This window comes from Musa acuminata, chromosome BXJ2-9, assembly GCF_036884655.1.
Source record: "Musa acuminata AAA Group cultivar baxijiao chromosome BXJ2-9, Cavendish_Baxijiao_AAA, whole genome shotgun sequence".
NCBI classification, from domain to species: Eukaryota; Viridiplantae; Streptophyta; class Magnoliopsida; order Zingiberales; family Musaceae; genus Musa; species Musa acuminata.
In genome coordinates, this window is record NC_088346.1 from 38,383,909 (window position 1) to 38,455,997 (window position 72,089).

The window sequence follows — 72,089 nt, forward strand, 5'->3', positions numbered from 1 at the left end:
GTGGCACCGCCAGCATCGGGAACCCAAAGAGAATTCAAATTTTGGAGCCCAAATTTGAATCCTCTTGAGGCCTATAAATACCCCTCAAATCTCAGCTGAGATAATAACTTTTTGAGAAGCAATTGATCGAGAGAAAGGTCTTAGAAAAGTCTTTGCTAGTCTTGTTTTCGATTTGCTAGTGTTCACCTCCTTCTTTCTTGCTGAAAATCTGTAAGAGAGTGAACCGCTTGTAAAAAGTTGTAAGAGGGGTATTTACCCTTCCCCTTCAAGAGATTTGCTAGTGGAAGGTGGGAGCCTCATCGAAGAGGGGCCTCGCAAGTGGATGTAGGTCATTTGACCGAACCACTGTAAAATCGGCATGATCTCTGGTTTGCATTTACTTATTATCATTTATATTACTGCAAACTATTTGCACTTTAATGCTCTACTTCTTTGTCTCCGTCTTACTTATCCCTTCAAGTTAAAATGCAATCGAAATGGTTTCAAACGAAAACGTTGCTTTTATCATACGAAGTTTCCGAAAGTGTTTAAATCGTCAAAAGTTTATCGCACTTTACTGCTGCACTAATTCACCCCCCCCCCTCTTAGTGCCGCTCTGATCCTAATAAGATAAACATAGTCATATCTAGACAGATCATCTATAAATGTGATGAATATTTTTCTCCACTAAAACAAGGAATATGGAGAGGTCTGCAGATATCAGTATAAATAATCTCAATGAGTTCTTTACTTCTTGTGGCATTTTTCTCTATATGTTTAGTTTGCTTTCCCTTAATGCAATCTATATAAACATCAAAATCAGTGAAGTCTAAATGTTCCAAAATATTATCCTTCACTAATCTTTCAATTCTTTCCTTGGAGATATGCCCCAATCGTCTATGCCACAATATAGAAGATATTTCATTATTGAAACTACGTTTCAATCCAACATTTGATTGTAGGGTCATTAATGTCTTTGCAAACTCAAGATCCAAATGAATTCTGTATAAACCATCACAGAGAATTTCAGAACCAACTTTTATTGAATCATAAAACATACTAAGTTTGCCACTACCAAAAGAAAGACAATATCCGAACTCATCAATTCTAGAAAGAGAAACCAAATTTCTAGAAATTGTAGGAACATAACATGTGTCAACAAGATCCATCAAGTGACCTGTCTCAAAGCGTAGACGATAAGTTCCCATTGATATCACTTTCGCTTTAAAACGATTTCCCATAATGATGAATCTTTCATGTTCTTTTGGTTTTCGAATTGAAAGAAATCCCTGCATGTTATTTGTAACATGAGTTGAAGCACCAGAATCAATCCACCAAGTGTTAGAAGGAACTTCTATAATATTTGATTCGAAACACACAAAGGTCGAGTTAATACCTTTCTTTTCGAACCAAGTCTTACGTTTAATGCAATCCTTCTTCACGTGTCCTTTCTTGCCACAAAAAAAAGCACTTTACAATAAATGCTTTCTTTTTATTAGTCCGTTTAACATTTTCAGACCCGACAAGTTTCTTTGATTGATAATGCTTCAACTTTCTTTTCTTATTTCCAGCTCCTTGAGTAGTGGTCATGACATTATGTGAACTTTCCTGCCTTAATCTCAATTCTTCCTGAGCACACATGCTAGTCCAACTCATTCAAGTCCCACTTATCCTTATTTGTGTTGTAGTGAATCTTGAATGGGCCAAATTGAGAAGGAAGAGAATTAAGAATAAATTGCACGAGGAAAGATTCATCAACATTCATACCTAATGTTTTAAGTTTTGCAGCTTTGTCAGTCATATTGAGGATATGATCTTGAATTCCTCGAGTGCCATCATACTGAGCCTAGTTAATTCTTTCATTAATGTGCCAGCCAATGACTTATCAGCAGATTTAAATATGTCTTCAATAACCTTTAAATATTCCTTTGCGCTAGTTGCAGTCGATAATGAAGTCTTTATGTTATTTGCAATTGTCATTCTTATAAACATTAAACTAAGTCTATCAGATCTTTCATAAGCCTTTATTTCATTTACTTATTCTACAGTACTTTTATCAGTCAATTTTGCAGGCTTTTCAACAAGTAATGCTAAATCAAGATCTAATACACCTAGTGTGAATTGCACATGCTCTAACCATTCTGAATAATTTGATCCAGAGAATATAGGGACACTTGAAGCATATGAATGTATATGCGGAAGTACCACTGCAAAAATATAGAATAACATTAATGCTTTGAGTTTGTCAAAAATGGATGAACTATTGATATCATCTATATTACACCTTTGGGTAAAATATTGATATATCTAGTGTTCACTCAAGAATATTTATAGAGGACTGATACCATCCTTGTGGAATAATGTTGTTACCTTTGGGTATACAACCCTAAACTGTAAGGATATCCAAAAACAGTATCATCCTACCCCATCATATAATTATTTGAATTAGATTCTCCTTTGGAATTATCTAAATCTCTTAATTATATGTGTCATCATGAATATTATTTCCTTAATATCATTTAGGACTAATTCCTTAATAGTATTTTATAAGTCATTAGTCTAGGTCACTTTGGTGGCTACAAGACTAATGCAATAATATAAAATAAAAATATCATATAAATGATAAAACTTTTATTGTAATTCATATCACAAAAGTCTATCATCCTAGGCCACTTTGGCAGCTACTAGTCAGATTAAACTTAGGAAAATGAATTACAAATAATATTTATCATTTTCTTTAATTTTTGCTAAGCAATTCAATAATAAAATAACCATAATAATTATTAAATATTAATACAAAGCAGTTCAATAATAAATAACAATAATAATTATTAAACATTAATGCTAAGCAATTCAATAATAAATAATAATAATAATTATTGAACATTAATGCAAAGCAGTTCAATAATAAATAACAATAATAATTATTGAATATTAAATAGTACAAAAACTCATATGATAATCATGATAATATATAAATCATGCCATGTGAAAGGTAAATATTATTTCATAATTTCATATATATACATATGAATAAATAAATAAAAGTCTAAAAATAATAATTAGATTTTTAATTTTATTTACCACATGTAAAATCAATAATTTATATAAATCATGCATTCATGTGAAAGGTATACATTATTTCACAATTTCATATATATACATGTGAATAAATAAATAAAAGTCCAAAAAGCAATAATTGGATTTTAATTTTATTTATCACATGTAAAATCAATAATTCATATGAGAAAACTATAAAGTAAACCATAATTTATAGTTTTTTTAATCAAAAATTAAATCCAATCAAATAATCAAAAAAATATAATTATGATTAAAAATTAATCATAATTATAATAAATCATATTTATCAATTTATAATTGAGAATATGAATTAAATTTCTCAATTTTGATAAAACCATAAATATTTGAAATGTTATAAATCAGAAATATGCGAATGGCAGAACTATAATTTTGGCATAAATTAAACCCGAGGGTAAAACCGTAAATATGTTGACAGAACAAAATATGAAATTACTAAATTTGTAAAGGGTAAAATTGTAATTTTGCAAAACCCTAGCCTCGAGGGTAAAACCATAATTATGCCAAAATCCCTAATCTAACTTCGCCGCCGCCACTTGCGCGAGCGGCGCTACCGTTGTGCGCGGTTGCGGGCTGCCGCTGTGCGCGGTTGCTAGCGGCCACTCTAGCCTGTGCGCGGTCGCTGCCTCCACGGTGTTGCCGCCTGGGGCTGCTATTGCTCACGCGCGGTCGCTATGGCGATTCTTGCCCGCGTGTGGCTGCTGCTAGTGCGCGACCGCCGCCTATGCACGGCCTACTCACGCACGGCCACCACCTAGGCTGTCTGCCTACGTGTGGCCGACCTGTCACGGACTTAGCTGGTTTTGCCTAAGTCGTGCGGCACCCTTGCGTGTCCGTCCGTAAAGGTAAGCCTCCCCGAAGCCTCCCATGTCCCTTAGGACCCACAAAAGAGAGAACGGGTTAGAGAAAATGCCTCATTCGGGATCCATAAGCAAACATTTCCGAAAACACTTCATAGATAATGCAAATTACAAACAGACTTTATAAGCTCTGAACAATTGCACAATAAAAGGGTAAAATGGTCCATTACAGATCGAAAATCACTCGCACGTGTCCACATGACACAATCTTTATTTACAAGCCTAAAGCGGTCACCGACCTAACTGAAATGAGACTATTAAGCCTTCGGCCGTCCCTCTACATGTTGTACAAAACATGAACATACTAAAAGACACGGACATACATAAGCATTACTCCTGTTTAAAAGTTTGTCCGTGACATTCTCCCCCACTTATTCCTTCGACGTCCTTGTCGAAGCCTTTGTCGACACTGCAACTTCTCGCCTTTGCTGAGTCTTCAATCTTCTGCTCCAACTGCAATGCATCTCTTAGCTCCCAACTGCTCTCCGCTGCTGTTTTTGAGTAATTGAACCTTTGATCCACCATGCTGCTTCAACTCACCAATGACTCTGACTCTGGTGTGGGGTTAGCTGAGTTATGTTGATCCTTATTGATTTCTGCGGATCCTCCAAATGAAGGAAAAGACCATCCTTACTACGCTAGTCTCTCAAATGCCTCATGTTGTTTAAATTAGGTGGATGCTTGTTGGAGCTTTTAACGAGCATCGTCTCGCAAACTTCTGAAGTTTTGGATCCTTCCTCTACAAAATTTGCTCATTGACTATTCTTTCACTTAGTTGTCACATCCAAGTAGGTTCGCATCACTTCCGCTTTCGATTGGCGTTTTGTTGGAAAATGAAGCGGACAATCTACTCTTAGTAACACTGATCACCGTTGGTGAGGATTTGACAACTATTGTCTTCCATTATCTTCGAAGGGTCTTTGAACATATGCAAAGCTCCTCTGCTGGATAAATAAGAGAATTGGGGTATTCGGTTTCGCCCATTCTCTTAAGAGTTGAGAAGGCAAAGGTTACTTGACTTTGCCCGCCTCCTCGAGGTTGAACTCCATGCATCGATATGGTTACTAGCCTTCACCTGCTCTTTGCTCACACTTCTAAAGCACTTGAAGTGTTTGCACTCCTTGCGTTGAGTTAGCTACTGTGATTCACCTTCTCAATGCCATGGAACTTCTGGAATACAGGAAGTTTTCACCTCAACTTGGAGTAATTCTCTAATAGATTTGGTCGCCTCTCGGATTGTACCATCTTCTCCATCAACCTTGCAGCCTACTCCCTTGAGTAGCGAAGGTACAGCACCGTGTACTGCCTGCTTCGTTCCTTGGTCATGTTGAATCTCGTATTTTGATGATGAAACTACTTGATATATGTTTATGATTTAATCTGCGTTTTGAGTGACGCAGGATGCTTTGATCAGGATGAGACAATTAAAGCAGGAAAGTCATGTTGTGCCGAAGGAACATGTCAAAAGATTGGACGTCGGGTAGGTGGATCGGTCGACGTATCGACAGAAGGCTTCGGGCCGTGGACTCGGGCATCGGGCCAAGAAGAGCGGGTATTGTGCCAAGGATATCGGAGTTGCGGAGTCAACTGGCCGATTGGGCAATAGGCTGCAAGAGAGGACGATGCGCCGAAGAATCGGACGAAGCGTCGAGGGACCAATGACATGCCGGACAACTTGGTTAAATTGCTTAGGATTAATTGTCTCGATCGAAGTTTTATTTTAAGTGTGCAGGATTAACTATGATGAAAGATAGACAAGCAGCAGGAGTTGCGCCGGAGTCAAGATCATGATCACGTTGGGAGTTCGAGAGTTCGACGGAAGTTCGGACGGTCGTCGAAGGTTCTGCGAGAACAGATCCGAGAAGTCCAGAAGCTTGCCAAGCGAAGCTCGTCGGAACTCGCCAAGTGGATCGTCGCAAAGTCCAGGAGTTTGCCAGAAGTCCGCAGAAGAATCACCGAGGGTTCATCGGATGATCGACGGAAGTTCGCCGGAAACTCGCCGGAAGAAGCGATTGACGCATCGGAGCAAAGCTACAGAAATTGTCTTAGATTTAATCATAGTTAGCACGTTGATTAAGTTGTAAAATGGGAGGTGATCCCATTAGCTTAATCTTGGGGCAATTGGGCCCCTGAAAAGATTGAAATTGGGTCGAATGGAGCTAACCATTCGGACCCTGATTGCACCAGGAGGTGCAACCGCCTAGGCTAGGAGGTGGCACCACCTGGGCTAAGCCTCCCAGCGAGACTGGGCGGTGCAACCTCCCCAGCCAGGAGGTGGCACCGCCTGAGCTCAGTCTTCGAGCTAGACTGGGTGGTGCAACCTCCCTGACAAAGAGGTGGCATCGCCTGAGCTCAGTCTTCGAGCTAGACTGGGCGGTGCAACCTCCCTGACAGAGAGGTGGCACCGCCTGAGCTCAGTCTTCGAGCAAGACTGGGCGGTGCAACCTCCCTGACAGAGAGGTGGCACCGCCTGAGCTCGGTCTTCGAGCTCTGCCAGGCGGTGCAACCTCTCCAGTCAAGAGGTGCAACCGCCTGATCCCGAAATTCCGGGATTTGATCGTTTTGAGCTCCAAATTTGAATTGGGTTGGGGCCTATAAATACCCCACCCATTCAGCACTGAAGGCATATAGATCCACACCGAATTCTTGATCTTTTTTGTGATTCTAAGAGCTCAAATTTGTGTAAAATCCAAAAGTTCTCCTCTTTCTGTTCTTCAAGTCTTGAGTTGTAAAGAGAGGAGAGAAAGGATATGTAAGGGTTGTCTCCTGAGCCCGTCAAAAGGAGTGAAACTGTAAAAGGGCAGTTGGCCTTCGCCCATTGAAGGAAGGCAGCTAGTTGACGTCGGTGACCTCGTCGGAGGAGGAAGCCAAAAGTGGAGTAGGTCAAGACTGACCGAACCACTCTAAATCTCAGGTTTGCTTTTATTTCGAGTACCTTATCATTACTGCAAACCTCCTACATAACTACTACTCTCTGCGCCTTTACGAACAAGTTCTAAGTGCTGATCTTTTCGAATCTGCATTCAGACGTAAATCTGTGTTTTTCGTACGATCAGCTTACGTTTGTGTTTTGATTCTGCAAAACTATCTTCTGCGCTTTTATGAACTAGCTTCTAAGTTTAGATCCCTTTGAAACTGTTTTAGACGCAAACTACGTTTAGACGTAAAATTGCGTTTAGACGTAAAACTGCGTTTAGACGCAAACTGCGTTTAGACGTAAAACTGCGTTTAGACGCAAACTGCGTTTAGACGTAAAACTGCGTTTAAACGTAAACTGCGCAAACTGTGTTTAAACATAAAATTGTGTTTTAGACGTAAACTTCTTTTAAACATAAAACTACGTTTAGACGTAAAACTGCGTTTAGACGCAAACTGCGTTTAGACGTAAAACTGCGTTTAGACATAAACTGAGTTTAGACGCAAAACTGTGTTTAGACGCAAACTGCGCAAACTGTGTTTAGATATAAAACTATGATTTAGACGTAAACTACTTTTAGACGCAAACTGCGTTTAGACGTAAAACTGCGTTTAGACGTAAACTGAGTTTAGACGCAAAATTGTGTTTAGACGTAAAATTGTGTTTAGACGCAAAACTGCGTTTAGACGCAAACTGTATTTAGACGCAAACCGAGTTTAGACGTAAACTGTGCTTAGACGTAAACTGCACTTAATCTTAAGTAATCTTAGAATCGGCTTTTACGTCGAAATCGTTTTTATCGGACGAACGCAGCTTTCGTTTTTAAATCACTGAAAGATTTCCGCTGCACTAATTCACCCCCCCCCCCCTCTTAGTGCTCTCGATCCTAACAATTGGTATCAGAGTGGGGTATTTCTCATTTCGGATTTACACCTGAGAGAAATGGCTCTTCAAGAGGGCTTTTCGGTCTTTCGTCCACCGTTGTTTAACGGATTGGACTACACTTATTGGAAAACTCGAATGAGAGTTTTCTTGATTTCTACGAATTTAGACTTATGGAGTATCATTGAAAACGGTTTTCAACTTCCCTCCAAACCGATGAACGAATGGTCGGATTTGGAGAAGAAGTATTTTTCTTTAAACGCAAAGGCTATGAATGCCTTATTTTGCGCATTGGACAAAAATGAGTTCAATCGGATTTCTACGTGTGAAACGGCTTTTGACATTTGGCGAATTCTTGAAATCACGCACGAGGGAACTAGTAGAGTCAAAGACTCGAAAGTTAACTTTTTATTGCATGATTTTGAGCTTTTTCAAATGCAACCAAGCGAGACTATAGGCGACATGTACACCCGTCTCACGGATGTCGTCTATAGTTTAAGAGCTCTTGGAAAATATTTTTCGGATTTTGAACTCGTAAATAAGATTTTGCATTCTCTTTCTAAAAAGTGGGATTCAAAAGTAACTGCAATACAAGAAGCTAAAAATCTAAACAACTTACCACTTAAAGAACTAATTGGTTCATTGATGACATATGAAATTGTGCACAATGCACATGATGAACATGTTGAACACAATCACCTTCCAAAGAACAGAAAGGATTTGGAACTCTGGACAAATGAATGCCACTTGAGCGATGACTCAAGTGATGAGGACAATGATGAACAAACCAACCTTCCAAAGAACAGGAAGGATTTGGGACATAGAACATTTGAAGACCACTCGAGCATAAGCTCAAGTGATGGTGAACTTAAACTACAAATGAAACGAAAATTAAAAAGCAAAAAGAATGGAACTACTTGCTTTAAACGCAAGAAGAAGAACAAAAATTGGGATGAATCGAGCTCCTCCGAAGACGAGGAGAAAGTCAACAAAGGCGAGGTGGCAAACTACGCTTTTACGCCTTTCGACGCTGAGGTATTCAAAATGCCTTTAATTTACTTTGAAATTACATGATGCTTTTCATAAAGCATATTTCTTTTTTATTTAATTTTCTTGAAAATTACATGTTTAATAATTTTATAATGAAAATACAAACAATTATGAATCATGCTTATCATTCTAGTAATTTTGAAAATAATCATGAAAATTGCATGTTTATGATAAACAAAATGATTTTGATTAAAAATACCTTATGAAATCATGTTATATGTGGTTGAAAAGTAATAATGTGTATCATGTTGATTTCCATTGTTATTTCTCGATTTTGAGTATATGAAATCATGTTCAATTTGAAGTTATGATTAATGAGTATATATTTGAAATTATGATGATTCTTGATATTTATGGATTATCGATTTTCATGATTATAATAGTGGCTTTAAAAAATTGATGCATGTTTTCATAAATGAAAAGGCATGCTAACATGAAATCGACCACTTAAAATGAAACACTTAAAAACAGGGAAAATATATTATCAATGAAATCATGAATCTATTTATGTTATAAATTTTGTGAGCCATAAAAATGATTTTGATGATTTAAATTTGAAATGAGTTTTATCAAAATCATGATCTTGATTTATCAAATTGAATGAATTAAAAATGAATGATGATTTTTCTCTTGAATGATTGTGACTTGTATTCCTTGTATTCATGATATGATTTTTATGCAATTCTTTGTACTCATAAAATATTCATCTCATCACCCAATTATTTCTTTTCAATATTCCTCAAGTGATGATATGAATGCATGAAATATTCATGAATTTATTTTGATGTATGCAAATGAGAAGTTTCGATCATGCATGGTAGGATGCAATGGGACAAATTAATATCATGATGATTTGAAATATTTATGATTTGGAATGATGCATATGCTTTTTATTATGATGTGTATCATGAATGCTTTAAATGATAAATGTTTGGAATCATAATTAAAATGAAGTGATAAATACTTAAAAAATATTGATTTAATGTTCGGTATCATGAATACTTCATTATCATACATTAAAATAGTGATAAATATTTTGAAAATAAATGACTGTATCATGTTAGATGATTTTATATATTGTGCATGATAAGCTATAAGTGGTGATTGAAACAATGATTGAAATAATATGAATGATGATTTGGAATCATGCATATAATAATGAGTTTATATGTTTTGAAAATGTGCATGTTTTAATTTGAAAATATAATGATGCACAAATAAAATTGATACTAACCTTTGTCATGATTTAAAAATTGATGTAAAGGGTTTTTCCCTTCTTTTTGACAATGACAAAAGGGGAGATAGCTAGCTTGCACAATTCAAGAAGAAAGTAAAAAATTACACTTCTCAAAAGAGAAGAAATTGCTATCTTGAACATCACCAAGGAATGCTATCTTGCCTATCTCAAGAAGCAAAAAGTTAACTTGCACATCTAGCAAAACTTATATTTCAAGAAGCAAGAATTGCTTTCTTGAACATCTCAAAATTGCTAGCTTGCGGGCCTTAAAATGTAGAAATTTTTTGCTAGCTTGTATATGGTAAACTTGCTATCATACTACCATGATGATGAGCATGTCTTATCTTTATGATTGTATTTGAAAAACTATGGCAAAAACACGTCCTAATGATTGAACGTGTTAAAATTATTTTTCGAACCTTCTTGATTGAATGATCGAATCACTTGATTGGCATAATGATTTTACACAATTACTTGTTGAAAATTATGTGCTTGAATACAAAACTTCCATGATAACAAGCATGCTTTACCTTCATGATTGTAATTGAATATCTATAGCAAAACCTTGTCCGAATGGAAGAAAGAGTCAAATTTCATTTTCGGATTCTCTTAAATCTAACATATCAAGTTCACTCTCTTCCAAACTTAACAAGCATATGTCATATCAAGTTTATGTAATTAACTAGCAAATACATCTCTCATACACACATCATGTGAAAAATATTTTTTGAGAAATGGATTTGATGAATATGGATGAAAGTGTTTTTACTTGCAAGGATTTATTTCACATACATATCTTGGTCCTTGTAAAAATGAAGCATGATTTAATCTCTCATCGATTCTAACTTCACTCGAAGTAAACTCACAAATAGCATGTATCACAAATAGTCTTCCTCCTTCATGCAAAAAGATAATAACAAAAAAAAGGGAAGAAGTTTTCAAAGCTATCTCCATGTCATGTTTTCCTTGAGATGTTTGTATAATTGATATCCTATCACTCACTGTTGGAAAATGACATGAACCTAGTTATGACATGAATAATTACAAACACTTATGCTTAAAATTTGCTTATATCGTTCTCCGTTTTGTTGATGACAAAGGGTGAGAAATATATGAATTGATGCTATGATTGCCAAACTTGCATTATGCCATGTTTGCATCATGCGTTAAGATATCAAGAGCTTGTATCGTAATTTTACGCGTTGATATCTTACCATGTGATGAAATGCTACAATTGATAAACACTTGAAATGTTTGCGTTATGATATCAAAAGTTTACATCGTAATTTTTCATGTTGATATTAGCAAACTTGCATGATGATAAAACTTGATATTATGTTTTTCATGCAATGAGTTGAACCAATATCACACACACTTGATTGTGGTACTTCTCCTTTTTGTTGATGACAAAGGGGGAGAAGTATGTTGACCACATGACATGTGATGCATAAGTTTATGCATATGTTCATGTCGACGTGTTGCAAGTATTCATGATGAATATTGCAATGACTTGAATTCAGTTTGAATTCAAGGTTCTAACAATATGGCATATTGATAGGGGGAGTTTGTTTAAACTCCGGGAGTTAAGTTTAACTCCGTCATCAAGTGGTTGTCATCATCAAAAAGGGGGAGATTGTTGAATCTCGTATTTTGATGATGAAACTACTTGATATATGTTTATGATTTAATCTGTGTTTTGAGTGATGCAGGATGCTTCGATCAGGATGAGACAATTAAAGCAGGAAAATCATGTTGTGCCGAAGGAACATGTCAGAAGATTGGACGTCGGGCCGGTGGATCGGTCGACGTATCGACGGAAGGCTTCGGGCCGTGGACTCGGGCATCGGGCCAAGAAGAGCGGGTATTGTGCCAAGGATATCGGAGTTGCGGAGTCAACTGGCCGATTGGGCAATAGGCTGCAGGAGAGGACGATGCGCCGAAGAATCGGACGAAGCGTCGAGGGACCAATGACATGCCGGACAACTTGGTTAAATTGCTTAGGATTAATTGTCTCGATCGAAGTTTTATTTTAAGTGTGCAGGATTAACTACGATGAAAGATAGACAAGCAGCAGGAGTTGCGCCGGAGTCAAGATCATGATCACGTTGGGAGTTCGAGAGTTCGACGGAAGTTCGGACGGTCGTCGAAGGTTCTGCGAGAACAGATCCGAGAAGTCCAGAAGGTTGCCAAGCGAAGCTCGTCGGAATTCACCAAGTGGATCGTCGCAAAGTCCAGGAGTTTGCCGGAAGTCCACAGAAGAATCACCGAGGGTTCATCGGATGATCGACGGAAGTTCGCCGAAAACTCGCCGGAAGAAGCGATTGACGCATCGGAGCAAAGCTGCAGAAATTGTCTTAGATTTAATCATAGTTAGCACATTGATTAAGTTGGAAAATGGGAGGTGATCCCATTAGCTTAATCTTGGGGCAATTGGGCCCCTGAAAAGATTGAAATTGGGCCGAATGGAGCTAACCATTCGGACCCTGATTGCACCAGGAGGTGCAACCGCCTAGGCCAGGAGGTGGCACCGCCTGGGCTAAGCCTCCCAGCGAGACTGGGCGGTGCAACCTCCCCAGCCAGGAGGTGGCACCGCCTGAGCTCAGTCTTCGAGCTAGACTGGGTGGTGCAACCTCCCTGACAAAGAGGTGGCACCGCCTGAGCTCAATCTTCGAGCAAGACTGGGCGGTGCAACCTCCCTGACAGAGAGGTGGCACCGCCTGAGCTCGGTCTTCGAGCTCTGCTAGGCGGTGCAACCTCTCCAGTCAAGAGGTGCAACCGCCTGATCCCGAAATTCTGGGATTTGATCGTTTTGAGCTCCAAATTTGAATTGGGTTGGGGCCTATAAATACCCCACCCATTCAGCACTGAAGGCATATAGATCCACACCGAATTCTTGATCTTTTCTGTGATTCTAAGAGCTCAAATTTGTGTAAAGTCCAAAAGTTCTCCTCTTTCTGTTCTTCAAGTCTTGAGTTGTAAAGAGAGGAGAGAAAGGATCTGTAAGGGTTGTCTCCTGAGCCCGTCAAAAGGAGTGAAACTGTAAAAGGGCAGTTGGCCTTCGCCCATTGAAGGAAGGCAGCTAGTTGACGTCGGTGACCTCGTCGGAGGAGGAAGCCAAAAGTGGAGTAGGTCAAGACTGACCGAACCACTCTAAATCTCTGGTTTGCTTTTATTTCGAGTACCTTATCATTACTGCAAACCTCCTACATAACTACTGCTCTCTGCGCCTTTACGAACAAGTTCTAAGTGCTGATCTTTTCGAATCTACATTCAGACGTAAATCTGTGTTTTTCGTACGATCAGCTTACGTTTGTGTTTTGATTCTGCAAAACTGTCTTCTGCGCTTTTATGAACTAGCTTCTAAGTTTAGATCCCTTTGAAACTGTTTTAGACGCAAACTACGTTTAGACATAAAACTACGTTTAGACGTAAAACTGCGTTTAGACGCAAACTGTGTTTAGACGTAAAACTGCGTTTAAACGTAAACTGCGCAAACTGTGTTTAAACATAAAACTGTGTTTTAGACATAAACTTCTTTTAAACGTAAAACTACGTTTAGATGTAAAACTGCGTTTAGACGCAAACTACGTTTAGACGTAAAACTACGTTTAGACGTAAACTGAGTTTAGACGCAAACCTGTGTTTAGACGCAAACTGCGCAAACTGTGTTTAGACATAAAATTGTGTTTTAGACGTAAACTACTTTTAGACGCAAACTACGTTTAGACGTAAAACTGCGTTTAGACGTAAACTGAATTTAGACGCAAAACTGCGTTTAGACGTAAAACTGTGTTTAGACGCAAAACTACGTTTAGACGCAAATTGTATTTAGACGCAAACTGAGTTTAGACGTAAACTGTGCTTAGACGTAAACTGCGCTTAATCTTAAGTAATCTTAGAATCGGCTTTTACATCGAAATCGTTTTTATCGGACGAACGCAACTTTCGTTTTTAAATCGCTGAAAGATTTCCGCTGCACTAATTCACCCCCCCCCCCTCTTAGTGCTCTCGATCCTAACAGGTCGTGCACTCTTGCCTGACCCAAAGTCCTTCACTTTCGGCTATCTTGATGAGAAACTCATTGACACCGGTCTTACGAAGTTCCTTGGCCTCTGCCCTTTAGCCTTGTCTCGGTACTTGGAGATTGCCTCTACATGCTCCACCTCCTTGGCCCCTTTCACGACCAAGCGCTCTCCCTCCATGAGAGTAAGGGATCAATGACTTTCACGGAAGTCCCGCCTCTACGGTACCATGGCGCTGCCATGCCCATGGCCCTACTATCCGTCGCCTCGCATCTGCATCCCTTTTCTTCACGATCAGTAGATATGTCTCCGTGGCACTCCTCTGAGTCCACCTCCATTCTAACTAATGCTTGATTTTGGGTAGCTAAGTCCCTCTGGACTCGTCGTCGTTTCCTCGCCCCTTTCGACCCCCTGCTCCAACACCTCTGTGTTCTCCAAGCAGTATGTTTGGTCGATGGAAAGACAGACTGCAACTCCCATGCATGGCCTCTGCTATCACGTTGTAGGGTTTGCACCAATTCTGTTCTCCTTAGCTTCCTTGGAAGCAATGTTCGCTTACTCGACCTTGTCGTCTGACTTGCCGGGCTCCCTTAAGCGAATATACGCTCTTGAGCAGTCCAACTCTCCAACTGCTTCAATCATACCTCTGTATGATCAAGTCCCTCCCATGGGACTCACTAGTACTTGCATTCGAACTCTTCCCTTAGTGGAACACAGTCCCCATATGCTAATGACCAAGGCTTTCATCCGATGCAAAATTCGATGCACACACGGAAGACCTGCCTCTACGGTACCATGGCCTTCACTCCTTAAATCCATAGCCCTTCTTACCGTCGTGTTGTTCACCGAAGTGGAGCTTCCAGTAGCTCTCGATCATACCTCCGTATGATCTAGTCCCTCACAGGACTAGATTGTGTGTACCACATTGCCACGAACTGTTCCACCATGATCCGCTGCACCATGTCGCCTCCTAGTGACATCTCTATTACATTCTGATCCTTGTGGGATGAACTCGAATTGTGAACCCTCCATGTGTGGCCTCTGCCAATACATCGCAGGGTCTCTTCCACCTTCGATTTTGTTCGCTCCTTTGGCAATCGACCTTCATCCACCCACTCTTGGGTCATACCTAGATGAAGCACCGCTCTAGGACAGTCCGTCGCCTAGTAGCTCCTGAAGTCCACCGGCTTCACTATAATTTGTGCACCATTGTCTGGATCCTGGGCCTCTACCCTTACCAGCACAATCTTCGCTGCGCACCGTTTCCTTCATGACAACTTGAATGGCAACACTGTGGCATATTCTTCAAGAGTACCCACCTATGAGTCCTCTTGCCCCGTGCTAAGGCCTTCTGAACCCAATTTCGCCTCCGCAAATTTAGTCGCCTTAGTTCCTCCATCAAATGCTTCTCCGAGATAAGGTACATGTGCCCAGAAGCTTCTTTCGTCTTTTTCACCATGTAAGATGAGTCCACTCCGTCAAAATGAAGGACCCATGGAACAACATGATTCTACTCTTGCCTCTGCAAGAGTTCATGTCCTTGACCTCTGTCTAAGGAAAGTACTGTACCTCCGGTCCATGTTCCAACTTCTATGCCGGCTCCCTTCATGCGACTTGGGTACTTCGCCAAGTTACACCCAAGTTGCTCCGCTCCTCGTTTTTGCATTGAGTTAATGGTGGCCCTCGCGCCCACCATTCCACAAGTCAGCCCTCCCTTGAGTCCGATCTCCATATCGACTCCAAGTGTGCCTTCATTTGTGTTGCTTTGGGTCGCTCCCCCACTTGATCTCGCAATGTATCCACCAATGCATTCTCTCAAGCGAGATCATACGACGACTCCTCACCGCTTGCTCGGTCCATTGAGCTTCGTGGAGTTGTTGTTTGTTGAGGTACTCCTCCTCAACATGTGCGGTCCGTCCCACATGATTCTCCCTCTAGAGAGCCGGGACTTATCTCTCCTGGATAACTGTCCCGTTAGAGCAACATCTCTCTTCGTTTCAGAGACCACCATCCCCTTGGACAACTCTGATTTGCTGAACAAACTGTGCATTGTTCTGCCTCCTGCAAGCGCACCTACTAGATTGCGACTCCACGTCAATACAGCCCCCGTTGCACCACTCAAGGCCTAGCAACATGCTGAACTCATTGCACACTTCAGACTCCTACGGACGTATCCTTCACATGCCGAAGAGAAAGTTTCAATGCTCTATGGCGTCGAGTTTCGGTCGCCTTAGGATGGCCGCGAACATTCCATCGTCCGTATACAAGCTCATGCATGAGTATCGAATTCTTCGAGTTAGCAATTCCTCTCACCTCTGTGAGCTTTGCACAACTCTTTCGGTCGCTGAGCAACTCATTCCACCTTGGATGGTCTCATCCTTTACCAAGCGCCTCGCTTGCCTTGAGCACCATCAAGTATAGTTGTTAACGTTGAGCCGTAGCTCAAACTCAACCATCCGAACCATTGTGCGCTCCGCATTCTTCCAAGCTTGCCTGTTCTCGTGATGCCTCTTGCGTGAAGGGTTGGCCATTCCTCTGAATGCCAATGTCAGATGCCCGCTCCTCCGAGCGACTCCTTTTCCCTACATCTCCATGCTCGTTTTCCCCCAAACTGTCGCGCGTGTGCTGACTGCCCTCAACGCAGCCCCGCTAGGTCCCCCACGTTTGCATGCTAAGTGTTTCTATGAGTGCTTGTCCCGCTCTGATACCATCTGTCACGGACTTAGCTGGTTTTGCCTAAGTCGTGCGGCACCCTTGCGTGTCCGTCCGCAAAGCTCAGCCTCCCCGAAGCCTCCCATGTCCCTTAGGACCCACAAAAGAGAGAACGGGTTAGAGAAAATACCTCATTCGGGATCCACAAGCAAACATTTCCGAAAACACTTCATAGACAATACAAATTACAAACAAACTTTATAAGCTTTGAACAGTTGCACAATAAAAGGGTAAACTGGTCCATTATAGGTCGAAAATCACTCGCACGTGTCCACATGACACAACATTTATTTACAAGCCTAAAGCGGCCACCAACCTAACTGAAATGGGACTATTAAGCCTTCGGCCGTCCCTCTACATGCTGTACAAAGCATGAACATACCAAAAGACAGGGACATACATAAGCATTACATCAAACATTCTGTTTAGAAGTTTGTCTATGACAGACCGTTGCATGGACGGGTTCCGTAATGCCTGCGTATGGGACGAGTTCTGTGATACCCACGTGTGGGATGGGTTCTGTGATACCCGCTTATGGGATGGGTTATGTGATGCGCATGCTACCTAGCGTAGTCGCAGATTCACAGCGAGGTCAACGGTGACCATTGCTGCTTAGCAATTCTTAGAAGATGAAGATAATTTTATGCATCGTAAATAAATTTATAGATCTAATATATTTGATCTAAAAAATCGGGCTCTGATACCAATTGTAAGCATAAAATCTATAATCCTGTTATATCTGAAATGCGAAAATAACTTATATGCCAAATCAAAATGTATAGATCTAAATTATTACGATGCGTACCTTTTGATGTCATCTTCTCATATATCTCGCACCGTATGTAAGAAGTGCAAAGAGGAGTAGATCATTTCTCCTCTCTTCCTATCCTTTCACAGGATCATTGAGATTATCTCCCGAGGAATCGTTCCGTAAGCGGACTTAATCTATTAGCAAAAATATCTGAACGGAACCCAATTAGTTATTACATTATATATCTTATTCAATTATAAAAGATCCACATAATCTAACAGAATGATCCAAGAATTAAGTTTCATTTTGATGGCCAATTAACGTGATATTTTTATCAAATGTTTAAGGCGAGAGAATCTTGTATACTAAAGAAAAACTACTCTTTCGTTTGAAGGGGGCAAAAAAGAGGGGTAATATGAGAAGGGAAAGTGTTTCTCATGGATATGTTTAATAGGATAGTAGAAGAAATCTTAATAACAGTAAAAAAATTACTGGTGACCATTGCAGAACATTTTGTAAGCTGAAACAGGAAGGAAGGGGAGTCTGACTTAAGTTTCTCAAATGTTAAGGCTATAAACATATCTCTCTCTCTCTCTCTCTCTCTCTCTCTCTCTCTCTCTCTCTCTCTCTCTCTCTCATCTTTTGGTTCTCATTTAGGGAATATTTGTGCAGCCAAGCTAGCTCGTGGATAGTTCATGATAATGGGAGTGGTAGGTGGAAATTTATTATTTTTTATTTTTTACAAGCTTATTAGTTCAAACTAATAAGTTCTTTCTTTTTATTGATGGTGATGTGTTGTGAAAATTCACAAGCTTGAGAGCACCCAATTTTATTCTTTTCTTTTTTTATATATATGTTAAGCCAAATTGTAACCACATATTAGCTTAAAAGTGCCAAAAAATGGTGAAACTTAGCACTTATATTAACTAAATTGAAGTTGCTGAAAATAAAGAATTGCTGCCGGTGGTGCATTCCGGCCACAGTACTTGTCACCAAAAGTCCATGTAAAATGCAAGCTTTTTTTCCATCACTCATCACTACCATCTGCAGCATTAGTTCTTACTAGGGAGAGCTGTGAAACCCATGTAGGATGAATAGTAATAGATTTTTTTATATTAGAGAAATAAAATAATAATAATAATAATAATAATAATAAATTTAGATAATTACCAGACTCATCTTAAATTTTTTGGATAAAGGTCTCATACTTTCATACATCTAATACGTGAACATTGGAATTATACCATCAGAAATATAATTGTGAGCCCGCATTACAAAGTGAGAAAAGAATATGATTCATTGATTCATCTCTAATTTATGCATTATAATATTATAATCCTTTTTCATAGACTAAGTATAAAATATATAAGTAAAAAATTAATAATCATATCAAATCAAATATATAATTTAATCTTTCATTGGAAGAAGATAATATTCTTTATTAATATGCTTCCATCAGCATATAGATTAATCTTCATAAAATCTTCCATTAGAATTTAGAATCTTCAATTACAATCTTAATTTATTTTATTTTTTAATTTATTTTTTAATTTTTTCCTTGAATAAACTAGCAAACTAGATCAAAATTATTTAGTATCTTACCTTATGGCAACTTATAATATGTAAATAACCTCTAACCATTCAAATTTATTTAAATAAGAGATAAAAAAGTTTGCTTTCACCATATAAAAACTTGTCTCAAGTTAATATAATTGAGATATGAATTGACTTTGACGATTGTACATCTTGATTAAATTAAAAGCTTTGATATCAATCTGATGTAAGGATGAATCGCAATGAAATTTTTTTATAATAAAGGAATCAGAATGAGAGAAAAACAAAAAAAAGACAATAGCTAAAAGATAATAAAAATGAACTTGGATAACTACCATACTCATTTCAAGTCTTGATACGGATGAAATCATAGCATCGAAAACATAATTATACCCTCGCACCTATCACATATAAGATGAAAAAAAAAAATGTGCATTATAATCTTTTAGACCCTTATTATAGGCCAAGAACAAGAAAAATAAAAAAAATTATAATTACATCAAATGAAATATATGATTTGATCTTTCTTTCAAAGAAGGTAATATTCTTGATTAATATGGTTCCATTATCTTAAAGATCATTTTTCATAAAATCTATCGTTAGGATTTGGAATCTTCAATCTCAATCATAATTTAAATTTTCTTAATTTTTTTTCTATCTATCTTTTTTGAAATATATTAGCAATTCAGCATATTACCGTGTGAACTTATGATGTATAAAATAAAATTTATCTAATTAAATTTATTTAAATAAATAATAGATAAAATTGATTTAGTGTCAAAAACCAAAGCAAAGAAACATGGCAAACTAAGAGAGATAAAACATGTAGATTGGTGTTGGGTTCTGATCCTCTTCTCCCAGCAAAAAATTGGAAGAGACAAATGTCTTGTCCATCTCAGTTTGCACACACATCAATTCATGTCTCTCCTCCATCTGCAGAAGGATACGTTCCAATATGCTTGGGAACAATTCCAGCCATTCTAAACAGCCACTACATTTATGATAGTCGCAGTCCCCCACTATGGATCTTGAGCCATGCATCACCCAAATTCCAAATCTAACCTGATCTCAAATTGTTGGGAGAAAAACAAAAAAATATATATATTAGGATAAAAAGACAAAGATGGCTTTATGGAAGCCAATAATTGGGCCATGCTAATACACTAGTTTGGATAATACTCTTTGGGGTTCGTCCCATGTTATCCATCGACATGTCCCATTATGGGCGTGGCACATACCTTAGTAATTAGGCCAGCATTCTTTTCATCCTAGTCTTATTTTGGTCCAATGTATTATGATTGCTTTATGAAAGAATTCTTCGATGTTGTATTTGGAGCTGCTGGTCAACTTGGGTGTGACAGCGAATCCCGAGATCATCTTGTACTACATGGATATTAAAGCACCGTCTTGATCTTGACCGTTGAGATGGGTGCTTTAATATTCGTGGCTGCATGGATTGCTGGCTCACTCGAACCGCCTCATGTCACGCACAATACTACAATCATCGTGTATGTGGATATTAAAGCACCGTCGTCCTGATCACGACTATTGACATTGCCGCTTTAACAATCGTGCGTGCATTAATCTTTGGCTCATGTGAACTGAACTGACTGACGCCCGAATCATACACCAACTCAAAATCATCGTTGCACGGATATTAAAGTATCATCGTCCTGATCTCTTCTATTATTTGAGATTGGCGTTTTAATAGTCATGGCCGCATGGATTTGTTGGCTCACTCGAACCAAATATCAACTCATAATCATTTTCTGCGTGGATATTAAAGCACCGTTGTCCTGATCCCCATCGTTGAAATGGACACTAACAGTCTGTGCGCGCATGGATCGCTGATCACTGGCTGACTCGAACTGGGTCACACCCAGATCAAATACCAACCGATAATCGTCGTGCCGCGTGGATATTACAGCACCGTCATCCTCATCTCGTCCGTTGAAACGAGCGCTTTAACATATAGTTGCTGCCTCGATCGAGCCTCCTCACGCCGGGATCGAATTCCAACTCGTAGTCATCGCGCGCGTCCATATTAAAGCAATGTTGTCCTGATCTCTACCGTTGCGACTGACGCATTGACAATCGTGCGCGAATGGATCTTCGGCACACTTGCAACCATCGCATTCTCGGATCAAATTCCATATCATAATAATCATTGCGTGCGTATATATTAAAGCACCGTCGTCTTGATCTATACGTTGAGATTGGCGCTTTAACAGTTGTGCGGGCATGGATTGCTGTCACACTCTGTACCGCCTCATGCCGGAATCAAATGCCTACACACCGCAAGGGATGGCAATTTAACCGCCCACGTTGTCTCCACTACCGACGAACGATGGAGATTATTTTATATCAAGACGTGGACGGTGGATTAAGTCACCGCATCACAATGTTAATGCAAATATTTACAAATAAAGCACTATGAGCCTACAAATGGCCGCAATTGGGAAGCTATCGAACAAATAGGCAATTGCAATAAAACGGCGATCCTCCCACAAAAGTTGGAACCCTAACTGCGGGAGCTATCGATTCATTCGTTTGGAAAGTTTTCTTTTCTTGTAAAAGTTGGTTGAATTTGGTGGATTGTTCGTCTCCGTTTGCGACTCGAGCAGCTGGATGGTGTCGGACGCGAGCAAGAAGAAGGCGGCGGCCAAGAAGGCCGCGGCGGCAGCGAAGAGGGGAGGGAAGTCCTCTGCCACGTCGTCGAAGGCGACCGCCGGGGTGCCGAACGGGGCGGCTGTGGAGAAGCTCACTGATGGAGCTGGATCGCTGCGGATCTCGGATCGGACCTGCACTGGTGTACTCGCCTCGCATCCCCTCTCCAGAGATATCCATGTAACTTTTTTCCCCCTCTCCTCTATTGGTTTGTAAAAATTAGATTTTGTTCCCTCTCGGATAAGCCGACACTTACCTAGTAAGTGAAAACAAGGCACGTTAATGTGAAAGATCATCAGTTTGTTATTATAAACTCAACTAGGGTTTGAGTTTGAAACTCTTAAGTGAAAATGAGATTCTCTTGGATGATGAGGTACAATTTTCCAGGACACGAAAGTCACTTGCAGAAATATGTTGTTTGCAGCTCGTAATGTGATTGGAACACAATGCTTATTCAAGTATTTTGGGTCATGTGCTAGTATTTTCTATTTAGTATGAGAAATTGCTGATTTCGAACAGATAGTCAATGCAACATAACTTTTCTGCAAGTTAGATGACTTTAAATTACTACAATATTTCATTTCCTCCATGAATCATGTTGTGAATCCTCTTCGAATGACCTATACAATTAAGAAATTCCTGGAGTTCTTAAAGATTCCGTGAATTGTGTTGTGAATCCTCTTTGAATGACCTATCCGATCAAGAAATTCCTGAAGTAGTGCTAGGTTTTATACTATTAATTGGAAGGTTTCAAAAGTGACCTTAATGAAATGAGGAGTCTGATGCAAGTGAAAAAGATAATCATAATGTTGTTTGTTCTGCAGCAATTTTTAGAAGAGATGCATCTTTAAGGATGAAGTAACTGAAGAATTTGTTTAGTCAGATTGTTGATGCAATAATGCTTATTCCTAGTAGTTGACATGACTGCTGCTCTTAATATTTTCATTATCTACTCTAGCACACTCTTGTTTTTCCTTATTTTATTATTATTAAAAGCAATATGGTATACTTTTGGTGGGTTCATTGTCCCACTTGCAAGTTGAGAGGTGAGATATTTCATCCATTTGGAATTTTTGAATCATCATTGACTTATTTAAGATAGCATTGATATTTATTTTATCACTTGAATATAAGTAGGTGCATGGAACTATGACTAGAAGCTTTCTGGACTCCATTGTTGTGGTACTGAAAAGATGATTAAGTTAACAAATTTGTTGCTTTTGCCATATCTTTTGTTAGCTATGAATTTATTCAACTTTCACTTTATAAACCTTGGATTTTTGTCATTCTAATGGATTGCAAATTGTGTACATTCCAGATTGAGTCCTTATCATTAACCTTTCATGGGCATGACCTTATAGTGGATTCTGAGATGGAGCTCAACTATGGCAGGTATTGTATGTCAACATCTACTCTTTAATATTAGAGTTGGAATTGATACCCTGGTTTGTTGATTGTCGTAATTTGTTCTTCTTGTAGGCGCTATGGTTTGTTGGGACTGAACGGCTGTGGGAAGTCCACTCTCCTCTCAGCAATAGGATGCAGAGAGCTACCCATTCCTGAGCACATGGATATATATCACCTTACCCGAGAGATTGAAGCTTCAGATATGTCTGCCCTGGAGGCTGTCATCAATTGCGATGAAGAAAGATTGAGATTGGAGAAAGAAGCTGAAATGTTAGCTGCTGAGGTTTGTTCATAGGCATCAATATACATTACAGATAACGACTAGTTTATGTACATTATTAGTAATTTTTTATTTTAATTTTTGATTCCTCATAGGATGGTGGTGGTGGAGAAGCTTTGGATCGCATCTATGAGCGGTTGGAAGCAATAGATGCATCCACAGCTGAGAAGCGGGCTGCTGAGATTTTGTATGGACTTGGTTTTAATAAACAAATGCAAGCAAAGAAAACACGTGACTTCTCTGGTGGGTGGCGCATGAGGATTGCATTGGCTAGAGCATTGTTTATGAACCCTACCATCCTCTTGCTTGATGAGCCCACAAATCATCTTGGTAAAGCATCTAGTTCATCATTCAATTTTAGGAAATTAATTTTCTGTTGGTTCTCTTCATGCATGACTTGATAAAGCACCAAATTAGATTTTTCATATGAAGGAATTTTATTTTTCTGTTTGTAATGGGCCGATAACCTTCACATTCTATTTTCTTTTTCTTTTTTTGTTTCTTATGGTAGATAATTTCTCATCTGGAACCTTCTGTTAGGTTTGATGGACCATGCCGACTCTGATTAATGATATCTCAATCTAAAACAAAAGCAGTTCGGCTCAGTTCTCTTGGAGCTTGAGTGGTTGGTATTTTTGATAGGTGCCTCAATTGCTAGATTTGTTTATGGGTTATCACATGTTTTACATGGACTGTTAAACTATTTAAGTGGTTTGAGCTATAGGGAAGGAAGAACAGTTACTCCTATCAATCTGTAATGTTATGCTATACCCGAGGAGCATTTGGAAAAAAAAATATTTCATGTTGAGTGCTCCGGTCCTTGTTTTCGTACTTGGTGCCTATCTGCTCGAAGGTTAATTGGGTGGTGGATACAGCCCACCTCCTCGTGCTGTCACTATAAATGTAGTGGTTATTTTCCAAAAGGGTTTCGGAGGCATTGCTTGTATGTAAACTGTGATCACTTGATCAATCCACAGTCATATATTTATATATATAATTTATCTGGGTCAGTGTTTGGCTCTTTTTCCATAGTTTTGGCTCAGCTTCTGTCGCTGAAGGAATACACATTTTTTGATAAGTAACACCCCTAATGGTATATACTTTATTATGCGTGAAACTTAGGATTGCTTCTTCTTGTCTTTCTTTTGCAGATTTGGAGGCATGTGTCTGGTTGGAAGAGACTCTGAAAAAGCTTGATCGTATCTTAGTTGTGGTATCACATTCTCAGGATTTTCTTAATGGTGTCTGTACCAACATCATCCACATGCAGAACAAGAAGCTTAAATTCTACACTGGCAACTATGACCAATATGTCCAGACTCGTGCAGAGCTGGAAGAAAACCAGATGAAGCAGTACAAGTGGGAGCAGGAGCAAATTGCTTCTATGAAAGAGTACATTGCTCGTTTTGGTCATGGTTCTGCTAAACTGGCCCGTCAAGCCCAAAGTAAGGAGAAAACCCTTTCCAAGATGGAACGCGGTGGACTGACAGAAAAAGTTGTGAAGGACAAAGTGTTGGTCTTTCGCTTCACGGATGTCGGTAAACTCCCTCCGCCAGTCCTGCAATTTGTGGGAGTAACTTTCGGCTACACTCCAGATAACCTCATTTATCAGAACCTTGATTTCGGAGTGGACCTTGATTCCAGAATAGCACTAGTAGGGCCCAATGGTGCTGGGAAGAGCACATTGCTCAAGCTGATGACCGGTGATCTTATTCCTCTTGATGGAATGGTTAGGCGGCACAATCATCTTAGAATTGCCCAGTTTCATCAGCATCTAGCCGAGAAGCTTGATTTAGAGATGTCAGCACTTCAGTACATGATGAAAGAATACCCAGGCAACGAGGAAGAGAGGATGAGGGCTGCAATCGGAAAGTTTGGACTGTCAGGAAAGGCACAGGTGATGCCAATGAAGAACTTGTCAGATGGTCAGAGGAGCAGGGTGATCTTTGCTTGGCTGGCCTGGAGGCAACCCCATATGCTGCTGCTCGACGAGCCGACAAATCATCTGGATATCGAGACCATTGACTCCCTAGCAGAAGCACTGAATGACTGGGATGGGGGTCTGGTGTTGGTGAGCCACGACTTCAGATTGATCAATCAGGTGGCTGAGGAGATTTGGGTGTGCCAGAACCAAGCGGTGACGGGGTGGAAGGGTGACATCATGGATTTTAAGGAGCATCTGAGGAGCAATGCAGGGTTGTCTGATTAATTTATCAATAGAAGTAGATTTCACTTAAGAAATCAATTCTATTATAAGGCTATGTTGTTAATCATATTCGTTTTTTGACACTAGTGCATGACTTTGAGCCACCTTTTCGTTTGGCAAATTATGCCCAGAAGGAGCCTCACCTATTGTTATCCTTATGGCAAGTATTATGTTAGTTGTTGCCATATAATATGTATTATCAGCAATGCTGGTAAAGGCCGTCTCGTTTCTGATTTAACGAGATTGCCAGATGGTGTTTAGAAGTTTTGCCTCATTAGAATTCAATTCTCTGAGTGTTTTAGCCCAAATTGTTGGTCATGGGCAATTAAAATGGAGCTGCAATATCTTTCCATCATCGTCTTGGTTGTCCAACGAATGACAGTGGATTCAATCCCAAATAGTGGTTTGATTAGCTCGTTTATTTTTGGAAGGGAAAAGGACTCACTGATGATAAATCAAAAATGTCAAAAGAAAAAGAAAAACTAAACAGTCATCTACTTTTGCATCGGACTTCCTTCCTTCTTCGCCCTCCTCGAGCTTTCAAGAGAATTGCATAGCATTCGGCCTGCCTGGCAGTCGAAGAAGCTGTACAAGGTGCACAACCTGTTCTCGACATGGCTGGTGGTGTTGATGTAGATGATGACTAATAAGCTATGAGAATGGATCCAGATCGTTTAGAGCTCGTCCTACATAGCTTAGCCAGTTGGTGGAGGAGACACATCCCAAATTATCTGAGATTTTGATGAAACTCCATTCAAGGTGATTGGTAGGAGCATGGGGCTGTGATGCAGTGGCAGAGCGAGTACAGCCAGTCCTTTTTGCCTTGTAGTTACAGATAAGAAATCCCAGAGCCTGGCAGTCCTTCTAGTCCCATCCATCCTCTTTCACTTGCTACAGCCAGGACTGGCTTGCACATGGAAAGCTGCACCGTAATGCAGAGGTGAACATATTTGGGCTCACAAATGACAGGGTTTTCTTCTTCTTCTTCTTCTTCTTCTTCTTCTTCTTCTTTTATTCTATTTTTAGAAAAAGGCACTAATCTCTGAAATGAAAATTATAAATACAAATTAAATGTTTTTTTTCAACTAAAAATATTATTTTATACAGAGCTCTATGATTTGTTGTTGTAGTATTATGATTTGCACTCTTGTCCACAAGCTTCAAGTCATCCTTCATTGGAAATTAAGAAGATAAGATCAATTCAGATCAAAAATACAGAATGCATCCAAGTCATCCTCAACCATCAACAAGTGAGACACAAGATTCATTCTTATGTATCTTATGCTAGGGATATGCTGGAGTTTGCTAAACTAAATACATTTGCCTTCAGGTGCTTTTTGTTTCTACATTTCTTTCCTCAACAAAATGTATTCTTATCACTTTACATTAAGCATGAAAAAGAAAAGGATTGCACTCAGGTTTATTTCTGTCCTGCAATTCTTCTATTTTCAATCTTGTGGTACATCCAGTATCTCAAGCCATACTCATGAAACAAAGTTGATAAGCTTCTTATGTCCACTAGGAACCATGAAGGAAAAATATGTTCCTTGCAGCAAACTCGAGGAAGCTGTCAATTGTTTCTTTCCATTACTTACTTTTATGTCAGCAGAACTCAGACTACAACTGCATTTGATGGCTATGATGACCATCCAAGGTTATGATCATGATCTTCTCTACACAAAGACTCACCTCTAGATTCTAATGTAGATCCCCCATCCAAACACACACTTCAAGGTTCTAATCTGAGAAAAATTCCACGTACCGATATATCAAGATTCCAATAATTAACCCATCTTTTAGCATATAACTTGAAATATAGGTTTGTACAAAAAGTAATATGAATTGTTGTTCATAAAAGAAGAAAAAAAAATCAAGGGATATTTTCCAGACAATTCTGGGCAAGAATGTCCTTCAAGGTTGGTCCATTCCACAAATAATAACTTGGAGGATGTACCCCAAGGAAGGCCCACCTGCATGCATGAAGGTTGGATGAGTATTAATTGGCAACAGTACCTTGTGTCCAACATCTCTGGGTTCCTTTTGGCACATCTGCATTTTAGTTTCAAATTTCTTCCTTCTCTCTTGGTGATAAGTTGGCATAGTCAAACTTTACCATGCACAAAAAAGGAGATTGAGGAACAAGAGGGTGATGATGAACTGTGTTCTTTCAATGCAATTATTCTTTATCCTTCATGGGTCTAGTTTGCTTACTCCTTTTGCTTCTTTGAGTTTTATGACCTATTCTTTACCACATATCTAATTCTTTTCTCACTATCCTTTTTTTTTTTTTTTTGTAGCTTCATAACACTACTAACTTTATATCTCTTTGGAAAAGAAATTCTATTGTAAAATGAAAAGAGAAGGGAAAGACAGCCCCCCCCAAAAAAAAGAAAAGAAAACTAATTTTACCTTCAGTAAATGTGGCAGGATTATTTCATCCAAACAAGAACACAAAACAAATCATTTTTTATATTGAGCAAATCTAGCATTCGTGATTAAGAACATTTGCTATAATCATTGTGGTAATGCAGTATACAACCAATCTTACTAAAACCGAAACAATGCATTAATCTTAAGTGTCTAATCCTGGATTTGAGAAAAGAAAATAAGAAATTTAAAGCACTATATTTGTACCTTCCAAGAAAAAAAGTCCTTTCGGTTTATGTGTCTTATATATCATGAATATAACTGCATTAAGCAATTAGCCAGCTGATCCTTCCTACGTTTTGCATGACAAACACTTACCATAATGAGGATGAATCCCACCTTCTCCACGCCGCAGACAAAACCCTAGCAACATGCTCATATGAAGATTGCATATCATGTCTGTTGGCAATCACTTACTACTAACATGTATCAACTTGTTATTGATGCAGTCGTTATTCTGATCAGTGATCGGCAATCTGAGAAAGTAGATTCAATTGTTCTTGATATGCTTTTGACATTTTTATTTTTCTTCAAAGAGAAAATTTCTTCTGATGTATTTCCTATCATCTTCCATTCTTTTGTTAGACGACTCTTGGAAGAAAATGCGTCATAAAATTAGACTTGTGGATTCATCCATTGTTTTCTGATTCAGCAGTAAATATCCATCAGTTCATAATAATCCTAATCCTGAAACAAAAACCCTGACAACAATAAATAAAAACCAGATATAGAATGGAGCAAAAGGAATCTTAATGTTGCCTTTGGATCTCAAGATATATACTGTAAACATAAACCATCAACAATGGCTCATCTAATAACAAAGAATAAATGTTAATGTTGCCTTTCCAGAGATCTGTAGATCTCAATCATCACACTCTATTAGATCGCCACTGACATGAAAGGAAGGAAGAAAGAGGGCAACTATCCATGAAGAACAAAAGAAAGGTATGAACTGACTCAAGGCCATGAAAGATCTAACTCGCTGCTACTTCAGCTTCAACGACATCAAAGACAACATGAATTACCTCGACATCGACATCGGTAAGGTGGTGTATCTGAAGGCATTTAGTCATGTGTTTGCCGATGCAGCATCATCAAGATTCTCATGTAGAACGGCCGGCCGCAGCGAGTCCATGTGAATCTTGATGATGCCACACCCACAAAAACCGACTGCTCGATCCATGCATGACCTCGGAACCAAGATGGTCGGTCGGTGAAAGAATCAAAGACAGGAGATCCGATCAAGAAGCAAGATCCACCGGGAAGAGGATCTTGCACAAGTCGTTGAGGGTGATGTCAAGAACCAAGAAAAGAGATGAACTCCTAGGTAGGTTTGTTCTCGCGACACACCGTGGTCTTCTTGCGTGATCTGATCACGAAAGACGATAGCAGCCGAGAGAACTCGAGATTTCAGATGCAAGCAGACCAAGATCGGATTGAAAGGTGACTTCCCACCAGAGATCTGAGCAGTTTCCTCCCCAGAGAACCATGGTCCGTAAACAAGGATTTGAAGACACAGAAGACTGCAGTGAGAGAGGATAGAGAGTGAGAGAGAAGGATTTGGAGAGACAGAAAGACTGCAGTGAGAGTAAGAGGAGGAAGAAGAAAAGAAGAAGCAAAAGCAAAAGCAAAAGCAAAGCAAGGGCTACACAGTGAAAGGATTGAGGAAGGAAGAGAGGTATTTATAGTCAATGAATAATGTTTTGGAATATCTCCAGCATTTCGGTTCCAGTGGTTCGTAGAACTGAACACCACATCAAGTTTATCATATCCTCACCCTAAACCTTTTACCCTCTTTTTTTTTTTTGAACTTTTACAAATAATTTCAATTCCATCGATTGACATATTTGAATGAAAAGAATGATCATAGAAATGAAATGACTATAAAAGTCAGAACAAATTAATCTAAGAAGCTGAGGGCCACTCTCTTCTTAAAAGAAAAGAAAACAATTAATTATCACGTTTCCTTTCCTATGCCAATGTCTAATGATGTAAGCATCAAAGCTTTATAAGAAAAAATGATTTTTATAATTCTGGTTACATACATTAATGGCATTATATTTTTTTTCTCCGAGTCAGAGAAAAAAAAAATGTATCATCAATATTAGGCACATAGTCGTTAGGAGTATAGCTTATAGATTCCTCACATACGTTTTTAATTTTTACGTTTGATAACGATAAAGTCGATGATGTCTGACTCTTTTAATAAAGTAACTCGAATGCTCATTCGAGGGTATGCTTTATAATCGACCTACACAAAGACTAAAGTCAGGTGGAGTTTCTGGTATAGTTACTTGGACACGAAAGTCAATAACTAACAAAGATAAAATAATTTAATAAATAGTAATCGATCTCCATTATTATGCCATCTATTGTCGCAACTTAATTCATGACTTAAGGCAGGAATAGTGGATACCACAAAGTTGCAACATAAATTAAGCATAAATTTTATTTCTTAATGACGATTGAGACCGACAGTTCTCTCTCTCAAAAAAAAAAAAAAAAAGACTATCTGTGTTTCACGTAAACAAATAGAAGTGAGAATGGATTTCATGTGCGTCAAGGAAAAAATAAATAAATAAATAAATAAATAAAGCAAAAAAAAAAAAGGAGGCCACAATGGAAGATATTTATAGAGAATTGCTTCGACATCGCGACTAGCAACCATATCACTGTACCTCAGGGAGACGCGGCCCACTTCTCGCTGTTTGTGTTCTAGGTCGTGTCTTAACACGTGTCTTCGTTCACATTATTCATATATATAGATAATAATAGATTATACCTTCACATAAAATTCTTCCTACATATATAAATATATAAATATATAAATAATTTAAAGAGAAGAGAATTCTTAAAAAAAAACATAATCCGAAGACACATAAAAATTATTCTATTTCAAAATCGCATTCATTGTATGGAGACTCTCATCTCTCGTAGCTTGAGAAGTGATGAAAAATGTAAAGATTATGAAAAAAATAATCATGAAAAGGGGTTAAACAGGAGCTACATGACCACTATGAAATTAAATAAAATGATTAATAAGTTTAATGAAATAAAAAATAAATAGCGAGTGTCTCATGTTACAATTAATGGAGAAATTTTTTGAGTCGTTCTCATCTAATTTTAAAAGAGATTATCACTACGAAGCCACGACTCTTAGGTAATAGGATCAAACAGTATCTAACTCTAAATTGTTAAAAAGATTAGATCATCGTGAGTTATACGGTGATGGATCCTATACCTTTTATCAAATGATCGGGAGTTGAAGATCATATTACTAAAGTAATTTTAATATTTAATCATCGATGAAGTGATTATTGGGACTGATAAGTATTTTGATATTTGTAGCTAATATTGAGTGGGATAAAGAATCTTCGTACAAGGAGTTTTTTTTTTATAATTTGGGTATGATTATTTCATAAATATCTCAAATATCTCTAGGTCTTATAGGGAAAGAATAAGACATGATAAATACTTTTAGTATTCTTAGGTTTTTCTCTAGGGAAGGGTATATGGAGAGGAAACTCTCTTAAGTTGCTAAAGAAGTAAGAAAAAAATGGTATAAATTTTTTAAAATTTATGTAAGGATATTATAAGGAATTTATATTTAAGTAGGATAACTCAAGATCTTGTAATTGATTTCATATTATGAAGAATTTAGTTTTTCTCTTGGTAAGATTTAATCTTATGTCAGTTTTTTTATATATTCTGTCATTAAATCTTATGTCAGTTTTTTGATATATTCTCTTGATTGTTAATCTCTTATGGATTTCTCTTTTATTTTTTTAGTTTTTCTTCTCCCCCCCCCCCCTAACAAGTGGTATTAGAGTTCAATGGATTTCTCTTTTATTTTTTTAGTTTTTCTTACCCCTCCCTTCCTAACAAGTGGTATTAGAGTTCAAAAGATTCGATGATCAAATATTCAATAAGAATGAGCAACAACGATTAGAACAAGCGTGAAGCAAGAATATTTTTTTTAAAAGAGGTACAAAAATGGATCAAATACTCATCGAGAAAGTGATTATTGGGATTAACAAGTAGTTGGGATTCCTAGAACCAGTGTGCCAGTGGATCCTGATATAAGGTGTTCTTGTAAAGTATGAAAACGTTAATAATTAGGGTTGATTCTTCTATAAATATCTCATATATCTTTGATTTTTTACGAGGGAGAAAGCAAGATGTCATGAATATATTTGGTATTCATTCGTAGGCTTCTAGTTTTGATCGGAGAGAAAGTAAGATGTTAAAGAATACTTTTGATGCTTCTAGATTTCTCTCACTAGTATCTTATCCAGAAAGGAAATAACTTTCTAGAATGAAAAAGAAAGTATAAATTGTTTAAAATTTATATGAGATAATTTTTTTAAAAAAAAATTATATTTAAGTAGGATAACTCAACAATTTAGGTTTCTCGAGTTATCTTAAAGCACGTTAGGATAACTCAAAAATTGTTGAACTATGTTAATTGCATGTCAACTTTTGGTATATTTTCTAGGATTTTGATCTCCGAATATTCTTTCGATTAGAAATTTTATCGACTTGTAATTTATGTGTGCATTCACTGATTTGTTTTCTTCCGTAAAGGTGTTATGAGTCAATACGAATGTTAGGGGAAGATGGAGCCTTTATAAACAGTGAAAGATAATTAACAGACATGTTTTCGTACGTTTAGACAGACATGAACAGTGTGGCCATGGGAATCCGAGAGGGACCAGTAGACGGAAGCCATCGACGGTGTAGTTCTCATGACATGAACACGAACATAGACATCAACATCAGAATTATTGTGGTGCTCTCGTCCTTGAAAGAGGACCGGACCCACTTGTTCTCATCCCCTCTTTTCCTTTCTCAAAATCACATTATCAAGCAAACTTGTGCATACTTCCTCCTTTCTAAGTGGATGTTATTTGAATTATAGTTTTGTCAGAACGGGATTTGACATTAATCTGATTATTTGTTGAACCGATAGATCAACCGATCGGATAATAGGTTTAATAATATTTGTAAAAATACAATATATCTACATGTTTTTTATTGAAAATATGAAACCTACAAATAATATATTCGATAACAATAATAAGAAAATTCTAAAGGAATTTGGATTTAATCATCACGGGATAGGATAGAGCGTCGTGTGTCATTTGCCTCTCCGAGGAAGGACAGACCCATGAGCTACTGATTTGGCACACAAAAAGATCTTACGGTGGAGAGCGAGCGTACTTGATAATAATTGACATGATTGCTTGATGTGGTTCATCTGTGTATGATTCAAATAACCTATCTAATAATTTTCTCTCACCTCACAAGCTCAGGAAGGAAGCAGACAGCTGAGCTGCTGACAGACAACCTTTTCTTTTCCGCATTTCATGTCTCTCGGTGAGGATTAAATCGCATGGATTCAAGTCAATATAATCCATCGAGTTAAAACCTGTGTGGTACACAGTTCACATGACAACAGTTAAGGTTACTAATAGATCAAAAGGACGGAGACAGATTGGATTGAAATTGGCAAAGGTTAATAATAGAATGAGATAATGCTTATAATTAAACAAGGATGAAGCATTAGTAGCAAGTTAATTACGTTTGAGTAACCTGTGAAGCTAAGAGATGATCAGGATTAAGACAAAAATGAAGTATCAATTGATGTGGTATAAAATGAATAAAATCAAATTGCTAGATTTTCATTAATCTTTCATGAATTCAGATTTTTTTTTTTTTGTTTTTGACAAGAAACCCTAACTTGTCTCTCTATAGTCAAAATAATAATAATAATAATCATCATCATCATCAAGGATTATATATTTCCTCTTCAAACATTCTAATATATTCATCAAAATGAAGGAAAGAAATAAGGCTATTTTAGGGAAAAAATATAGTGAAGGTGAGTTACCTCGTAAAATCTAATAAAGTTTTTACAGTAACACATTCAATATCTCGAATGATATTTCAAACCCTCAATATTTGATAACTATAAGATAATATAATAATAAAATATAAATAAACACATCAAGTATATATCATCGAACATTAAGCATTATGAGCATGCAATAATCTCAACCATATGTTATCTTATATGCTTATAACCATAGTGATATGTCTAAAATCTGCAGGTAAAATCATAGTGATTTATATTTAAAATATGATGTATATCTAAAATGAGCTAATTACATATTATCCCCAATAATTAGTTATCTTTAACATTTTAATCCCTACACTTTAAACAATTATATTAAGATTCCTATACTTTCGAAAGTAAAACATTGAGATTTTTATACAAGATTAAAAAGATAATTTCAATAGATTAAAAATCAAAAGAGAGGAGTTTTGTTAAAACAACAAAGTTAAATGTTTCACTTTCGTAACTATAGATATCTTAATATAATTTTAAAAAATATAAGGATCGAGATATTAAATGTTACTAATTACAAGAGATAATATATAATTAGCCCACCTAAAACTACGATGGTATATGCTTACATGACAAATATTTTCACAAACAATAATACTTTCATAACAAATTTATTATGTCTTTATTATTAATTAGGAGTACTTGAAGAATTTTAAGAATATAAAAATATACTAATAATGTATATGAGGTCCTATCTAGCATCACATAGAAATAATACAAAGCTAAGGTGTCTTTGTAACCTAAATAGAGGTAAAAGGATGATATATTTATTCATTGATGGTCCAAACAACACTAACACGACATAATCTCAATTCTATTTTAGCCTCGTATTGCCAAATATAATTAAGAAGCAACTAGAACTGATCCTTTTTATGATTTTATTTCTTCTTCTCTTTATTTTTAGATAAATCAACCTAAAATTATCCATATTATAGTTGTAGTTAATCATTGACATGTTTCAATTCACGCTTGGTTAGAGATTACTCAAGGAGACTTTTGGAATTGATCAGTGTCTCCGAAGCACATTCCTTGACTTTCATTGGTCCACCCATCAATCTCCACCATGAATGGGACAAATGGAAGGCCTACAATTACTATTCACTGATGGCACCAAACACATGAATGCTGGCCAATCGTATACGATGAGGGTGACAAACAATGAGAACGGTTTGGATTGATGTACAATTGGGCTTATGATTTCTTTTCTTTTCCTTGTCAGTAGAAAATATCAATGATAATGAGCATAATAGTGACAAAGTGTGGCCCAAAATATAGGTATAATTCTTACGACTTATATATCACTGCTTATGTTAAGATTTAGAGATAAACACTTTAAGTCAAACTAGTTAACACAAATGGGATTATTAAGTTATATGTTAAATCTAATATGGATTACTTGATTCTTTAAGGGGCTATTCTTAGGTTCTTTTTCAATCTTCATTTCATAAATGAATGTTTATCTATCATTTCCTCTATTCATGTATGGATTCGTTTATCTCTTTCCTTATCAACGAATAAATCAAACTCTGATTGGACCTATTATTCAACTCATTTGGCTATGACTCACATCTCACTGAGGTTTAACAAGTTAACAGTGCATTACTTGCCTCACCAGTGACGTAAACCACAGCAATCAATGTGTCTTCTTTCTATTCTATTCTATTCTATTCAATCACTCACATCAATGGTGACTGCAACCTCCCTATCATAAATAATTAATTGGTATTCACTGTCACTATGCTAACTAATTGCAGCGTTATTTATTTATTTTCCATGGTAAATAATATTGCATGCATTCTTCATATGTGTTTGTGTATCTATCAGAAACATATATATATATATATATATATATATATATATATATATATATATATATATATATATATATATATATAGTCTCTCAGTTTGATCATAAAAAATGGATTACTATTGGACCAAAGGAATGGAAGGCGAATACATTTATGATAATTTATAAATAAAAGCCTCTAGTAATGAAGTTACAGTACTTTTACATTTGATTTTTATTAAGATTATTTTTAGACCTTAACTAAGGTACCCTTTAATGAAATTACAAAACCACATTGATTATCTTCGACTAGGTTTGGCTTAATTTTTTAGGATTGAATTAATTTTTTTTAGATGAGCCAAACCACACCATTCAACTAAGTTCTGACTATTCAATTTGATTTAAGTCCATTCTAAATTATCTTTTAATTTTTTGAAATTATCCCCACCTCCCACCACTGTTGTCTCCTCCCCCTCTCTGTTGACTTCATCCTCTTCTTCCTTCTCAATCTCCTCTCACTCCACCTGTCTTCTCCTCCTCTCCTCCCACTCTATTACCACAACCTCCTTCTTCCTGTCTCCCTTAACTTGCTCCTCTGCCTTCTTCCACTCCTCCTCGCCCTCTTCCTCATCCACCTTCCTCACCTCTCCTCCTCATCCTCTTCGCACTTCACTTTTGCCTCTTCCTCCTTCATTGCCTCCTCCCCCTCCCCCGTGCCTTCTCCTACTTCTCCTCTCTTATTCCCTCCTCCTCTCCCTTATCCACCTCCCTCACTCCTCTTCTTCCTTTGCCGCCTCCTTAGATTTCATCTATAAAAATTGTTATATTTGAGTTATACTTATTCATAAAATATATTGAAAATATATTATTTTTATATAAAATTATTTTAAATTTATCATAAAATAAAAAACTTGAGTTATCCTAAAAATGTATTAATTTTTATATAAAATTATCATAAATTATCTAGAAAAATCATTAGGTTCAAATTATACCCAAGTTATACACGGGTTATATTTAAGCGATACTCATTCAAATAACATATTAAAAAAAATTTAATATCAATATAAAATTATTTTAAATTTATCATAAAACTAAAAAACTTGAATTATTCTAAAATAAATATTAATTTTATATAAAATTATCCTAAATTCATCATAAAATTGATCATAAATTCTTATATTTTTTATTTTCTATTTTCTATATTGACTTAGTTACACTTGAAATAAGTTAAATTTGATTATCTAATTTTATTTTAATATTAATTAAATTTCTATTATATATATATATATATATTAAGATAATTAATTATAAAAACTTTAATATTTTTATTTTTATAATAAATTTATAATAAAAAATAATATACTTTAATAAGATATGTGAATGAGTATAACTTGATTATAACCTAAGTATTATTTAAATTAAATTCAACTTGATCCTAATTCAAGAGGATTATTAACCTAAGTATTATTATAACTCAATCAGGCTTGAAACAGTCCGATTCAAGAGGATTATTAAGATTTTTAAAAAGAGAAATATTCCTCCGTAAAAATATCATATGATAAAAAATTATTACTAACAGTTTTTTCGGTAAATATTAGGATAATTGATCTTAGCATTTTTACGATCCACATGTTTCTGCATAGATCTCTTTCAAGGCGGTCCATGCTATCCTGTCACAGGTCAACTCAAACTTCACCATCACTCGCACGGCCTTCTGACATCATTTGCTCACACATCATGCCTTCAATCTGACCTATTCAATCCATCCATCCATCCCATGCCATCATGAATGCCCATCAGACTTCACGAAACTGTAGGTGAATTTACCCTGCAAGCAACACCGAGGCCACCAGTACATGATAAGAGTATGGAACTGTGCACTGAAACATAGTGACATTTGCTGGTCCAGTCTCTCAGCATTCACAATGTTCTCAGTTTTTTTTTTTGGTTTGCTGCAAACCCTAGAAGAACAAGAAGGAAAGAAGATGGATGGGTTCGACAAGCTCATGTGATTGCTCTTTTAGATGTGGGGCATCATGCCTTGGTTGTGGGCAACAACCTAGTACCCGGAAATATTTTCCTACTACACCTTTTAAGAACCTGGTACCAGTGAAACCAGTGATGGTGGCATGGTCTGTGTCAGCAGTACAGCAGTGAGACCCTTGGTAGGTGTTGTCACCTGAGGATGCTCCACAGGCCTTGACTGTGCCCCTCACTTTTGTGTGGATTGGTTTGAATGCTGTGAACAAGTCGAGATGCTGCGAACGCTGATAAGAAGGGGAAGGAAGAGAATCTGTTGCCAGTGTGGGAGCCGCGTGCATCATCTTTTGTCATGGTCTCCTTGTTGTTTCCACTGTATTTGGTCCCTTGTTTTGAGGGAATCCATCTTGGGAGAAGATAGCCACTGTATCATCAAAGCTCTCTCTCTCTCTCTACTGTGTATGCAACGTATGGAGACATAATATGATATGATATGAAATAAATATATAGCCAATCATAGCTGTTTCTGAAATGTATGTATGATTTGTTCTGCTGATATCGACAGCATAAAATTTGTTTATTCTCTATCATTCGTGTTACACGAATCCATGTTGGTTATACGATCGTCTTCCTATCTATTCTGTTACAAAAATGTGTTTTGATGGAGCTTTCTCGGGTTCATCATAAAAACAAAAATATTTCTGAAGAGCATATATCACCAAGTCTGTCTATTCACAAAAAATAAAAAATAAAAAAAATCCAAATTGATTTATGGCAATCAATATATGACTATCCTTGGAAATTTCATAGCACAGAACCAAGTTCCGTAAAATCATCATTAAAAAAAATCAATCAAGTAGTACTGTCCGAACGATTAAAACCACATGCAGGAGGTAATAACGAATCAAAATCACCAAAATCTTATACTACATTTGATTTAGACATTATTTACAAGACCTTCAAATACCTTTCAGCCCTGCATTCAAATAGATGTGGCACAACACACAATTCTGGAGCACAAATCTCGAAGCATTCTGCTGTGGATCATTAAAATCCAGGAATCTAGTTGGAACTCGTGCCCAGAAGAACACACACGATATTGAGGTTGGCCACTGATCATCCATGTGAGATCTTCAATTTACCCGGGTGGATGGTGAACTGAGACTGCATAATTCCACATCTGTTGTCCTCCGAGAAACTTGGTGAGAAGGTTCTGTAACTTCCCAGAAGCACTCTGCAATCCCAGCTCCAGCACCCTAGTGAACTAATACCGGCAATGCAGGTCCCTAGCTCTGATGTCCGACAGTCTTTCTGGAGCCTACATCAACTTCATTGCGTGGAGAAATTATGATCAATGAGATAGATACAAGTTAATCTATGACCAAAGTTGACCTGTTCATGAACTGTACGACTGCTGTCACAATACAAGGAAGCTTACATGATTCATTAACCGTCATTTGGTCACCTGTTCATGAACTGTACGACTGCTGTCACAATACAAGGAAGCTTACATGATTCATTAACCGTCAGGTACAGATGATGAGGCTCCACATAACTGATTGATAGTAATTCTAACATCTCAGAGAAATGAGCTTGACGCCCAATATACAGTTCTATTTGCTGGTAACCAACGGGAACTTCGTAATTATTCGATGCCAATGATCTATGGAACAGAACAAAAATATTGATGCTGCAAACCGTAATGCTAGAATATGATCAAACAAGACATGAGTCACAAGATCCTGATTATTTGGAGCGATGCCATTGTCAGTGTCATATCTTTGAATCCACTAGGAAAAAACAAACCAATTCTACATTTAATCATTCTGAGGATTACAGGGACGAAAGAAATATACAGAATCTATTTTGAAAGATGATGTAATCTCCGATATAATAATACTAGTTCCTCTTTGACTATTGCTCTGAGAAAACAGAAGCTCTCCAAAAGAACATTGCTGTAACTTCCAACACTCACAAAGCTACTCAAAATATATTTACAAGCTTTGACCCACATCCCTGCCACACCGACTGCATGCCTTCCAAGATTTTAAGAGTTTTCCTCGGACCTTTCTTTTCTGCTGCTTCTGGGTTTCCTTGTTCTGAATCACAGTTTCTTAATGGGGGCTGTGGTTCTCCAGTTTCTGTACTTTTCACAATCTTATGCACCATTTCCAAAACTTCGCTCATCTTCGGCCTAGAGTTTGGCTGCCGCAGTAGGCATTTATTCGCCACAGAAGCAAGCTTTATTGCAGATTTTAAAGAGTACTCACCTGCCAGCCTTGGATCCATAATTATATGGAACTTCTTGGCATCAGATATACGTGGCTTCACCCATTCCAAGAGCTTCTGTTCCCCTTTTGGACGTTTTCTATCTATAGGTCGACGGCCTGTGATAAGTACATAGAGGAAAACTCCATAGCTCCATACATCACTCTTGGCAGTCAGGCGACCAGTTTGCATGTAGTCAGGTGCTGCATAACCCACAGTTCCTACAACCTGTTGAATTTTATGATGCTATTAAAGAAAAGCTTTGGATACAATTTATTTAGCTACAGAGGACCATGGAAAGTGTTTCTATTGATAGTTAATCAGGTTCTTATTCCATTTATTTATTAGTAGCAGTTGTGCAGTTGACAAAATATTTCTCCGACATTCAGAATCCTGCTTCTAGCATATCTTAGTCTTCAAAGAACTTTGTGATATTTCAACAATTGTGAAGCAAATGAAAACATGATCGTATATAAAAATGTGGTTTTACCAACCTCCCTAACCATGGGTAAGGCAGGTGATTGGAGAGGCAGCATGGGCCTGTTAGTGGATCCAACAGTGAGGTTATGCACAGTCTCCTTGCCCTCAGATCACCTGCCTTGCCTGCAGATAAGGCAGGGAAACAGGTCCAAAGAGTGGTGCCCAATCATATTATGATGAACTTTCATCTATGTTTCTGTTTTCTACTAATATTAGATAGTCACTTATCCAACAATTTAAGCTTATCTAGTATGCAAGCAACACTGTCTTCCTATCCAACTTGCCCTATTTATAAGGATAAAAAACGATGAATTTCTGCATACAAGAATACAATAGTTTTGGATTCCTTACTATTTAAGTTAGGCCATTAGATAGGTTACTGTTTTCCATGAAGCTGAAAAGTCTGCTGTACTCGGTCATGCATCACCACTGGCAAAGGCACAGATGGTCATAACAAAGTCAACAGTCACCCCAAGATTCACAAATCAGCTGAGCTCTAAAGTCACAGCTAGTATATCCACTTATTTCATAATAGTAGGTTCACCTAGAAGAGGTACAGCATGAAATCCTTATTCCGAGGAAAATACAGCAGAAAAGAGAAGGAAGAGTGGGCATTAAGTCTTCAGGGCTGCAAGTGAAAGAAAAGACCAGGCTTTGGCCTTTTCTTATATTTCTTTTTTCTATCTCTATTCTTTTTTTCTCCATTTTTGTACTACCACATCAAATAACATTAAGAACAAACATTAACAATGATGCACTTTCATAAAAATCACCTATTCCATTATATATTTATGTTGAATCGTCTATTAATTGTCTTCATAACACAAGCATATATTTGTGATAGAACTATTAGACCCATTCAGAAAACTAAAGAAAGAAATAGGAGAGGTGAAATCTAGAAACAGAGAGCATGGAAAATTTTGGTGCATATGATGTGACAGAGTAAGCTGAACCCAGTGGTCAAGATGATCCATATAGGCACACAAGTTTAAGTTCTGTGATCAATGATTAAAACAGCATTTGAGCAAAAATAAAAAAAAGATATGGGATCAATGAGATGATGAGGTGCATACATTTCAAGAATAATGACCAAGATAATTGCGTCATTTTTGGCATTCATTATTTGGTGCTTTTGAAACCAACATAGAAGATGTTCTGAATCATGAAAATGAAGAAATATAGAATGATGCTGTTTTGTTATTTCTTTCCAGAATCCCAACTCTACTGCAGTCAACTAAGTATGGCCCCAAGTGCCACTAGCAGAATCTCTTGCTGTTCAATTAATAAGGAAAAAAATCAGGTAAATAAATTTATGACATGAAAATCTAAATATCATCTTTTACTTATTATAAAGTGTAACTTTGATAAAACAGGGAAAAGAAAACAAGGTCCTCGATTGAAGTGTTTTGCTTCTTGATTGATTACCATTTTTGTCATCAGATGACACTCCTTTACCCAAAGTGTTTTGTTTCTTGATTGACTAGATGACAGGAGAGTGTTGGGACTCATTCCATCTTTGGCTAAATCACCTCTTGATCTTAGATTTACCAAACAATCATTAAGAACGTTATTTTTTTTTTTATACTGTGCCGGTTAGAAAAAGCATGCACATAGTGTGTTAGAAATTGGAAGAGGAAAAACCTCAATATTCCTCATCTCCAATTAATTCTAGCACGACACTTATTATTATTTTATTCCCATTTAACTTGATTAAAACATTTAGTCATTATAACCATTGCTTATGTTTAATCAAGACAAAAGGGAATTAAACAAATAATATGTGTCATGCTAATATTAGTTGGAGAGAATAAAATTTGAGGCTTTTCCTAGTCCAATCTCTAACATGGTGCATCAGGCCTGTCAAAACATCACATCCTTAAGTGAACTTTCTAAGAATATAATATATAACCATGTACACAATTTGTAGCAAGGAACTTTGTAGAAACTTCAAGTAAAATGTAATTACTGAAAAGATCACGATGAGAAGAAAATAACTACAAAGATATTTGTGCTACTGCAATCATGAAGGCGCTAGCTTGCCATGAGCCTGGTTAACTTTTCCTTGAATCCGTCACAGATATCTATATGACAAAGATAGGAGATTCACAGATACTATCCAAAATATTCATGAATATCTTTACCAGTAAAGGTTACAATACTACAAGGATATAAATATAACAAGGAATTGCAATGAAGCTAATGGGATCCATTGGATTTTTGACATCACTTACCGCTGTGGAAACATGACTTATTCCTTCTGTTGGTCCTTGTCTAGCAAAGCCAAAGTCAGACAGTTTTGCATTCCAGTCTTTATCCAAAAGAATATTGGAGGTTTTAAAATCACGGAATATAATCTGCCAAATAGCATAAAATCAGCACTTTTATCTGATGGAACAAGTGAGATTAAGCTTCTCTTAGAAATATCTGCCAAAAGAAATCTTTTAAATCAAGCTTAAGTTTCACATTTTCTGGAGCACAAGATCAACAAACCCGGGTGTCAAAGTTAGTTTATTTAATTTAAATCAAGTAAAAAATTTTCTAGTAGTCTGCAACTTGGAAGAACCAAGACCTGAACTATCGAGGATGAGCTCCGATCCACTTAATGAAATAGATTATGTTCATAAATAAATACTGCTCATGCAAGCATGATTAGGATAGTCAAGTTGTGTCTGAATTTGTGGTCACCAGACTCAATAGTAGATCTAAATACTGATACTAGACTTTCTACTGCCACCACCATAATTTGACCAAAAAATCTGGCAACACAAAGTGACAGTGGATTTTTTTTGAGAAACCATAATCGAGCTCTCTCCGCTCTTCTAAAACACAATCAAGTACAACTTACAAACAAAATAGAACTAACATGACACATGCATCCCAAAACAGGAAACCAAATTCAAAAGCTCTAAAAGTCAAAATTAAGAGGAAAAAGAGTTATTATATTCCATTGGGTCCTTGACAATAATTAAAACATAGTAGCATGAAAATAATAATAAAAAGGCAAAATAGAAATATGTCTAATATTTGTGCATTTTTGGTCCAATTTCTACAATTATTTTTGTTAATCTAGAGTAGAGCAAACAACAATTTCATCAATGAGGTAGTGGTCCCAACGAAGGAAATCTGGAATTAAACATCATATACAAGCTATTCAGACTTGATAATACCAAACAACACAAACTTAATATTAAAGCAGAAGAGCAAAAGGTGTCTTAACTTCTATTTTTCTCTCAAGTCACATTTGTAGAAGCATCAGAACAAAGATATTGACTTTCTAGTCATAGATTAAGCAATGTTCAACATGTTTTCAGAATCAATTGCACTTTGACTTCAAGATCTAAAATTTATTTATGTAATTTAACCTCGATAAGTTTAGCAATTCCAAAGTTTTCTCATCAACAGGAAGTTTTAAAAAGAAAGCACGAAAGTACAGCATAAATCTAATAAAATGCATCACCTGATAGAAATTAGTACGACAAATAAATGGTACAGTTGAATCACTAACAGAATCTACAGGTTCAAGAATTTACACACATATAATAATTATTAAGATGCACAACTTATGAACATTAACATGTCAAGCATATAATAAGAACTGATACATAAGTTGATCTGAAACCTGGAAATCCATTTCTTCATGCAAGTATGCCAATCCACGAGCAGAATCAAGAGCTACCCTTAGTCTCATGGACCAAGAAAGTGTTCTCTTACATTGAGGAGACAGATAGTCCTCTACACTTCCATTTGGCAAATATTCATATATCAGAAGCCGTTGTAATCCCCTCTCATCATCGTCAGCACAATAGCCTATCAATTTGACAAGATTTGGATGCTCAACCACCCCAAGAACATTAACTTCTGTCAACCATTCTTTATGTCCCTACGGATAATAGCATAATGAGGATTCCTCCCAGTTTATGGCATAAATATAAACTTATAGCAGTACAGAATCAATAAAAAAATAAACTAGAAAATCAGATACAAACAAACATGTAATAGATTTTCTATCATGACTAACATAGGCAGTCTACACTGAAGTATATAAGGATAATAAGGCCTCTGGGCATGCTTAAAGATTTAAAAAAAAAACTAACTCATGTTCACTAGTTGGAAACATCTAATATTTGAATCCATCCATGCATGCATAAAAAGTGATGAAGTCAGAATTGTTAAAATACAAACGCAGAAACATGAACAAGAGAAAAGAAAAAGAAAAAGTAAGCAGGTGCTCTACAGCAGCTCAGCAACGAAGATCTGTTTGCCAAAAACATGGATGGGGGAGTTGTCACTCGTGTATAACAAAATAGAATTCACATACTTGAACATAAGGATAAGGGTCACATTAAGATCATCCACATCTTCAGGCATGTAACATATATACTTATATTATTATTGTATATCTATGATGATAATGCCACATAAAACATCTAATCTGTAACTTTTCGGATAGATAGTCCAGGTAACCATTATCATATATGAGACAACATGAGGTAGAATGGCAGTGGCCACGAAAAGAAATTATCAATGATTGAACATGCCTATCCATGGTGTTGAAGGGTTGCTATGAGGAACCAAGGACTGACTTGCTTGCCAAGCATGGGGCTGCAATACAGCATGGTGACATGAACCACAGTCCATGCCATTTTCTGTGAGATGGTTATGACATTACATGCATAACATGTGCCAAGAAAATTTTTCCCATATGAGAATGCCATCCATATGGTCCAATGCTTGTAGGAAGTAAATACTGTAAATTCTAGTAAGCAAGCTTCTAGATGATATCCATCCATTGGTGAGTACAAGATCACCAGTCATAGGGAGACCAGGAATAAGATGGTCTATGCAAGTGTACTTTATTGATATGAAGGCTAGCTTTATAATCTGGAACTGAGGTGCCTAAGTGCTTGCTGCTAGCAAAGATCCAATAACTGAAACTTTAGAAGGAAAGGATTAGAAAGAAATGAAATTTCAGTTTATGAGGTAAAATGTTCAGCACATTGTACCCTGGTCATACGTAACAATGAGATCATGCTTCAATTTGTAGATGTATTAACGTCTAACAAGCCTTGGTACAATGGTAAGGTTGCTCCTTTGTGTCCTAGGATACTAGAGTTCATATCACGAAAATAGTCTCTTAAAATATGTAAAAATATGTTGCATTCATTGACCCTCCCTAGACCCTGCATTAGTAGGAGCCTCGTGCACTAGATATACTTTTTCTTATTAACATCTGACAAGCATCTTACTCTAGGATGTAAAATAACTTCGAAATTTTCTTGCATAGAAGCAAAAAACTCCTCCTTTAGTGCCAGGAAAAAAATTGCTTTAGAAAGCCCAACAATCACAGTGATAGCCAAGTCAATTTCTGATCATATTTGACAAAGAAAGGTAGAGATTTTAGGCCCTTAACTAAGAATGTTCATATGTCCATCTGATGGAGTTATCTCATCAGTTTACTTTTCCAATCCAACAAAACAGTTGGTCAGTAAAACGAGGCTGAGTTGCACACAATAAGCCACAAAGCAAAGAATATATGAGAAACGAAACTTGCCTGCTGTCCCTTACGATTTAGTTTTTTTACCGCAATCTCAATATTTGCATTTGGATCTTCAAGGCTCTTAATTGTTCCCTTGTAAACACATCCAAACCCACCTTCTCCAACCATTAGCGATCGGCTAAAGTTCCTTGTGGCAGTCCTCAGTTCTGAAAATGTGAAAACCCTGAGATTGCTTGTTATCTGGGAGAAGCTAGGGTACAGAGGCCTCTCCATGTAATCAGCGGCATCACTGGAAACATCCCTAGAGTTCAACTCAGACCCTGATCTTCTCATGTCACGTTCAGTTGATGTTGTACTGTTAGACCTGATTGATGCAGAAAATCTTGATTGGAGCTCTGCCTTCGTCGCTCCATTTAGAAACAGGAAACACATAATTTCTCTAATGTAAAAAAAATAAATTATGTTAGGTAAAATTTGACATTAACCAAAAAATAATTTAAGTTCTTAGTACTAATACGGTCAATCAAGAAAAGAAAACCACAATTCGAAACTCTCAATGAAGGGAAGAAGACCAACCAATGTTTTTAGTTTAGAGTTAAATATTCAGTACAAAGAACGAACTAATTCAATTCAACGTACACATACCAAAAACAAGCTTTCCCAGCTATTAGGTAAAATGTGTGTGGGGATATTTCTTTTGTTTAGCCTGAAGAAAATGGATTCACGACTCGTCAGTTAACTTGCAACCGACTTTGGCTCTCATTACAAAGAAATTTTTGTAAGAAGCAAAAGTACCAATACATTTGCCTAACCTTCCACTCAAATCATCAATAAAAATGGCAACAAAGATTATAAAAATAAAATCTTTCGAAATCGATCGTCTCTAACTGGCCACAATTTATTTTTGAGAAGAAGTCTCTTATTCACCTGCAATTGCCTAAGGAATCCATAACTGAATTAAAATGAAACAGAGCTCATACCTTTTTATCTCTAGTCAACGACACAGGAACCAATTTAATCTCCTCCCCTCTAACCTTCCCCCGGAAACAGTCTTTAGGTTCCAAATTTCCCACTAAATAGAGAAGACCAGATGGAAACAAAGCAAAGGTCAAACACAAATTCATGGGGAAAACAAGTTTTCATTTCAAACAAAGTTTGTGAGAAGCCAAACTCATCTCACCTCCCACAAGCGCTCCGCGAGGACCGGCGACGAGCACCCACGCCGGGATCAAAGACCAGCGGAGAGATCGAAGGTCAAAACCGAGGCAGAACAGCTGGGGCTTTCGCTCACCCACCGATGCCCACCTCTCCTCTCCTTGACGAGAAGAAGGAGAGGAAGAGAGGGAGAAAGAAAGAAACGAGAGAGACTAGAACTTCCCGACGAAAGCGAAGACCACGGCGGGCGGGCGAGCGAGCGAGCGAGCGAGCGAGCGGTCGGGTAAAGAACAACGAAAGCAATTAATTAAGACTAAACAGACAACCGACGACCGCCTATGAGGTGGGTTGCACCGTTTGGCAGGCTCGAGACCGTTGATTAAGCAATGCCCACGCTCACGTGCTCTGCACTTGCGTTGACGCGCGGGTGGAATCTTGGACGAGAATAACATCGAGGCCGTCCATCTCGTGTCGCTAATCTCAGCGTCATGTGGTTACGGACACGCCCCGGCCGGTAGGGCGGAAGACTCCGTCGGCTGTGCGACCGGGCCCCCCGACGGGCGCGCACTCCCAGAGTGGTCAACGTTGGCGGGTTTGAAAGCGACGTATCGCGAGAATTATTTTTTTTATCGTACTGTCTTCTGCCGGCCATCAGTCGTAGAAAAAGGTGTTACATAAGTCGTCCCTTATGGCGAGGTTACATGTAAACAAGTGAAGAAGCTAAGTTAAATATAAGGCCAAATCTCGATGCAAGGTAGAATTATATAGTCAATCTCCATATTTAATTATATAATCATCATGATGATGTGGTGATCATCTTTAAAATAAAATTATTGCATTATCATCATCATCATCTTCTTCTTCTTCTTCTCCTTATTTTTTTTTTAATCTTTAATCGTTGTCATGTCTTCATCAACTTCTTGTTGACACTATTATACATGAACCAAACCATCATCAAAGTAAATTTATCAAACCATTTGATGTTAACCTTAGGGAATTTCTTGTTTTTGTGGTAACATCACTAGTCAAAGTAAGAGCATCGATTAATTACTCGTGTCTTAACAAAAATCTAAAAGTTTGGAATAAGTTGATGATTGAGAAGCAAAGGAGGATGATAATAGTGTTACTCGACAAAAATATAAATTAAGATAAAGAAAAATAAAATATTGAAGGTACCAACGAGACAAAAAGGTGTTAAAATCGATAGTACGCCTATGCTTAGCTTATCCTACTCTAAAAGATCTTGACGCTTATCTTCTCTCAAATCAAATTCTCAAAATCTTTAAATCATTTAAAAGTTTGGTATGCTGATATATTAAGTAAAATTTTATGATTAGATAGGATTTAAGTCATTATCATATTTGAAATAAAAATCTTAGATTGGCCTATAAATAGAGAAGTAGTTGTTAGAAGAGGATAGAAGATAGAAATTATGGAAGACGCTATATTCCTCATTGAGATATTCTCCCAATTTATACAGGTTAGGAGGAAGGATTTCCCTCAATAGAGCTGTGAGATTTCCTCATACAGTTGGAGAAATCTTATCTATTATCATGACCCCGTAAGATAATGCTCCTATCAAGGATACCGATCTTGAACCGATGCAATGGAGATTACGAGCGAGAGGCTTTGTGAGTGAGTCTGCTAATTGATCAACCGTATGTACATGAGAAACATGTAGTTGACGTTAGACGACTTGATCTCGCACGAAGTGGAAGTCGACAGCAATATATTTTATGCGAGAGTGGATCACTAGATTGGCGTATAGATAGGTTGCTCCGACATTATCATAATATATTGTAGAAATAGGAGTGAAATTTATGTTGAGTTCCTTGAGCAGATTTGTGACCCAATTGAGTTCTATAGTGGCAGTGGCGATGACACGGTTTTCAGCTTCAGTTGTAGACCGTGCGATTATTTTTTGCTTCTTAGAACTCCAACTAATTGGATTAGCTCCAAGGAAGATAATATACCCCGATATAGATGTTCTATCATCAAAGTTTCCTGCCCAATCAACATCGGCAAAGGCATGAAGATGAAGTGGAGAGTGTTTATGGAGAAAGAGACCATGATTGAGGATCCCTTTAAGATATCGTAGGATTCGTTTGACTATAGACCAGTGCATAGTAGATGGCCACTGCATAAAATTGTGATAATTTGTTGACGGCAAATAAGATGTTTGGACGGGTGAGAGCTAAGTACTGCAAAGAGCCAACTACTTATCGGTATTGAGTGGGTTCCATAGCAGGACTTCCATTAGATAATTTAAGAGATTCACTAGTAGAGAGGGGAGTTATAACCACATTTGTGTCCTGCATATTTATCTTTGATAATAAATCTTGAATATACTTTCTTTGTGAGAGGAAGAGACATGAAGACGTGTATGTTGCTTCTACACCCAGAAAATAGTTCAAGATTCTTAGATCTTTAAGAGAGAATCGATTTGCCAATTGCTTGATGAATGCTTGGATCTCTATAGGATTATTGCCTGTGACAATAATGTCATCGACATACACCATAATATATATTGTACCTCCATGTTATTATCATAGAAATAACGAGGTATCAGACTTTGAGTTGATAAAGCCAACTAAAGTAAAAATGAGCCAAGTTCAGTGTACCAGGCTCTTGGAGCCTAATGAAGTCTATAAATAGCTTTTTGAAGTTTGCAAACATGCATTGGATACTAAGGATAAATGAAACCAGGAGGTTGTTGCATAAAAATATCTTTAATTAGAGTCCGCTGTAAAAATGCATTATTAACATCTAATTATCGTAATTGCCAGCCTTTAGTAGTGGCCAAACTTAGGATAAGTCGGATTGTTATAGGATTAACAATGGGACTAAATGTCTTAGTGAAATCAACTCCAGGTCATTGATGAAACCCTTTGGCGACGAGACGTGCTTTATATCGGGCAATAGATCCATCTGGTTCCGCTTAATTCGAAAGACACACTTACACCCGATGATGTTTTATGTATGATGAAAGGGTATTAGGTTCCATGTTGAGTTATGGAAGAGGACATCATATTCCTTACATATGGCGTTACGCCAATATAAAGATTTTTGAGCTTGAGTAAAGGTGGTGGGTTCAATGGTATTAGATGAGGATTTTGTGATAGCATATAGGTCAAGGACTTGACTGTTGGGAAATCTTGGGGGCGACATCAGATGCGTAGTGGAAGAACAAGAAAACAAAATCCCCGATTCCCAAAGAGATGTTCGTCGTCGTGCGAAGATTGGTGCGCAAAATCCGCGAAACTGAAAAACTACATATAGAGTAGATTGTGTTACCTAGGGAGATCGTATATCCCTATTTCCTTGCAGATCTTTAAGAGAGGGTGAAGGAGGTCAAGCGTCATCCTTTCTAGTGGTGATCCACACAACAAGGCTGCGACGAGGCTCCTCAAAACTCAAAGCCTGCTCTGAGGTGGAGAGGGGAAGGAGAATAGGAGAGGCAAGCAAAGACTCTAACCTATGAGGCTCTGAATCCCTCCTATTTATAGAGGTCCCCTGTCAAACCCTAATGGATCCTCCCCTAGTGGGTATTGGATCTGTATCCAATAACCCAAGCCTTTTAGATTAGTGCAATAATCTCTCATGGGCTCTTATTGGATCTCGTCCATGAGATCCAATAATTCAGGGGCTTATTGGATATCCAATAAGATAAGGGCTCCGTCGGATATCTCATATCCGAATCTCTACTCATCGCAATGCCTATCATATGTGTGTGACCCTCTAGGCCCAATATCGAGCTGGCCGTGAGTCGTACCTGTCAGAACTCCTTCTAACTCAGTGAATTATTATCTCTGTAATAATTCACTCGACTCATCGACTACGGACGTACTAGGCCACTACACCGTAGTCCCTAGACGATACAGGGGAATCCAATCCATTAGATCTGTTTGTCCTCAATTACCGTGTACCTATAGTCCCTCATCCATCTAATATCCCAGAGACTGTATATCGAGCATAGTGCTATCAGACCTATACGGTTTCTACTCGAGTCTCGCTCTAATCGGATTCTCCCGAAGAACTCTTTTTCTCTCAACCCAAATGACCCTGGCCAGGGATTTGTTTGAGAAAGAACACATAGGATATTCTTCTCATGATGCCGAGAGTGGATGATCCTCTATCGACACTCAATAGCCCTCGTAAGGTCGACTACCACTCCCAATGACCAACTATACTAATCTGGGATAGTCAAACCTATAAGTATGGTATCAAAGAGTGGAGCACTCATACATGACATCATTGGTATCTCAAGTCTAAGGACCAGATATACCACTAGGACTACGGAATCGCTGTCTGACAATAAGGCATCATCAACCATCCAGCATTCCGTAAGTGGATCAATCAGTGAACTCATTCTCCAATGAGCACCTATACTGTATCCCTAGTGTCCCTACACGAGCAGCTATGAGACCAGTTGCATTCATCATATGGACGGGTATACAACACACCAGTCTGTCCGGTTATCACGATGTCCCTCTCGAGTAATCTATGACCGGGATTATTTATGATATGTGTTTAAAGGCGAATCGGTCTTATTATCATGATTTCATCACGATCCGATTTTCATTGCACAGATCTAAGGACATCACAATATATACATGCATATATGCAATAGTCAATATAAAGTGATAAATGTCAAGATATAATATGCTATCACTCATGTGATTGGCTTGCTGGGCACCTATGACTAGCACTTTATATAAAATCGAAGAATTTTTCACTGCACTAATTCACACACCCACCCCCCCTCTTAGTGCCGCTCTTGATCCTATTGGTATCAGAGTAAGGTTCACTCTCATTTAGTTTAAAACCCAATAGAGATGGTATTTGCCGGCAACCACGAGGGTCATTCAATTACACATCTACCCATATTCAATGGGACGGATTACACATATTAGAAGATTAGAATGAGGATCTTTCTAATTTCAATGGATTTCAAATTATAGAATATTATAGAAAATGAGTTTCAAAAGTCTTCTCTTCCCATGAACGATTGAAATGAGTTGGAGAAGAAGACTTTCGCTTTAAACACCAAGGCTATGAATGTCTTATTCTGTACTTAAGATAAAAACGAGTTCAATCGTGTGTCTATTTGTGAAACGACTTTTGATATTTGGCATACACTCAAAGTGACTCATGAAGGCACTAGTAGAGTGAATGAGTCAAAAATTAATCTTTTAGTGCACACTTATGAATTGTTTCGGATGAAACCAAGTGAGACCATTAGAGATATGTACACCCGATTTACGGATATCGTTAATAGTCTAAAAGGACTTGGTAAAAGTTTCTCGGATTTTGAACTTGTTAATAAAATTTTAAGATCCCTTCCAAAGAGTTTGGACCCTAAAGTAATAGTCATTTAAGAGGCCAAGGACTTAAATAACTTTCCCCTCGAAGAACTAATCGAGTCACTAATGACCTATGAAATGATGTGTAATGCTCATGAAGAGCTTGAGAACAACCTTTTAAAGAACAGGAAGGATATGACACTAAGAACTCAAGAAGATCACTTGAAAGAAAATAAAGTGATGAGGACCTTGATGATGACTTAGCACTCTTAATAAAAAAGTTTAAAAATTTTATAAAAATGAATACATTTAAAAATAATATAAAATATATTTAAACCCAAGAAAGATCAAGTAATATATTACGAATGCAAGAAGCCGAGACATTACAAGAGCGAATGTCCCCTAGCTAAGAAGAAGCAACCAAAGAAGAAGAGATGGTACCTTGATAGTGGATGCTCAAGGTATATGACCGGAGATCCATCTCAATTCTCTAAGCTCACTAGTATAGACGAAAGATATGTCACCTTCGGAGACAACAACAAGGGTAAAATTATTGGCAAAGGAACCATAGGTAATGAATCCAACTTTTTTATTGAAGATGTGTTATTGGTTGATGGCTTAACGCATTACCTTTTGAGCATTAGTCAATTGTGTGATAAAGGATACATCGCTAGATTTGAATCCAATGCTTGCATTATTGAAAAACCACACAAAACACATCTATGATTGCCCTAAAACAAAATAATATATACACTATCAACATTAATGATCTTTGTAATGAAATATGTTTTTTAGTTTTGAATGACGATGCTTGGTTTTGGCATAAGAGATTAGGTCATGCTAGCATGAAACTAATCTATCAAATATCATCTAAAGAACTTATAAGAGGAATTCCTCACATTAAGTTCATTAAAGACAATGTGTGTGATGCATGTCAACTAGGAAAATAAATAAAAGGTAGTTTCAATCTAAAGAACTAAATAAGCACTTCTAGACCATTACAATTGATCCATATGGATTTGTTCGGACTAATTGCTACATTAAGCCTAGGAGATAGCAAATACGCCTTTGTTATCATGGATAATTATAGTAGATACACATATAATTACCTTTTGGCACACAAAAGTGATTGCTTTAGGTATTTTTCTAAGTTTTGTAAACTTGTTCAAAACGAAAAGGGTTTTATGATTTCGAAGTGATCACAGTGGTGAATTTCAAAATTGTGATTTCTAAGACTTTTGTGAATCTAATGGATACAATCATAATTTTTCTACTCCAAGAAATTCTCAACAAAATGGGATAGTAAAAAGAAAAAATAAAAACTTACAAGAAATGGTAAGAACCATGTTAAACGAATATAGCCTACCCAAATATTTTTGGGCCAAAGTCGTAAATGCAGCATGCTATGTTATAAATAGGGTTTTAGTAAGACCACTACTTTCCAAAACTCCTTATGAGTTGTGGAACAATAAAAAACCCAACGTTTCATACTTTAAAGTTTTCAAGTGTAAATGTTTTATTTTGAATGAAAAAGATATGTTAGGAAAGTTTGATGCTAAATCCGATGAAGGAATTTTTCTTAGTTATTCTTCTATTTCTAAGGCTTTTCATATCTTTAACAAAAGAACTTTGGTTATAGAAGAATCTATTCATGTGGTTTTTAATAAAGTTTCCGAAGTTAAGAAAATTGATTTAGATGATGATCTTAATTTTGATGCTTTGAATTTAAATGAAAACCTTTCTCTATCTAGCAACTTGGATGCATCTTTTTCCGAAACATCCTTACCCAAGAAATGTAAGTATGTAGATGCTCATCTCAAGGAGCTAATCATATGAGACACATCTAAAGGGGTTCAAACTCGTTCTTCTCTTAAAAATTTTATATCAACATCATTTTTCTGTCCCAAATTGAACCTTAATGCATTGATGATGCCTTGAAAGATGATTCATGGGTTATCGCAATGCAAGAAGAGTTGAATCAATTTGAGAGAAATGAGGTATTGAAACTTATTCCTAGGCTAAATGACTATTTAGTTATTGGTACTAAATGGGTCTTTAGAAACAAGCAAGATGAATTTGGTATCGTGGTTAGAAATAAGGTTAGATTAGTGGCCAAGGGTTTCAACTAAAAAGAAGGTATCGATTATGAAGAAACCTTCGCTCTTGTGGCTCGATTAGAAGCCATAAGGATGCTTCTTACCTATGCTAGTAGTAATAATTTTAAGTTGTTTCAAATAGATGTTAAAAGTGTTTTTCTTAATGTCTTCATTTCTGAAGAAGTTTATGTTGAACAACCTCCTGGATTTGAGAATGATAATTTCTCTAATCATGTGTTTAAATTGACTAAAGCTCTCTATGGATTGAAACAAGCCATAAGGGCTTGGTATAAGAGACTTAGCTCATTTCTTATTTAAAATAATTTCTCTAAAGGCAAGGTCGATACCATATTATTTATTAAAAAATTTAAAAATAATTTTTTTATTGTTCAAATTTATGTTGATGATATTATTTTCGGTTCCACGAATGAATCTTTATATGAATCATTTGCAAAGAGTATAAGTTTAGAATTTGAAATGAGTTTGATAGGGGAACTAACCTTCTTTTTAGGCTTACAAATTAAACAACTTAGTAATGATATTTTTCTTAGTCAAACAAAATATACTTTAGATTTCCTAAAAAGATTTAATATGGATAGCTCAAAGGCTATCAATACTCTTATGAGTACCTCCACTAAGTTAGACGTTGACGAAAGTGGAGAAGGTTTTGATCAAAAAACTTATAGAGGTATAATATGTAGTTTACTATACCTCACTGTAACAAGACCGGATATCATGTTTAACGTAGGACTTTGTGCTAAGTTTCAATCTAATCCTAAGCTATCTCATCTTAAAGTAGTTAAAAGAATCTTTAGATAACTTAAAGGAACCACTAATCTAGGATTATGGTATCCAAAATCTAAAAACCTTAAGTTAATTGCTTATGCTGATGCGGATTTCGGTGGATGTAGATTAGATAGAAAAAGCACATCCAAAACATATCAATTCTTAGGTCATGCACTTGTCTCTTGATCTTCTAAGAAACAAAACTCGGTTGCACTATCTACAACTGAAGTCGAATACATTGCGGCTAGTGCATGTTGTGCATAAATTGTATGGATGAAAAATACATTAGAAGATTATAGAATTTATCTTAAGAATATTCCCATAAAATGTGATAATACAAGTGCAATATGTTTAGCGAAAAATCATATTCAACACTCTAGAACTAAACATATTGATATTAGGCATCATTTCATAAGAGATCATGTTAATAATCATGATGTAATATTAGAATTCATTGATACGAAGCATTAATTGGCCGATATCTTTACAAAACCCTTAAATGAAGAACAATTTGATTTCATTATAAGAGAAATAGGCATATTAAAATGTCCGAATGCATGAGTTGTTATATTTTTTTCGGACTATCTTTATGTATCGAGCTTTCATGAATTTATGTTGTATCAAGTTTATTCCATACACTTGCTCCATCATATAATGATGTTTGATACACTTGGTCCCTTCACCCATTGAACTTATTGACAAATGCATCTCTCACGGATTTCACTCTTATGAATTTTTACTGAGAAATGGATGTGAGACGATGCTCCTCTCATTATGAAGATTTATTCATGGAATTTCTTTTATCCTTCATATGATAATTCTTTTACATGAATTCTTCCTTACTCTTCTGATGAAGGAAGAATTTTTATGAATTTTTAGTATGAGATGATAACTTGGAAGAGTGAAGATTTGATTTCACATGAATATCTTGATCATTTCTCTTTATTAAAATTGAAGCATGATTTAATGAAACTTATTTATTGTTTTTGACATGACTCAAATCCTTTCATGAATTTGGGTCTTCATGGATTCCTTCCTTACCCTTCTTCCTTTTCTTGTTCTTATGACAAAGGAAGAAAGAGACTTGTATAACTGAAGAAGAACAAAAAAGCACTTGAGTAAAAATGTTAGCTTATTCAAAGAAAAATTATCATGCAAAGTTTTGCTTGCCTTCATTTATTGCTTGCATACATTTATTGTGAAACTTGCTTGAATGTTTACCACACTTGCATTATTGAATTGTTCTCCTTTTTGTTGATGACAAAGGAGGAGAAATATGACAAATTGATGACAACTTGATATATTAAACAATGTGTAAAATGTACTGCATTGTAGATACTTGATAAATATCTTTCATTATGTTAAGATATCATAAACTCAACTTGCTATTTACAATTGATATCTTGCCATGGATTGATGAATTGTTATCTTTTATCAAGAATTGTCATCTTATTAAAATTCATATTCGAAATTCATAAATAATGATTGAGTATCATTGGACTTGAAAATGGATGTCATGCCTTGACATCATTTTCACAAATATGAAGCATCATATTTTGAATTGGTAAATCATGATAAGTATCATAATATGCATGTTGATAAGTTTAAATGAACTTAACTTATCGGTTTGATGCTTGAATTCAATGACCTTGAATTCAAGAATGTATTTTCTCAAGTATGACATATAGATAGGGGGAGTTAAGGTCAACTAAGTTATCAATTGATTGTCATCATCAAAAAAGGAGAGATTGTTGAATCTCATATTTTGATGATGAAATCAATTGTAAATTATTTGATCTAATCTATATGTTGAGAAAAGTATGCAGGATTAACTACGATAGTAGTAAGACATAAAGCAAGTGTTGTGCTGCCGGAGTCAAGATCGAGATCTTGTTGGAAGTTTAAGAGTTCGTCGGAAGTTCGGACGTTCATCGGAAGTTCGGACGTTTATCGGAAGTTCTGCCGGAACCAACCGAGAAGTCCAGGAGCTTGCCAAAGAGGCTCATTGGAACTCACCAAGAAGATCGTCGTAAAGTCCCGGAGCTTGCCGGGAGTCCGCCAGAACATTGCCGAGATTTCGTCGAAAGATCGCCAGAAGATCGTCGGAAGAGCAATTGACGTACCGGAACAAGAGTATTTTGATTATGTCTTAGTTATTGTAGTTAGATAGTAGATTGAGTTAGGATTGGAAGGTACTCCTACTAACTCAGTTAGGGGCCAACTAGGCCCTTAATAGGGATGAATTGGGCCGGATTGAATAGCCCATTCAGCCCCTGAAATCAGGGCTGGCAATGGCACCGCTTGGGAGACCAAGTCTCCCAAGTGGTCTGGGCGGTAGTACCGCTGGCAGTTAATGCTGCAGCGATGGTACCACCCCTGTCAGGCGATGGTACCGCCAGAGCTTGGTCTCTAAACTCTGTCAGGAGATGGTATCGCCTAGATTAGGCGGTAGTACCACCTAGTGTCACGTGTCAGGCGGTGGTACCGCTAGTACCCCAGAAATTCGGGATGAGACACTTTTTGGCTCCATTTTTGAAGCCATTGGGGCCTATAAATACCCTACCTTTTTTTGCATGAAAGGGTAACAAAGTGCTATTATATGTGTGAAAAATTCTATGTTTGGGGTGTGAAAAGTGTTATAAAAGTGAGAAGAATTCTCCTCCTCCCTCTCTTAGCCTTCTAACTATGCAAAAAAGAGGAGTGAGACTTGTAAGGGTTGTCTCCTAAACCCGGCCAAAGGAGAAAGAGCTGTAAAAGGTTGTTGGTCTTCGCCTATTGAAGGAAGGCCTTTAGTGGACATCGGTGACCTCGACGGAGGAGGAATCCGAAGTGGACGTAGGTCTTATTGATCGAACCACTCTAAATTCTGGTTTACTTTTCCTTTTATACAATTTATTTTACTACAAACCTCCTTGAGCTTCTCCTTACATTCTTACGAAAGTTTTAAGTTCAACATCTTTCCGAAATGATTTGAATCGAGACGAACTTTATACGAAATCAAAGAATTTTCCACTGCACTAATTCACCCCCCTCCCTCTTAGTGCCGCTCTTGATCCTAACAATTGCATGCATCATTCCAAATCATAAATATTTCAAATTATCATGGTATCAAAATATCAAAGTACATTACATCCTACTATGTAACTTTTTATTGTATGCATCATCATAATATCATGAGTATTTCATGGATCATGAATATTGAAAGAACCAATTAGTCACATCATAGCATGCATCATTTCAAAACATAAATATTTTAAATTATGATGGTATCAAAATATCAAAGTACATTACATCCTACCATGTATGATCATTATAACTTGTCATTATATATATCATCATAATATCATGAGTATTTTGTTGAATCTCAGATTTTGATGATGAAACCAATTGATAGTATTTATGATTTGATCTACATTTTTGAGTGACACGGGAAACTTTGATCAGGGAGAGACAATTGAAGTAGGAAAAATCATGTTGGGCTGGAGAAAAATATATCAAAAGATTGGACGTCGAGCCGAAGGATTGGTCGACGTATCGATAGAAGGCTTTGGGCCATGAGTTCGGGCATCGGGCCAAAAAAAGTGGATATTGCACTAAGGAAATTAAAGTTGTGGAGGTCAACTAGTCGATTGGGCAATAGGCCGCAAGAGAGGATGATGCGTCGAACAATCGGACAAGGTGTTAATGAACCAATGACATGTCGGACAACATCTGATTATCTTAGTATTAATTATCTAGATCGAAATAGATTTTTATATGTGTAGGATTAACTACGATAATAATGCATAAAGCAAAATGAAGTCCCGGAGTCAAGAACGTGATTTCGTTGGGAGTTCAAGAGTTCGTCGGAAGTTCTACTGGAGTCTAGGAACTTGCCAAAGAAGCTCATCGGAACTCGCCAAGAAGATCGTTGTAAAGTCTAGGAGCTTGCCGGGAGTCCGCTGGAACATTACTAAGAGATTGTCGGAAGTTCGCCGGAAGCTCGCTGGAAGAAACCTAGACTTACGGACTTGATTAGCTTAGTAAATGACTTAGATTTCATAGTTAGCATATAATTGGGATTGGAATTGGGCCAACCTAATTAGGGGCTAGTTGGGCCCATGTATAGAATGTGTTGGGCCAAGTGAAAGGCCCAAACAGTGACTCAATAGGTGGCACCATCGTGGCATAGTCTTCGAGATAGTGTCAAGCGATGGTACCATCGATCTAGGCGGTGGTACCGCCCAGACATAGTCTCTAAGAGGCTGTCAGGTGGTGGTATCACCTAGTGTAGGGTGTCAGGTGATGGTACCACCAGACTGGGCGGTGGTACCACCTAGTATTAGTGTCAGTATTAGACTAACACTAGCGGTGGTATCGCTCATACCTAGGAAACCCGGGATGAGACATTTTTAGGCTCTAAATTTGAATCAACTTAAAACCTATAAATACCCCTCTCATCCCTAGTTAACTTACACAAGTATTAAGAGTGAAAAAGAAAAGAAACGATGCTGTAATTTTGTGTGGACTCCTCTCAAAAGATCTAAGTGTTAGTATAGTTTGAGGGAGGAGTAAGTGGGGGTGTAAGGGTTATCTCCTAAACTCAGTAAAAGGAGAAAGAGCTGTAAAAGGTGGTTGATCTTCGCCTATTGAATAAAGACTGATAGTGGATGCCGATGGCATCGACGGAAGAGGAATCGATGGAGTGGATGTAGGTCACGATGACCAAACCACTATAAAATCTGGTTTATCTTTCTTTTGAGCAATTTACTTTAAACTGCAAACAACCTTCAATACATTTACAAACTCGCTTTCAACTTAAGCATCTTTACGATTCGGTTTTTATCGTACAAAAAATTTTAAAACCGACATAGTTTTATTGTTGCGCTAATTCACCCCTCTTAGTGTCGACTCGTTCCTAACAATTGGTATCAGAGTCATGTTTGTTTCTCATTTGGTTTAACACCTAAGAGAAATGTCTCTTTTCAGCTTTCAAGATGGACTTTCTCTCATTCATCCTCCCTTGTTCAATGGGACGGACTACACATATTGGAAAACTCGAATGAGAGTTTTCTTCCTTTCTTTGGATTTAAATTTATGGAATATTATCGAAAGTTGTTTTCGAATGTCTTCTCTTCTAATGAACCATTGGAATGATTTGGAGAAGTAGACTTTTTTTTTAAATGCTAGAGCTATGAACGCTCTATTTTGCGCTTTGGATAAAATAAAGTTTAATCAGGTTTCTACTTGCGAAATGGCTTTTAATATATAGCACACTCAAAATCACACACAAGGCACTAATAGAGTAAAGGATTCTAAGATAAATCTTTTAATGCATGATTTTGAACTTTTTCAAATGAAGCCAAACGAAATCGTTATTGACATGTATACCCATTTTACGGATATCGTCAATGGTTTAAAAGCACTTGGAAAATGTTTTTCGAATTTTGAACTTATTAATAAAGTTTTACGATCACTTTATAAAAATTAGGATTCGAAAATAACGACAATACAAGAATCAAAGAACTTAAACCATTTTCCACTCGAAGAACTAATTGGGTCTTTAATAACCTATGAAATAAGTTTTGTAGCATATGTTGAACATGATAAACTTGAGAATAACCTTTCAAAGAACAGGAAGGATTTAGCACGTAGAATAAATGAAGACCACTTGAGCGAAAGCTCAAGTGATGATGACTTTGAACTTTTGACTATAAAGCTTAAAAAATTCTTAAAACAAGAATTAAAGAACAAAAATAAACTTAAAAAGAATGCAACCACTTGCTATGAACACAAGAAGAATAAAGCACTCTGGGACGAATCGAGCTCATTCGAAGACGAGGAGCAAACCAACAAAGGCGAGGTGATAAACTACGCCTTAACGGCTCTTAACAATGAGGTAAATGACTCACCCGAAATCCCCTTAATTTATTTTAAAATTACTTGATGCATTTCATATGTTGTTTTTAAATTAGTATATAAAATACAAAAAATAAATAAATAAAAGAGGATCATGCTTTTCTTTTTCAAGCTAATTTTGAAAATGATAATGAAAATTACATGTTTTATGATAAAGGAACAAAATATTAAAAGTAAATGTTTTATGTTTAATGAAATCATATTTGATAATTTAATGATTTAATTATGCATGATGATTTTGTATTGTTTTTCAGTTTTAAACATGATGATTTTTTTGATTAATGGCTTATCATTCTTTATCATAACGAAAGTTCTTTTTCCATTTTAAACATTGATGTATATTTAAATTTGACATAAAAATTTGGGGTATGCTTATATGAAATCAATCATATGAATTGAAACACTAAAAAGAGGAAAGCTTTCTCCTTGAAATTTTTTTTTCTCTACTTTATCGATTTTCAAAAAGGAGAGATTAATGAATCTATCTATATTTTTTATGAATCTCTTGAAAATGATTTTGATTTGAATTTGAATGAGCTTTATCTTAATTTTTTTAGATTTATAACTTGAGATTTCTTATGTATGAATTAAGATATTATATCATTTGATCTCTTATGTTTCTTTTTATCATTTATAAAAAAAGAGAGATTTGTTGAAATAAATCATGTCTTATGGCATTCATGATTTGATATTAATATCTTTCATATCATGATTTTCATATGACACATTTGTATTTTTGTGATGACTTGAACATTTACACCATTATGTTCTTTCTTTCTTTCTTGTTTACAATGACAGAAGGGGAAAGAAAATAGCTAGCATATCAAGAGAGCCAAATTTGATAGCTTGAATGATAAACTTAGACATGTTAGAGCTCCTAAATGCATAAAATTTTCTTATATATTTTTCGGATCATGATCTTGATTTTTCGAATTTTAGACTTGATCTCTCATTTTTTATGATTGAAATAATGCTTGGAATATTTATGTAATTATGAATGATGATTTGGTATTATGCATGCAATACTTCAACTTATGATAATGATGCATGCAATGATAAAATATTCATGATGAAAAATTGTTTTAACATTCATGACTTGATTTTTCATCTTTGTTATTTATCTTTGTCATGATTTGAAGCTTGTAGTAAAGGGAAATGAATTACATTATTGTATTATTATTTCCCTCTTTTTGCCGATGATAAAGGGGGAGAAATAATTGCTAGCGTGCATATCACAAAAAAAATGCAAACTTGTTAGCTTACTCATCTCAAAAGAAAAGCAAGAAGTACTATCTTGCAATTCTCAAGAGAAGAAATGTCTGCTACATTACACATTTCAAGAAGATGCAAAAACAGTCTATATTGCACATCTCAAAAGATGTAAAATTTTGCTAACTTTCATGTGTAAAATTGCTAGCTTGCATACTCTAAAATAATATAAATTCACTAGCATACATGATGTAGAACTTGCTATCTTGAACATCACCAAGAAGTGCTATCTTACCTATCTCAAGATGCAAAACATGCTAACTTACACTTCTAGCAAAATTTACAAACTTGCAAAACTCAAAATTTTTGCTAGATTGCTTGTAAAATGATGTAAAATTTTGTTAGCTTGTGTTTTGCAAAGGAAGCAAAAATCACACTTCTCAAAAGAGAAGAAAATGCTATCTTTTCACATCACCGAAGATTGCTAGCTTGCCTATCTTAAGAAGCAAAAATGCAAACTTGCAAAATTTACAATCTTGCACATCTTCAAAATTAATGATAATTTGTTGATTATGCATGTTGTAAGGTGATGAACAAATTTGCTAGTTGTATGTTATAAAACTTGCATGATGATAAAACTTGAGATTATGTCCATAATGCAATGATTTGAACTTGCATATCTCAAACACTTGATTGTTGCACTTCTCCTTTTTGTTGATGACAAAGAGGGTGAAATATGATGATGTTATGTAAAAAATTATGATAACATATTTCTTTGATTTTTGAACCAAGAGTTCTATCAATATGACATATTGATAGGGGGAGTTAAGGTTAACTCCATCATTAATTGGTTGTTATCATAAAAAAAGGAGAGATCGTTGAATCTCAGATTTTGATGATGAAACTAATTGATAGTATTTATGATTTGATCTGCATTTTGAGTGATGCGGGAAGCTTCGATCAGGGAGAGACAATTGAAGTAGGAAGAAACATGTTGGGCTAGAGAAAAACATGTCAGAAGATTGGACGTCGAGCCGAAGGATTGGTTGACGTATCGACCGAAGGCTTCGGGCTATGAGTTCGGGCATCGAGCCAAGAAGAGCATATATTGTGCCAAGGAAATCGGAGTTGCGGAGGTCAACTAGACGATTGGGCAATAGGCAGCAAGAGAGGACGATGCGTCGAATAATCGGACGAGGCATCGATGAACCAATGACATGCCGGATAACATCTGATTAGCTTAGTATTAATTATCTAGATCGAAGTAGATTTTTATGTTTGCAGGATTAACTACGATAGCAAGGCATAAAGAAAAATAAAGTCCTAGAGGCAAGACCGCGATTTTGTTGGGAGTTCGAGAGTTTGCCGAAAATCCGGATATTCGTCGGAAGTTCTGCTGGAGTCCAGGAGCTTGCCAAAGAAGCTCGTCGGAACTTGCTAAGAAGATCATTGTGAAGTCCAGGAGCTTACTAGGAGTCCACTGGAACATTGCCGAGAGATCATTGGAAGTTCATCGAAAGATCGTCGGAAGCTCGCCGAAAGAAACCTAGACTTACAAACTTGTTTAGCTTAATAAATATCTTAGATTTCGTAGTTAGCACATAATTGGGATTGGAATTGGGCCAACCCAATTAGGGCCAGTTCGGCCCATGTATGAACTGTGTTGGGTCAAGTGAAAGGCCCAAATAGTGACCCAATATGTGGCACCATTGTGGCATAGTCTTCAAGACTGTGTCACACGATGGTATCGTCGGTCTGGGCAGTGGTACCGCCCAGACATAATCTCCAAGAGGCTATCACGCGGTGGTACCGCCTAGTGCAGGGTGTCAGGCGGTGGTACCACCAAACTGGGTGATGGTACCACCTATTGTCAGTGTCAGACTGACACTAGCGGTGGTACCGCCCAGCACTAGTAGTGGCACCGCCCATACCCAAGAAACCCGGGATGAGACATTTTTAGGCTCCAAGTTTGAATCAACTTGAAGCCTATAAATACCCCTCTCATCCCTAGTTAACTTACACAAGTATTAAGATTGAAAAAGAAAAGAAACGCTGCTGTAATCTTGTGTGGACTCCTCTCAAAAGATCCAAGTGTTAGTATAGTTTGAGAGAGGAGTAAGTGGGGGTGTAAGAGTTATCTCCTAAACTTGATAAAAGGAGAAAGAGCTGTAAAAGGTAGTTGGTCTTCGCCTATTGAAGGAAGACCGATAGTGGATGCCGGTGGCCTCGACGGAAGAGGAATCGGTGGAGTGGATGTAGGTCACGACGACTGAACCACTATAAAAATCTGGTTTACATTTCTTTTGAGCAATTTACTTTAAACTACAAACTGCCTTTAATACGTTTACGAACACGCTTTCAACTTAAGCATCTTTACGATTCAGTTTTTATCATATGAAAAATTTCAGAACCAATGTAGTTTACCACTGCACCAATTCAAACACCCCCCCCCCCCCCCCTAGTGCCAACTCCTTCCTAACATGTTTCATGCATAATTTTATATCATCATCATAACTTCTCCCTCTTTGTCATCAACAAAAAGGAGAAAAATGTAATTAGCAAATTTTTTAAATATGCAAGCCAGTAAGATAGCAAGTTTTTTAGATATAAAAATTAGCAAAATTTTTGCTTCTCTTGAGATGTGTAAGATAATATGTTTGCTTTTCTTTGCGATGTTTAAGCTAGTAAGTTTTTAAAAAAGAATGCAAGATTGTAAATAACAAGTTTTACACCATTTTAGAATATGCAAGCTAGCAAGATAGCACTTTTGCTTATCTTGTGATGTGCAAGTTTAGCAATTCTTTGCTTCTTGAGATGAGCAAGATAGCACTTTTGCTTATCTTGAGATTACAAGTTAGCAATTCTTGTTCTCTTTTGAGATAAGTTTGCAAGTTTTGAATCTTGAGATGGGCAATATAGTAATTTTTGCTTCCTTTTGTAATGTACAAGCTAGTAATTTTTTTTTCTTTATGATGTGTAAGCTAGCAAGACTTTTCTCCCCCTTTGTTATTGTCAAAGAGAAGGGAAGAATACGATAGTATAATTTTTCTTCTTTTTTTTACATGAATGATTCAATCATATCATGAGATATACAAATCATAAATATAAGGCAATTGTACATAATAAAATTCAAATCATAAACATCAAGAATTCATGTGACATATCATGGTTAATTTGAATACATCTCTTCTTTAATAAAGTAAAAAAATCTTGATTCATAGAAAACTTTCAAGTTGTAATCAAAAGAACAATCATGACTCACTTGAATAATTTTTCTCTTTAGTAAATGGCAAAGAGAAACATAGGAGATTAAATAAGAGATCTTGATTCACAAAAAAAATCTCAAGTATCAAATATCGAGAAATCAAGATCATGATTAGGATAAAAACTTCTCTATAGCAAAAAGAAACATAGAAGAACTTGATTCATGCATAAAAAATCTCAAGTCATCAAAATCGAGAAATCAAGATTATGATCAAAAAAATGTATAAGAAGAATTTATGCATTTAGGAGATTTAACATGCTTAAGTTTGACATTCAAGCTAACAATTTTGGTTCTCTTGATGTGCTAGTAATTTTCTTTCTCCCCTTTGTCATCATAAACAAGAAAGAAGAAAAGTGAAAGAATAAAATAGTATAATTTTTGTTTTTTTAAATCAATGCTCTACTCATAATATAAGGTTTACAACCATAAATACAAAGGAATTATACATAATGAAAATCATATTATGAAAGATAATATCAAAGATCATGTAAATACCAAAAGACATTATTCATTTTGATAAATCTCCTCTAAAATAATAAAAAAGAAAACTTAGGAGATCAAATAACAAAAGATCTTCAAAAGAAATTTAAGTAATGAATTTCGAGAAATCAAGAAAAAAATCATGATTCATTTGGATAAATATTCTCTTTAACAAAATGTAAGAATCATACAAGAATAAAGAGTAAAGGGTCTTGATTCATATAAAGAAAATCTCAAGTTATAACTTCGAGAATTTAATATCATAATATAGATAAAACTCATTTAAATTCAAATCATCAAATCATCGAGATTCAAAATGTCATAAATAGATTCATTAATCTCTTGTTGAAAACTCGATAAGATTTTAGGGATAGAGACATTTTTAAGAATAATGCTTTCTCCTTTTTTATGTGTTTCAATTTATGTGATTTATTTCATACAAGTATACCTTTATCTTTTATGCCAAACAAAAATATGCATTATTATTTAAAACTGAAAAATAAGATTTATCACAAGAGTATCAATAAATCATAAATTATAAAAATCATCATTATTTTAAATCATCATGCATCATTATATCATCAAGCATGGTTTTATTAAACACAAAGCATTTTCAATCAAAATCATTTTGTTTGTTGTAGTAATGCATTTTTTTTCTTAAGTGAATATAACTCTTCAATTATCATACTCAATTTTTTTAATTTTTCAAAATAACTAGAAAGAGAAGCATGATCCCTTTTTTTATATTTTATATACTAATTTAAAAATAACTTATGAAATACATTAAGTAATTTCATAATAAAATAAAGGGGTTTTGGTTGAGTCACTTACCTCGTTGTCGAAAGCCACCAAGGCATAGTTTGCCACCTCTTCTTTATCGGTTTGCTCCTTGTCTTCGGATGGACTCGAATCATCCTAGGTCGCCTTAAGTGTGTTATCTTCTTTTGTAGTTTCTTCTTCACTTGCGGACATTCGCTTTTAAAGTGCCTTAGTCGATTAAATTCGTAGCAAGTTGTTTTATCTTTTTTAAGTTCATTTTTATTCTTAAATTCTTATTTTATTAGCTTCTTTAATTTTACTGTGAGGAGTTTAAGGTCATTATCACTTGAGCTTTCACTCAAGTGATCTTCTTTTATTCTAAGTATCAAATCCTTTCTCTTCTTTGAAAAGTTATTCTCATGTGCGTCATGTGCAATACATGCCATTTCATAGGTCATTAAAGACCCGATAAGTTCTTCAAGCGAAAAATTGATCATGTCCTTTGCTTCTTATATTACCATTACTTTTGGATTCTAACTTTTTGGAAGGGATCTTAGAATCTTATTTATAAGTTTAAGATTAGAAAAATATTTGTCAAGAACTTTCAGGCCATTAATGACATCCATAAAACGGGTGTACATGTCAATAATGGTTTCGTTTGGCTTCATTTGAAATAATTCAAAATCATGCAATAAAAGATTTATCTTAGATTCTTTTACTTCTAGTATGTGCCAAATCTCATCTGTAGTTTTGCATAAAGGAATACGATTATTTTTTGTCTAAGGCGCAAAATAAAGCGTTCATAGCTCTAGTATTTAAAGAAAATATTTTCTTCTCTAGATCAATCCATTCGTTCATTAGTCTAGAGGGTTTTTGAAAGTTATTTTCAATAATATTCTATAATATTAAATCTATAGAAAGCAATAAAACTCTCATACATATTTTCCAATATGTGTAGTCCATCCTATTGAATATAGGAGGATGAATGAATAGAATGACCCTCTTGAAAGCCGAAAAAAGCCATCTCTTTTGGGTGTTAAACCAAATAGAGAGAAATTTAGCTCTGATACCAACTGTTATGACCGAAATTTACACTAAGAGAGGGGCGGGGGAGGGGATGGGGTGAATTAGCGCTTATGTAAAAATTATGTCGATTTGAAAACTTATTCAATATAGAAAAACTATTTCGATAAAGCCTATATCGGAAAGTGTTTAAGCTTGTCTTAAAGTAAATGTAAAGTAAAGTGAGCAGCTAAGTAATAAAAATAAGTAGCAAAGGAAAAGTGCATACCAGATTTATAGTGATTCAATCATCGTGACCTACATCCACTCCCAATTCCTCTTTCGTCGGGGCCACGACATTCACTACCGATCTTCTTTCAATCGGCGAAGATCAACTGCCCTTACAACTCTTTCTTTTTTTCTCGAGTTTAAGAGATAACATTTACAAGCCTCATACCTCTTTTAGAGTAAGCTTGAAACTTAAAGAGGAGGAGGACACTTAGCACTTTTTCAACTCAGAATAACAACTCCTTTCTGCTCTTTTTTCTTTCTACTTCAAGCAGGAATAGCTGGGGTATTTATAGATCCCAAATAGATTCAAATTTAGAGCTAAAAAGGGTCTCATCCTGGGTTTCTAGGATATTAGGTGGTACCACCACTTGTAGACTAACACTGGGCGGTACCACCACCCAGTCTAGGTGGTATGATCGCTTGACAAAACCTCGAAAATTAGGCTCTAGTAGTACTATCACATGATAGGCGGTACCATCGCCCAAACTCCCTGGGAGGCCAAGCCTCAAGCGGTGCCACCGCTTGGGCCAACTAAGGGTCATTGAATGGGCATTCTACTTAGCCCAAAACAACCCTAACTTAGGCCCAATGGGCCCTAATTGAGTTTATATAGTTACACCTCAAAATTGGCTCAATTAGACTCTAAACTTCGACCAAGACTTAATTACAATCATGAAGCCTGTGTTATATAGCATGTCATTGGTTCATCTAGCACTTTGTTTGATCCTTCGGTACATCATTCTCTCATTCGACGTATTACCTAATCGATATGTTGACTTTCCGCAATACCCAATCATCTTAGTGCAATGCCCGATTCTTTTCGCCCGATGCTCGAACTCATGGCACAAAGTCTATCCTCTAGCACGTCGACCAATCATCCGACATGATGCTCTCCGGCCCAATGTTAGATTCTGCTTTCATAATTCAAGTCCACGATCAAAGTTTTTCCTGTGTCACTTATCTTAAATGTATATTAGTTCATAACTTCATCAATTAATTTCATCATTAAAATTTGAGATTCAATATTTGTATGGTCTCAAGCAACTACCAAGATAATTGTATAAAATATTTTATTTTTTTATAAGAGATCATGAGTATGATAGAAGTATTTCTGATCATTGTATTTACGTGAGATATTTTTTTAATAGTAATTTTATTATTTTCTTGTTATATATGGATGACATATTAATTGTTGATCATTATACTAAGAAAATTACAAATAAAAAAGGAGAGTTGAGAAAGACTTTTGCTATAAAAAGATTTAGGTCTAGCAAAACATATTCTTGGTATGAGAATTGTTTGTAACAAGAACAATAATAAACTTTATTTATCTCACGAGATATATGTCCAAAAGGTTCTTGACAAATTTAACATCAGCACGTCTAAACCTATTTGTCAAATATTACTTATGTAGTGGTGTGATTAGTTGGTTTCTCTTTAATTCTAAAAAAGAATACTAAGTAGTAGTTAAGTGGATTTTCAAATATCTTAAAGGCACTTAGATTATGTTTGTGCTTTGTTACTAGAAAAACTGTATTTATTGACTACACAGAGACATATATGATGATATTAATTATAGAAAGTCTATCTTTGATTACTTGATATCATTTTCAGGGGGATAAGTGTCTTGACAATCAAAACTATAAAAATGTGTCTTATTTGTTTTCCTTTGAAATTTAGTATATATCAGCAATAGACGTTTATAAAGAATTTTTATGGAATAAAAAGCACCTAAAAGGGATAGGACTTAAGCAAAAAAAGTTTATTTTATATTGTGACAGGAAACATGCTATTTATCTTAGTAAAAAAATTAACTTTTTTATTTCAGATCCAAGTCATGTCAAGACTTAAGACCAAGTAGAAAATTTTAAAAAAAAAATAGATAAAATAATAAGCTCTTGAGATTCAATATAATTTTTTTTAAAAAAAATAAGACCAAGTATCCATAATAATATAAAAAAGTTAAGTTAGAACTTATCCATGTCTGACAAAGTAGCCGATATGATCACCAAACTACTTGGAGTTCTTACTAAGTTTAAGTCACTTTTAAGCATTATGGATGAATGCAAAATTAAGCTTAAGGGAGAGTATTGAAATTAGCTTAATTTAATCAAGGATAGTCTTCGTTTGATTATCTAAGATGAAGGAAGATATTTAAAAGGGCATGGATTTTTGGAAAGATGAAAAATATCATAGATATTTTAGAATAAGGTAAAATCCTTTTAGAAGATATTGTAATTGATACGTCTAGAAAATTATCAAGACATATCTCTGTTTGGTTCACATCTTGCATCATTGATCTTTCTCATCAGTGAAGACCATATCTGTGTTTGGCTCACATGTTATGTCAGAAAATTTACGTGAAAGCTTCGTAAAGCGACATGGAGACGGATTCTGACATGGGATTGTCCTCGTGGGTTCCGTAGATGCGACATATGGTAGGTCAAATATGTGCAAGAATCTCCGCTGTCATAGGACTTTATATATAATGCATGTCACAGTAGCCGCCGATCTACATATTACTTGGTGTAAAGCAAGCAAAGCCATCGCGCTCATCTTTGCATGGATTCAACGGATCTGAAACACATACATTTTCCTGTTACATCATTTTGGGGGACCAAGTAATGATGCAAGCAGAATAAATAATGATCAAGGAACCGAAAGCTGGATCCGAGTTCCATGGAGTTTGATTTGAGCTGCAGGGAGCAGGTTTACTGAGTTATGCAAGTTCGGAAACTCTCAGTAACTCCTCCAAGTAATCTGTGCCCAAGTCCTCCAGTTCTAGGACACTCTGTATCCTGCTCTGTGCCACCTTGGTCTTCCCGCTCACTGCAGGTCTCCTCCTCCTCCTTAATGAGTGCTTCTTCTTGAGTGCCATGATGGGGGAGCAGTTGTCCTTATCCCATTCGAGCTCTTGCAAGGACTCCTGCACCTGCTCCACTGGGAAGTTGAGCACGGCGAGCCGCCCCCGCATGGAGAACGCCGCCTGGTCGTACGCCAGGGCGGCGGCCTCCGCGGTGTCGAACGTCCCCAGCCACACCCGCGCCCCTCCCCGCGTCGAATCCCTTATCTCCGCCGCGAACTTCCCCCACGGCCGCTTACGGACGCCGCGGTAGCACGGCTCGCCCGTCGGTCGACCCTCCCCTGCCAGGACCGGGTTCGAAGGGGTGGCCTCCGCCAGTGTGTCGAACAGGAGCATCTCGTCGCTGTCGTTGACGTCGAAGGGGAGGGGATAGGAATCTTCCGGCGAGAATTCGTCGTAACTCTGGGACAGGAGATATGAAGGATCCATCGTGAATTGTGGGGTGGGAGATCGGTGGTTCTTAGGCGTGGCTGTCGAACGTTGGTAAGCATCAGGTGCGTGATTTATACTCGAAAAGATGGAAGAAACATGGATGGGAACGGGGACCGGAGCAAAGAAAAGTTGGAGTGAGGCCGCGACAAGGAAGTCGGGGCGGATGACGTACGGCGGCGAGATGAGACAAAAGAGTGCCGCGTCACCGGGTCTGTGAAGATCTATTGATCTAACGGCTGCGGTTAATCGAATGATGGCGTACACGTAAATTGGAGTGGCATTGTCTGAAAAAAGACATGTGGAGCTTCTCTTGGTTTAGTGTCTGCTTGTCCCGTCACCAAACAGGAAAGAAGTTGTCGTCATTGGGCAACAGCCGAGGAACCTAATACATGAGCCATTGGAGATGCGTCCTTTCTAAGGTGAGAGTCGCTCCAAGATAGCGGGTTTAAATCATCCTGAGAAAGCTGCAGTAGGTGTCGCTATTTATTCTTATTCAGAATATTGTCTCAGTCAAATAATCATTCAAGCTAGCAAAAAGATTAAATAACTTATATTATTTACCAATATTTACAGTTAGATAC

At 36.7% G+C, this 72,089-nt stretch overlaps 3 protein-coding genes across 5 annotated transcripts; 1 reads left to right on the forward strand and 2 right to left on the reverse strand.

The window, feature by feature from the left end:
* Nucleotides 1-21,529: 21,529 nt before the first annotated feature.
* Nucleotides 21,530-25,931, forward strand: LOC103973683 (ABC transporter F family member 1). The gene is made up of 5 exons (XM_065126324.1): nt 21,530-21,910; nt 23,049-23,122; nt 23,210-23,420; nt 23,513-23,747; nt 24,569-25,931. The coding sequence occupies exons 1-5, from the start codon at nt 21,692-21,694 to the stop codon at nt 25,624-25,626; spliced, it is 1,797 nt and encodes a 598-aa protein (XP_064982396.1). The 5' UTR covers nt 21,530-21,691; the 3' UTR covers nt 25,627-25,931.
* A 13,557-nt stretch (nt 25,932-39,488) lies between these two features.
* On the reverse strand, nt 39,489-47,388 carry LOC103973682 (serine/threonine-protein kinase PCRK1). Of its 3 annotated transcripts, XM_009388317.2 has the most exons (7): nt 47,150-47,388; nt 46,950-47,041; nt 46,615-46,675; nt 46,024-46,408; nt 44,092-44,352; nt 42,704-42,826; nt 39,489-40,220 (listed from the first exon to the last, which is right to left on the reverse strand). In XM_009388317.2, the coding sequence occupies exons 4-7, from the start codon at nt 46,399-46,401 to the stop codon at nt 39,708-39,710; spliced, it is 1,275 nt and encodes a 424-aa protein (XP_009386592.2). In that variant the 5' UTR covers nt 46,402-46,408; nt 46,615-46,675; nt 46,950-47,041; nt 47,150-47,388; the 3' UTR covers nt 39,489-39,707. The 3 variants fall into 3 exon arrangements, with proteins under 3 accessions (XP_009386592.2, XP_009386591.2, XP_009386593.2); XM_009388316.2 differs by lacking the exon at nt 46,615-46,675; XM_009388318.2 differs by lacking the exons at nt 46,615-46,675; nt 46,950-47,041.
* Nucleotides 47,389-70,739: 23,351 nt separating this feature from the next.
* Nucleotides 70,740-71,569, reverse strand: LOC103973681 (ethylene-responsive transcription factor 1B). Its single transcript, XM_009388315.3, has one exon. The coding sequence runs from the start codon at nt 71,503-71,505 to the stop codon at nt 70,933-70,935; it is 573 nt and encodes a 190-aa protein (XP_009386590.2). The 5' UTR covers nt 71,506-71,569; the 3' UTR covers nt 70,740-70,932.
* Between the last annotated feature and the right edge of the window lie 520 nt (nt 71,570-72,089).

Bases quoted from the DNA above. Each gene is read 5' to 3' on its own strand.
- LOC103973681 (XM_009388315.3), bottom strand. From the start codon at position 71,505: ATGGATCCTTCATATCTCCTGTCCCAGAGTTACGACGAATTCTCGCCG.
- LOC103973682 (XM_009388318.2), bottom strand. From the start codon at position 46,401: ATGTGTTTCCTGTTTCTAAATGGAGCGACGAAGGCAGAGCTCCAATCA. The intron at 42,827-44,091 runs GTTTCAGATCAA...GCTATTTGGCAG, and splicing joins ATGAAGAAATGGATTTCCAG to ATTATATTCCGTGATTTTAA. The intron at 40,221-42,703 runs GTAAGTGATGTC...AAAATTCAACAG, and splicing joins TAAGTCATGTTTCCACAGCG to GTTGTAGGAACTGTGGGTTA.
- LOC103973683 (XM_065126324.1), top strand. From the start codon at position 21,692: ATGGTGTCGGACGCGAGCAAGAAGAAGGCGGCGGCCAAGAAGGCCGCG. The intron at 23,421-23,512 runs GTTTGTTCATAG...GATTCCTCATAG, and splicing joins CTGAAATGTTAGCTGCTGAG to GATGGTGGTGGTGGAGAAGC. The intron at 23,748-24,568 runs GTAAAGCATCTA...TTTCTTTTGCAG, and splicing joins TGAGCCCACAAATCATCTTG to ATTTGGAGGCATGTGTCTGG.